This window comes from Anabas testudineus, chromosome 14, assembly GCF_900324465.2.
Source record: "Anabas testudineus chromosome 14, fAnaTes1.2, whole genome shotgun sequence".
Taxonomy (NCBI): domain Eukaryota; kingdom Metazoa; phylum Chordata; class Actinopteri; order Anabantiformes; family Anabantidae; genus Anabas; species Anabas testudineus.
In genome coordinates, this window is record NC_046623.1 from 118,188 (window position 1) to 173,191 (window position 55,004).

Below are 55,004 nucleotides of genomic sequence, written 5' to 3' on the forward strand. Positions count from 1 at the left end.
CACCACCATAAAACCACTCATATATGTTATTCACAACACATTGCATTAAACTATATAGTACACTCAATTTATATGCTAATATAATTATTGCTATAATGAAAAAATGATCACTTATTCCAATAGCCTCACCTCGCTTGAAGATTATTGCAAAAGACTAGAAGTTTTGTGAATTTTGACGACAAAACATAATACAGTCCTTTCCCTTACCTTTGGTCAAAATCAATAGATAATGAGTTGGCAATCACAGTCAATACCCCACACTTAACTATGCATAGTGTAAAATTACTGCAGCCTTACCAAAAGTCTGATGAAAGAACAGACTTATCCTCTCCATCTTGCTCTCTCTGTCACTGACATTATTATTATTATGTTATGGACATGGTCAAGTGTTTGGATGTACTCAAGCTGGGGTGTTTCATAAATGACTTCAATGTTATGTGGAACATTAATGGGATTTTGGTTGTATTTGTTCAATTGTTTCTTTTTTTGTTTTGTTTTTTGTTGTTGTTTTGTAAATTCCATCTCATTATTATTGTCAACTTTACAAGAAGTTATCAAGCTTCTTAACATCCATTTAAACTCAAACACAAGTTGCCAAAGTTAAATCCATCACCATCACAGTGAGAGAGAAAGTGCCAAAGGCATCTTACAAGGTTGCATCAGAAAAATAAATATAAGGCTCTGAATGTGTATATAAGTTCCAGTCACCACTAGTTATTAACATACATTTAGAACTGCAAAAATGGAGATAATGTTTGCTTTTTGTTTCTTAAGTTTTCCTGAAACAATGATAAATAGTGAATCAATGAGAAAAATTAGGAAATGTGTGAAAACTCCAGTTTGTTTTGTTTCATTTGTTTGAATGAATGTACATGTAAACATAAAAATGTAAAAGGTCTCTTGTGTCTGTCAACACAAACAGTCGTTCTGACGGAGCTGTCAATCTTGTTCGGATAATTTTTTTTTTTCCTCAAAGGTCACTGGATCAGATGAGGATCTCCACCATGTCATTGTCCACTTCCTGTTGTGTGGACTGGGCTGGAGCAAGGGCCTGTTGCTGTGTGTGCAATTGGACCGGGTGCCTCCGTTCCAGGGTGCTGCTGTGAAATACTGCCACATCTACACAGAGATGACAAAGAAAGTTAAAAATTGCAATGCTCCACTTGATAAATTAATTGCATTTAATTCTATGTCTGCTATTTTCTGATTAAACGCCTGTAGATTCATCACACAACAGCAGAAATAAGAGTATATCATCTATATTCCCTGATCAGCTGCAACTTCATTAATTATTTATTTATTATTTCAACATGATTAATCAGGATCTAACAGCAAATACTCGTCTATGTTGCTGTAAATATTACATTAGAAAGCTTTCACTTGCAGGGCTAACAGTAAAATCTTCCTGAAAAATGGCAACATAAAGCTTGGTTTGTACAGTTTAGCAATGTTTATAATGACAATGGCTGCAGAGAAAGCAAGAATCTCAGAGCTGTAAGAGCCACAGCCTAAGTGGCAGTGACAGATTTAAAAAAAATCCAAATTTAATTATAACTTTTTTTTTTATGAGTTACAATGATGCTTGTTCTTAGGTTTTGAGCAGCAAAATGTGAACAGCTGGAGACACATATACTGAACATTCATACATTTAAAGAGGCCTACTACTGGTGCAAAAATAATAAATTAAAAATAGTACATATCTACACACAGTAATAATCACAGTTGACAGCAGCTTGAAACCTTGTTTTGTTTCTCAACAGCCATGCATTGTGACATGGGCTACAACAGGGGTGCTTTGAGTGGAATCTATGTGCTACAGATATTATACTGTAACACATGGCGTGCTGTGGCACAATTGACGAGCAGATGCAGTGTAGGTGGCCTATTCACACATCAAACATTGCGGATTTTAGGCTTAATCTGTATATCCGAAGTGTGTTATACGTCACATTAAACCTCACACCGATTAATCAGAATCACTTGCTAAATCTGATTTAGATGTGGTCAAATAGTTGACTCTCAGAGAACAGTTGGTTATTTAACACCCCAATATACTGATTAAATTATTATACTAAATTATACGAATTTCCAGCTGGAGGCAAACTCTATAGCTGTTTTCACATTGCACTGAAGACTATATCTGGAGAATTAGATGTGGACATTGTGTGAAATTGTGTGAAAAACAGACATGGGGTGACATGTAACTCAATTAGTAGGGAAGTTGTCTATGGTCCTAGCTACATGTTGAGGTGTCCGTGGACAAAGCACCGACACCCCACAGTAGCATCATCTACTGCAGCTGTCCAACAATTTCCCTAAGGGGACCAATAAAGTGTGCCATTATTATTATTTAAAAAAAAAGCACACTGTGAAAATTATTTGTGTATGTTATGTGTATGACTGTTTGCTGTGAATACTCCAGACAATTACTTGCTAGCAACAGCCATGGATATTACATGGACTTTGTAGTAGGGGGCTTGCATGATCTCAGATCTCTCTATAACGTGGACATTTGCTCTCTTACATGCAGCCCATCAATTTAAAGTCTGGAGAAGTTCATGGCTCCAGTGTGTGTGTGTGAAAGCAGAACCACTGACTAATCTGAGCTCAGACATGTCTAACAGACAGTATGAGCTGACCTGCTATGCGGTCAGGGATGTAGATGGGGCTAGGACTGGAGAGGCGGGCAGGCAGTGTCATGCTTTGAAGTGCTGGAGTGCTGGGCTTGTTGGTGTCCTGACTCTGGCCCTTCTCAGTCTGTGTGCAGCTGTCCCTGCTGCCCGTCTTTGAATGGCCTGTGGTCATTGGGGTGGAAGGGAGGACTGGAGAGGGGGATGATGAAATTGACTCTGTCCTGAGAGATTCTGTACGGAATTCGGGACCGAGCAAAACCCCTAGAGAGAAAGAGAAAAATCACTACTCAAAAAGAGTGAAGGAGGCACAGCAGCTAAAAATGACTGTCTTCCCCAGTTTTCTGGTTCTTACCCAGGCTGCCCTTCCAACTGGTGTCCTTGCGTTCTTCAGCAATGGGCGAGCTACTGACTCCCAGGCTGTGAGACAGCAAACCTGAGCCAGTATTGGAGATGGACATCAGGGACTTGGAGGGCCTCATGGCAGATGGCAGGTCTGACTTGATGGGGTCCTTCCTAGAGCGCTGGTGGAGCACCTTGATCATAGCATCCTTCTCTATGATCTGGGCGTGAAGATTCTTTATCCTGGATTATGCAGACAAAAGGAGAAGACCAGAGAGGAGCTGCAATTACTGCAAAACAGTACCTTCTAGACACTGTACCTTGTATCCATCCATCATCCTAACCAATTTGACTGTTACAGGTATAGAAGTGCTGGAGCAAATCCCAGCTGTCATTGATAGTGAGGCGGGGAAATACTTTGGGACAGACAACCATTCACACTCAGACTTGCATCTATGGGTAATTAAGAGTCACCAGTTGACCTAAATGTGTGTCTCTGGACTGTGGGAGGACAGAATGGAAGCTGGCTGACCAGTGAATCTGAACCTAGGTACTTCTAGCTGTGAGGCAACAGTGCTAACTAATAAAAATTATTTTTTGAATTTTTAATTTAGAAATGCAAATCTAATATTATAAACACATATTATCTTCAGTTCACTTGTTAATCAATTAGTAATTGGTTATAATGGCATAATTTAGATTTTGATAATTAAATGCTGCAAGAATGCAGGGTATTGACAGGCATCTAAAATTCCCCAGGTCTTTAATGTGGCAAGCACGCAAACAGGGTCTCTGTCAAGTGAGGTACAAGGAATGCAAAAATATCTAAGCCAAGGAGAAAAACTGCTCTAACTGCTCTAGGAAGAACTGTTTCTATTTCATGAGCTGTAAGTGCAAAATTGTTTTTTTTATTTAAGTGCAGAGAAAGTTGCAAAATAGTTCTGTTTTCAGCAGATTTTTGAAAAATTGTAAGGAGTGAGGCTGCTGAGCATGCAGAGGCGGACAGATCAATCCACCATGGTGGAATCTTGATGAGGGAATTCAGGTAGGCAGGTACTGACCACTTTCTTTTAACCTGATGCCGGCAGCTACAGGAAGCCAGTGCTGAGATTTGAAGAGTGTAGTGACGTGTCTTCTTTGGCTGATCAAAAATGAGAAATTCTGCTGCATTTTGGATCATGGAGGGGTTTGATAGTGCATGCTGATAACCCCGTCAGTAAGACAATGCACAATGAGTTGTTTTGCATTGTCCAAATGGTTTCACCTTTCTGATTTTGAAAACTGATGCTGTCTTGTATTAAAGGTCTGGCTGAGAAGACGTGGACTTCTGTCTTGGAGAGGTTGAGTTGAAGATGCCTTTGTCTTTTCCAAGCAGGGATGTCAGAGAGACATTCAGTGATACATAATGAGATAGTGGAGTCTTCCAGTAAAAATGACAGGAAGAGTTCTAAGAAAATTCTTAGAATTATGACGTTTTCTAAGAATTTTCTCTTGAAGTTACGACTAAATCTTAGCAAAGATAAAAATAACACACAATGCATCTTACCCTTTAAAAAAGATTCTAAGGTAAAAAACTGTTAGGAGCAGAGAGAAGGACTTTGGTGGAAGGACCAAATGATCAAAGGACAGAAAGGAGAAAGGTAAAAGAAATATTCTACAAACACTGAGTGACAGTGACAGACGGGATAATGCTTGTGTTTGATCTTATTAGAAATGTGCTTATATCACCCACCAAACACAGTAACACTGTAAGACCAGAAACTAAAATATGATAGTGGCATGAAACAGTGCAGCAGTGATAACTTCTCTGTCTCAACTTTCCATCAGCAAAGAGTCAGACAAACTAACATAAAACTTCCATAGCTGTGTATAAGGATGTTCAGACCTTGCAAAGCAGACTTCCCCAGTGTGCTAAATATATTAAATGGGACACGCACCAGGTCATCGCAGCATCAGAGGTTATGATATTTTGGTCTAACATAACATCTTTAATTTGATTAGAATGACAGTTTTTTAGTGTGGACTACATGCTAATCAACTCTGCTGCCAAAATTGACCGCCCAGCAACCAGTATCAGCTTATAATATATTCTGTAAAGATAATTCTTTACATCAAACCATATTAACACAAGCTAATATATATATATAACTAATAAAATATATACACACACACGTGTATCACATGTGTGTGTGTGTATATATGTGTGTGTGTTTAGTGCCTTTGATTATGGCCATAACATTGTAGAAGATCTGGTTCCTTGTGTGGTCTGATGTGAACATATTGTCACTGTTAATAAATACACACACACACACACACACACACACACACACACATACAAACACACACACACATGCACACACACAAAAAGATAAGTGAGGTGTCCAGGCTCTTTGTGACCCTGTGTATATGTGCTCTGCCTGTCGGCCTGTCGGAGGTTAAGCGGCATTTCCCGGACGGAGGCAGCTGAACCACCACCACCTCGAACCAGAGGTCCAGTCGATTTAATTGTAATATCTTGTTGGAGTGCAAAGTACAACATTTACCTCAAGGAGAGGAAAGGTAGTCAGAACCGAGGGGATAGAACAACCAGAAGGCAAGATAGCAGATGTTGAGGATAGCTACAAATACCCCACAGGCAAATGGTAACCACGAAGAGGCTGCAAGGAAAACAGCAACCACTAAGTACCTCCAAAGGGTAAGGCAAGTCCTGACAAGTCAGCTGAATGGGAAGAACAAAGTCCTCAAAAGTCATCAGGTATCCCGCTGGCATAATAAGCTGACCAAAAGAGGAGATGGAAGCCACTGACATGAAGACAAGGAAGCTCCTTACAATGCGCAGAGGGTTTCACCCCCAAGCACCCTGAGACTGTATGCTAAGCATAAGGAAGGAGGCCGAGGATTAGTGAGCGTCAAAGCCACTATCCAGGATTAAACAACTAAGCCCTGATGATGTGCTTAGCGAATACCTCAGGCAGCAGGCTCCAGAGGAGCAAGGGAAGAAAGAGGAGGAACCCTCATGGAAGGACAAACCCCTGCACGGTATGTACCACCGGCAGATAGAAGAAGTGGCTGATGTCGACAAATCCTACCAGTGGCTGGACAAAGCTGGACTGAAAGACAGCACAGAGGCACTAATCCTAGCAGCTGAGTACAAGATCAATAGAGGCTGGGATCTACCATACCAGGCAGGACCCCAGGTGCAAGTTGTGCAAAGATGCCCCTGACACAATCCAGCACATAACGGGATGCAAGATGCTAGCAGGCAGGGCATACATGGAACGCCATAACCAAGTGGTAGTGGTAGTGTAGAAACAGAAACATCTGTGCCAAGTACAGGCTGGAAGCCCCAAAGTGGGACACACCTCCAAAGGTGCTTGAGAATGACCGAGCTAAGATCCTGTGGGACTTCCAGATACAGACTTACAAACTGGTAATAGCCATCTCTCTCTCTCTCTTTCTCTCTATCTATCTATCTTTGCCCTTTGCAAAGTTGGTTACACACTACTATGATGTCGGTCCTGGCCTCGGCAGACATCAGAAGCTGTTTCTCGGAGGTCTCGACTCAATGCTCGATAGTCCAGCACTGGAACAAGTCTGCCTGCAATAACTAACTGGACTCCACATTAACTTAAAAGACATTAACTGTTATACTAGACTGCCTGCTGCCTAACACAGCATATAATCACCCATATGAGGATGGGTTCCCTGTTGAGTCTGGTTTCTCTCAAGGTTTCTTTCTGTTGCCTTCTCAGGGAGTTTTTCCTTGCCACCGTCGCCCTCGGCTTGCTCATCAGGGACAATCAGATTATCATGATTCATACACATCCACTGTTCATGTACAGTTCTTTGGTTGTGTAAAGCTGCTTTGCGACAATGTCAATTGTAAAAAAGCGCTATATGAATAAAATTTAATTGAATTGAATCTATCTATCTATCCACCCATCCATTCATCTATGGGGACAACCAGACCTCCTTGTTGAGATAAAGGTTTTTGTCCTTTTCTAGCTCAGAGTTGCTCTGAGAAGTTTCCCAAATCACTCTTAAGCTAGGACCACTAGCTAGAACTTTTTAGGCTAATTTAGGAGCTCTCTGAGAATATTCTAAGAATGTCTATTAATATGGCCCCTTCACGACAATCAGTCCGGTCAAGCAAACGCACTCTGTTTCTAAAAAGCCATTCTGCTCATTGTTCAATGCACACTATGGCACATTTTAGAGCTGAATGCAAGGCCTCATTCTGCATATGCTACATACCATGTGCATGTAGATAAAGAGTGTGTGTGCTTGGCTGGACTGGCTGTCGTGTCTTCTATGGAAAATGTATGCATTGTCTTCTATTGAAAATGCTTGCATTTTCAATAGAAGAACAAGAACGAAGAACAAAGACCAAAAATGATCCCATGATGGTGGAATGAGCTGCCAAACTCTGCACGCTCAGTGACCTAACTTTCAATATTTAAAAAACTGCTTAAACTGAACTCTTCCGCATCTTCCTCTGCTCTCTCTTGTACTTGCATCTCATGAAACAGAAAGACTTCTTTGATAGCACTTTGTTTGATGTTTTTCTCCTTGACTTAGATTTTTGCTTGCCTTGTTCCTCATCTGCCAAATCAGTAAATGTAGATGTAAATTAATGCTATTAAAAAACATTTAACAAAATGATGTAAAAAACAGGACATTGTTCATGAGACACACAGATGAACCAAAAACCTGAGAGCATAAAGCAAATCACTGGGAAATTTCATGACAATTTCATTATCTTTCTACAGTTAGGTTCCAGACGTCATAGTGACATGATTAAAACCAAGACCAGTAAAGGTGAAGTACTGTATATGGCAAGTGCTTAACCTGCTTTCCATGTCCAGACAGCGTCTATTGGCCATGAGAATCTCTTCTTCTTCCTTTTGGATTCGAGCTTCCACTGACGTGTCATAGCTGCTGCTGGGAGAGTGGCTTGTCACTGCTGCAGATGTATCCCTGCAAAACAGGATGGAGTCTCTATTAGATTGCAGTACCACAAAATGTACATACCCTTATCAGGACATTCAGTTACATAGATAACACCCCTGTCATGGCAGCACACAGTAATAACTTTATTACAACCTAATTCATATTATTCAGTGTCAGTAGAATGAAAACACTGTCATTCCCATTGTTAATGGAAATGACAGAAAGGAATTACTTGTGTATTTTAAAATTTTTGGCAAGGGAGGAACATTGAACTAGTCTACTGTATGATATGAAGCTGATTGTAATGGTGAGTTACAGTGCCTATTGTTATTTTTTATCATTTTATTGGCATTACGAATAAATCAGGGTCAATAAAAGTTGGCCACCTTGACAAACAAAATTAAATAAAAAATAAAAATATGTAAGGTGAAATCCGTGTTTACATTAATATTCACCCCCTTTAAAATGATTGATTAACAGAGGTCCAGATATTTGGTGCTAGTAGTCCGACAATTAGTGAAATGGGGATTACCATCTCCAGAATCCAGTTGACCTGCCCATTGTTCTTGCTGCTTGTTGTTGTTTTTATTGCCTGCTGTTCTTTTCTCTCTTCTTTCCGCCACCCACTATGATCCTGGTTCTGCTGGAGGTTTCTTCCTCTAAAGGGAGTTTTTCCTCTCCATTGTTGCTTAAAGCTTGCTCAAATGGAATTGTTGGGTCTTCTGTATAATTTTTTTCTAAGAATATTCTCTGTAAGGTCTTAAACCTTACACTGTAAAGTGCCTTGAGATAACTTCCGTTGTGAATTGGCGCTATACAAATAAAACTGAATTGAATTGAATTGAATGCGTCTCAAGTGATTGCAGTGTAAAGACACTTGTGTTTGGAAGGTCCAGTCACTGGTTAATCAGTATTCCTGGCTACCATTACACCATAAAGACAAAAAAACACTCCAAGTCACTTGCAGTTAACCCAGGGCAAGAACAGGTAATTGAAAAGCATAAGTCAGGGGATGGATATGAAAAAATTTCCAAGGCACTGAACATCGCCCAGAGTTCAATGAAATCAGTCATCAAGAAATGGAAGAAATATGGCACATGTCTAAATCTGCCTAGAATAGGTCGTCCACACAAACTGAGTGACTGTGCAAGTGAGAGAGGCTACTAACACACTGATGACAACTCTGAGGAAGTTACAAGGCTTGAGAGACCAAAATGGTGCTGTTTGGCCATCAGCAAGACGCTATGTTTGGTGCACACCAAACACTGCACATCACCACAAATACACCAGGATGTTGGCAGCATCATGCTGTGGGGATGATTTTCGGCAGTTTGCCCTGAAAGGCTTGTTAAGGTAGAGAGTAAGATGAATGCGGCAGGATAATCCTGGGAGGACAATCTTGTTCAGTTGGCAAGACAACTACGGCTTGGGAGAAGATTTGTTTTCTAGCAACGACTCATACCATACAGCGAAAGCCACAGAGACAACAAGGTGAATGTTCAGAAGTGGCTGAGTCAAAGCCTTGACCTTAGAATTAGAATTTGTGGCTGGACTTGAAAAGGGCTGTTCACACCTGATCCCAATGCAATCTGACAGAGCTCGGGCAGTTTTGCAAAGAAGAATGGCATAAAATTCCAGTGTCCATGTAATGTGCAAGCCTAATTGAGACCTATCCACACAGACTCCATGCTGTGATTGCCGCCAAAGGTGCATCTACTCAATATGGAGTCTTTCATAATATTACCGCAGACTTAAGCTTTAACAGGATGACTTTGACTAGTGCTGTTTTTATACCATGTTGTAAACCCTCACTGGAAGTCTTTATACAAGTAATTTCTTTTACAAGTCGCAACAACCGCTTTTTTGGGGATTTTAGATATAAGTGACAGATTGGACAAGTCTGTTTTGTTTAAAAGTAATTGATGTCATGTAGTAAACAGACTGTGCTTTAGTATCTGGGGGAATTGAGATGCTCCTGAATGGTTCCCACCCAGTTTTTACTAAACATTGTAATAGCATATTTGATAAAGTGGAGGTTTTCTCAACTTTCCCCTGCTGTGTCGTCTGGATCAAAATGCACACATACCTCTGAGTGGCAACAGAGGCAGCAGCATCCAGGGCAAACTGCCTCATTACGCTTTCCTCCAAATACTTCTGCTCCCACTTGGTCATGTCAGCCTCCAGAGCTAGGATTCGCTCTTCCTTCTCCCTTAGGTGCTCCATTAACGCTGTGGCATTAAACTCGGATGGGATTGCAGCACTGCTTTGGGAGCCTCCCTGACGCTGAAAGGAATAAACAGAAGGGACAGAAAATAAAATTAGAAAATAACACTTTCACAAATTTAATAAATAAAAATAAATTAAATCAAAAAGCAGGATTCAACTAAATAGTAAAGGTTTTCAGGAACTTTAAGCAAATCCAGTTGTCACAGAACCACCCCATAAGTAGGATGACTAAAAATATTCTTAGATCTTTGTCACTATTATTTTTTTAATTAAATATAAAGTTTAAATGATTTGCAAATTATTCCATGCTGGTATTGCATTTCTTGACTTGGTACAGTGTAACAACTTTAGTATACAGTATTGTCAATTATATTGAAATGGGTAGAGTCATCCCCACATGCTCCCAGTGTCTTTAATTTTAATCAATTTTATGGTTTGTTACCTGTTGCATGCAAAGTGCACATGCTCATAGTGTCTTTAATTTTAATACATTTTATGGTTTGTTACCTGCTGCATGCGAAGTGACTCCAGCTCTCTCTCTAATCTGGTACGCAGTCTATGCTCGAGTTGTTCTCTTTTCTCACAGGCTGCTTGTAACTGAGTCAGAGCTTGCTGCATCCTCTCCACCTTCTCCACATAAACCTGCTTCTTCTTCAGCTGTGCATGTGTACACACACACACACACACACACACACACACACACACACACACACACAAAAAAAAAAAAAAAAAAAAATCACATTTTCTGATTTAGTAGAAACCAGTCCTTGAATGGTCTATTCAAAGTTTGCGCTCAAATTGTATATTGTCAAGTCTCAAGGACCCAATCTCTGCTCAGGCTCAGTCCAAACACCGCCCATGACAGCTGGCAAACTAGCAGTCCGATATAGTTTTTCCTTGCTACAGCAGATTCACACTGCAAACAGCAAAACAGCAGCAGCAGCAAAGTGCAAAGCATGGACAGACCTCACTTTTTGAAGACGTAAGTGTTACCAGCACTGAGAGTTTTGTCTTGTTTGTTTCCTCGGTTAGCTTGTTGAATGTAGTATCTCTCTCTCTCCGTACATTTCTGCAGGTTTTCAATGTAGAGTTACTACCTCTTACAACTTGGCCAGTATTTTGTCTGTTGCTTTTTATGGCTAGAGTGTGCAAAACACAAGGTGAAAAAAATAACACTGCAGGTTTTAACATGTGCATTAATATAGAGCACAAACGTGACATTCATGAGCACAGAATATAGAATTCCATGTATGTTTATCATAATATTGGGCTCAAATTGTCTTTTTCTCTTCTCAGATGTCATTTTCCCTCACCCCTTGATAGTTTTTCTCCTGCACCAAGTGGATTACATTCAGCTGTTGTCTGTGCTTAACTGACAGTTGAGGTGTGTATAAGCTGATGGTTTTGTGTGCGCGTGTGTGTGTGCGCGCGTGTGTGTGAGTGAAACTATTGAATAGTCTGATCACAATCACTAAGCTAGTGGTGAAACATCACCTCAAAAAGGGCTTTTTTCTATTCCTTTCCATCCAGCAATGTTATAGATAAGCAGGATAAGCTCAGGAGCTTATATGGCTTTCTTGTGTACATACAAGACTTTAATCCACCAACCTTCCTCTGTCATCATTATTAGAGGTCAACTGACATGGCCAATGCTGATCTTTAGAGAGCATGACCACCACATTAGAAATAAGTAGGATTTTAAAATACATTTAAAATATTATTTGTAGACAATAAGGATATGAGCATGTTACGAACAGGGACTGACGGGACGAACGAGTAAGAACAAAAAAGATATATTTTTTAACAAAAAACGTCAGTGGACACAGGAAACTAACAAACATGAACAAAGTATCAAAAGAAAGAGACCCGAACACACGGTGCTACAAAGTACAAACAAAACCTTGACAAACCTACAAAAGAACCAACTAATAATTCACTAGACAAAATTACCAACGACAACTCACTAATAGAAATACAAAGTAACAAACGAAAATCACTGCTCGTGGCAGGAAAACAAGAACAAAACAGACAAAGCTAACAGGACAAAGTACCAACTAAAAAACTTTGCTTAAACGCAGACCAAACATTTCAAACATGCTAACAGAAACAGACTGGTGCCTCACGGACAAACAAACAAACAAACACTTCCAACTAACAAACAAAACAGAGGTTCCGGACACACAAACGAACACACGAACTGAGCAGAGTGGAGGATGATATGGAGCGAGCAAAGAAACAAAACGAACTAACCAGAGAACTGCGATGAACAGCATGAATAATGTCAACAAACCAGCAATGAACTGAGGACTGAGGTGTGCTTATAAAGCAGAGGGAGTGCACAGGTGAACTGAGCCTAGTCCGGGGAGTTCAGTGGAAAGTGGAGGAAGTTCATATATGGGTGTGTGGCAGGAGGGTGAGACACAGAACAAAAACAAAACAGAACAACCCGACAGGGGCAGAAGGGGGAATTGTAACATGAGCATGTCTAATAAAACTACTGTACTATATTTTTAGGTACACTCTGTTGACAATGTATTAGAATAAAGTTAAATAATTACTTGATGTATACTACTATATACATCAAAATATATAATAGTCCTGACATTAAGAATTGGGTGAAGTCAATGGAAATCAGTTATTATTGTTCATTAATGTTCCTCTCCACTGCCGATGCGATTCACTGCTGAGCAGAAAGCCTGCATCTGGCAAAGGGAGGAGCTGATTGGAGTTTAAACAAGCTTCTGTCACACACAGTCACCAGAACTTGCTCAATTTTTTAACATTTAGCAAATGAGACTATTATGACTACTACTACTAATATGACTATGAGATTAAAGTCTATTTTTGCATTGAGTGAGTTTTATCTTTAGTTTGTTTATAGCATTTAGCAATTAGTTAACACATACTGCTCTTTTAAAATGCACTAATAATTATATGATAATGTTAAATGTTAAATGATACAGTACGTTCCACCAAGGGTAATTACTGTCACCATCAGCACCCATTCGTGTGACTGCACAACTACATCTTTTTAATCATTTTACTGCAGCTCAGTATAGATAGATAGATCATTACCTATTCATTTACTATTTGTGAAGCAACAGTGGCACTAAAAGTATATGTCACATTACTGTGGCTAAACTCAGCAACTACTCTGTGTTTCATGTGTGCCAAACCATGGAGGTTGATCTGAGATGACCACGGCTGTCAGGTAAATCACTAACACCAACTAATTGAATTATCGTTGTTTATATAACACTAGTTCATCAACATTACAGCAAGTTGTTTAGTGGGAGATACTGTACAGTTTACTCAAACATGTGGCAAGAGGGTTGTGATACAGAAAATTGTGTGTGGTTCCAAACTCAAAATATGTTTCCGCATCTGAATCTACCCGACCAGCTGTGTCACAGTCCACAATATGGTCACATCATCAGAATGTCAATGTTAATAAAGTAATATGTAAGCAATTAAACATTTGGCAAACATTTTGGTGTATTATATTCATAAGATCAAACATGTCGCCAACTCCTAATCTCCTCCGCTTGTAGGGGAAACAAACAAACAAAAAGTTTGGATTTTGTTACTATGTACAGATTCATAGTCACATTTATATTTAACATTATTAACAACTGATCTATCCAGAGATAAGCAGCAAACGTAATGCTTGGCATAATTTAACATTAAAATGGAAGTCTTGGCTGGTTTAGCAGCACAACTATTAAGGAGCATCTGTTTTGTGTCATGCAAATTGAACACTTACCATTATTAGGCCAGTAAACATGTAATTTTCCATAGTCTTCATGTAGCAGAGTGCAGTGTTATTTCTTATCGTCACACAGGTGGTGTTGGTCCTCAGAGAGAAGCTTTCGGTGTCCAGGCAGACCCCACAACAAAACCTTCAGCCAATAAAATTGGCTGCGGCCAGCCCCCACCCCCCTGCAATACACACCTCTCTGTTAAACCACAAGCCCAAAACTGTCAGTCAAGCACAGAGAACAGCTGAGCGTAAGCCACTTGGTGCGCAAGAAAAAACATCTAATTGAGATGGAAAAGGAAATTTGAGAGGGGCGAAAAACAATTTGAGTACAATATTATAATAAACAAGCAACTCTATATTCTGTGCTCACGAGTGTCACATCTTTGCTCTTGAGTGGGATATTTATGCGTGCAACATGTAAAACCTGCAGTGTTCATTTTTTTCACTTTGTGCTTTTGCATGCACTAGTGCAATGATCTAACGCCATAAATTGCAACAGACAAAACACTGGCAAAGTTGTTAGGGGCAGTTACTCCACAGTGGAAACCTGCAGAAATGTACAGAGAGGGAGACATAAAGAAGCACAACTACAGGGCTAATCTCACAACCCAAAGTGTGTGCCGATTACAAAAGGAGCTTGATAGCTAAAGGCCCTGCCTCCCATTCTACTGTTGGAAACTGGAAACCACATGTAGACTTGCAGTATGACAGCCAAATGTTATAATTGGACAATATGGCACTGTTAAGATAAAGGTTTTAGAAGTCATAGTGGTTCCCAATAAACCACTGTTACACAACTTTTGATGACCAAAAGCCCTTACATTAAACACTTCAGCAAACACCGGACAGACTGTCAAAGGATATTTACACAAGTCGCCATTTTCAAACTTTTTGTATTGTTGTGTTAATGTTTTATTTACTCTATTATGTAAGAGTCAAATATGATCTGGTTATATATGCAAACATTAGGCTATAATATGGACCAAATCCATAGAAATAACTGGTATATGTTCTGAATCTGAGTCCTATAGTCAGTGAATAAGCAGTTTAAAACAAACTAGAATTAACAAAGAAGATATCATGAAGATGTCATGAGGTGGCAAATAATAGCATTCTGATACAGGTGGTAGTGATATTATAAACATTAATGAATGCATATGAAATTACAGCTCTCAAAATCAGCCCAATGTCCATGAAGAAAACAGCTTTTAGTTTCAGTTCTATAACAGCTGCAGGTGAACATACCTTTGCTGTGCTGACAGTACTGCTGTTAATCAGGCAGTTTGTTCATTCTGAGGTTAATTGGTATCTGTCTAAATCCTATCCAGACCTTCCTGCTACTAATGTTTAAGTGATGATACGATAGCCTGCTAATGATAAAATTATACAGATTTATGAACAATTAGGTTATGTTTTATACAAACTTCTGAATATGTTCAGTTGTATTATGTGGTTATATTAAAATATAATCATATATGCATGGTATTTACAGTATAACAGGGGCATGTACAATTACAAATTAATGATGCTGATGGCGTGACAGAACAGAAGCTGAAGAAATTTTGACTTTGATGAATGTAAATGTACTTTATTGTATTGTCATCTGTTTCTCTTCCATCTTTAGACAGTTTGGTGTAGGACAAATGCATCAGCACAAGCTGGAAAAGGCAGAAGTGATGTTAACCACTTTACAGTGCATCTAGAAAGTATTCACACTTATTCACAAGACTTTTTCCAAACTTTGTTATGGTGCAGTCTTATTTCAAAACACAAAAATAACTGACTTTGTGTTTATCATCTGTCTGCATATCCAACTGCTGTCAGCCCGGCTACAGAGTGGCACGATAAAATTGTGCTAGTAAAGATAAAAAATGGTTCTGTTATTTTTATTTTTCATTCTCAATAATATTTAATAAGAATGTCTTTACCTGCTACAAATTACGAAAGGTAACCTATGACTAAAACAAAAACTAACTTTCACTGACTAAATTTTGACTAAAACTAAGAGAAAATAAATTACTGAAATATGACAGAAATACATTTTAAATTTCGATCAAAATTAACACTGCCAGGTTGCATCCCACACTGTTCGGGAGCTAAGTGATGCCCTGGGTCTAGATCTGGGAGGAGATATCTCAGGACACCATCCATATGTCATTTTCTGTAATGCTATACGTCAGAAATGCCTGGAAGAAATTTCTCTGTAAAGGTCTGGCACAAACATCTGCTTGGACTTAATAGAATACAAGTCTGCACAGTTTATACACCATAAACTAAAAACTCACTGGGTAGCGGAGGCATACAAACACAATGCACAAATTCAAATTAATTACAGCAATGAGGGGAAGTTGTTGTGATCATTCTTAAACTTTAGGTAGTATCTAAGTACGCCTTACCCGAGATGAAGCTTTTATCTGTTTCTCACTTTGCATCTCAGAATGTCTGCACCTAATGGCACTCTTGTTTAATTAAGACACCACTGTGATTTTGGAGTACTGTATGCATTCTGTTAATCAAATTCAGTAAGGGTTGGCGCTTGGTTGTCACACCTCTGAATCCAAATTTGTTTTACCTATGATAGACTGAGGTCTACTGATGTGTGCAGACCGCTGCGAAGGACAGCTGCTAAGGATGTTTTATGACACTGTGATGGCCTCAGGCCACAGTGCAAAAAGGAGTGCTACCGCAGGTCATTCCACCCGACAGCCATCAGACTATACAACACAGTACTACAGTGACAAATTATGTACCTACACAGTGTATTTCATTCGTTGTTGCTGTTGCTGTTGTTGTTTCTGTCATTTGTTTTTATACTGGTGTTAACTGGTTATATTATCGTTGTTCGGTGTGTAATTTAATTTAATTGTCTTGCAATTTAAGTGGGCAATGACAGGGAAATCCCCCTGTCGTCCTACTGGGGGATTTCAACGCTCACGTGGGCAATGACAGTGATACCTGGAGGGGCGTGATTGGGAGGAACGGCCTCCCGGATCTGAACCCGTTATTGTTATTGGACTTCTGTGCGAGTCACAGTTTGTCCATAACGAACATCATGTTCAAGCATAAGGTTGTCCATCAGTGCACGTGGCACCAGGACACCCTAGGTTGGAGGTCTATGATCGACTTTGTGGTTGTGTCATCTGACCTCCGACCATATGTCTTGAACACTTGGGTGAAGAGAGGGGCTGAGCTGTCAACTGATCACCACCTGGTGTTGAGTTGGATCCGGTGGCGGAGGAGGAAGCTGGATAGACTTGGCAGACCCAAACGTATTGTGAGGGTCTGTTGGGAACGTCTGGTGGAACCCTCTGTCAGAGAGGTCTTCAACTCCCACCTCAGGGAGAGCTACAACCAGGTCCCGAGGGAGCCTGGAGACATTGAGTCCGAGTGGACCATGTTTTCCACCTCCATTGTCAATGAGGCTGTTCCGAGCTGTGGCCGTAGGGTCTCTGGTGCCTGTCGCGGCGGCAACCCCCGAACTTGGTGGTGGACACCGGAAGTAAGGGAAGCCGTCAAGCTGAAGAAGGAGTCTTATCAGGCTTGGTTGGCCAGTGGGACTCCTGACGCAGCTGATGGGTATTGGCAGGGCAAACGTGCCGTAGCCCGCGTGGTCACGGAGGCAAAATCTCAGACCTGGGAGAAGTTCGGCGAGGCCATGGAGGAGGACTATCGCCTGCCCCAAGGAATTCTGGCAAACCGTCCGGCGCCTCAGAAGAGGAAAGCAGTTTCCTGCCAACACTGTTTACATTGGAGGTGGGGAGCTGCTGACCTCGACTGGGGACATTGCAGGACGGTGGAAGGAATTCTTTGAGGATCTCCTCAACCCCGTCGACACGCCTTCTGTTGAGGAATCAGAGGCTGGGAACTCAGAGGCTGACTCGTCCATTTCCCTGGTCGAAGTCACTGAGGTAGTCAGTAAGCTCCTCAGTGGCAAGGCACCAGGGGTGGATGAAGTTCGCCCTGAGTACCTTAAGTCTCTGGATGTTTTAGGGCTGTCTTGGTTGAAACGCCTTTGCAGCATCGCGTGGAGATCAGTACCTCTGGACTGGCAGACCAGGGTAGTGGTTCCTCTTTTTAAAAAGGGTGACCGGAGTGTGTGTTCCAACTATAGGGGGAAAACACTCCTCAGCCTCCCTCGGAAAGTCTATGCCAGAGTGCTGGAGAGGAGAATTAGGCCGCTAGTTGAACCTCGGCTCCAGGAGGAACAATGCGGTTTTCGTCCTGGCCGTGGAACACTGGACCAGCTCCATACTCTTGCCAGGGTGCTTGAGGGTTCATGGGAGTTCGCCTATCCAGTCTACATGTGTTTTTGTGGACTTGGAGAAGGCGTTTGACCGTGTCCCTGGTGGCATCCTGTTGGAGGTACTCTGGGAATACGGGATTCGGGAGCCTTTGCTAAGGGCCGTTTGGTCCTTGTATGACCGGAGTAGGAGCTTGGTTCGCATTGCCGGCAGTAAGTCAGACTTGTTCCCGGTGCTCGTTGGACTGCGACAGGGCTGCCCTTTGTCACCGATCCTGTTCATTACTTTTATGGACAGGATTTCTTTGGGGACCACAGGATCTCATCTCTGCTTTTTGCAGATGACGTTGTCCTGTTGAGTGAGGGAAAAAGGGAGCGTCAGATTGACAGACGGATTGGTGCATCAGCAGCAGTAATGCGGTCAGTGTACCGGTCCATGGTGGTAAAAAAGGAGCTGAGCCGAAAGGCAAAGCTCTCGATTTACCAGTCAGTCTACGTTCCTACCCTCACCTATGGCCATGAGTTTTGGGTCATGACCGAAAGGACAAGATCGCGGATACAAGCGGCCGAAATGAGTTTCCTCCGTAGAGTGGCTGGGCGCACCTTTAGTGATAGCGTGAGGAGCTTAGTCACCCGGGAGGAGCTCGGAGTAGAGGCGCTGCTCCTCTGCATCGAGAGGGGCCAGTTGAGGTGGCTTGGGCATCTGTTTCGGATGCCTCCGGGACGCCTGGTAGGGGAGGTTTTTCGGAAGAGCTGGAGGAGGTGTCTAGGGAGAGGGAACTCTGGGCATCTCTGCTTAAGCTGCTCCCCCCGCGACCTGGCCCCGGATAAGCGGTAGAAAATGGATGGATGGATGGATGGATGTCTTGCAATTTATTTAATTTTTTCTTGTATAGCTAATATTGATGCTGTCCACTCAATACTGCTTTTCTATACTGTTGTCCTATTTAATGTCACCTTGCTGCTGTAGACTTTACAGAAGAATTTCCCCATTGTGGGATAAACTAAAGTCTATCATATCATATCTTATCTTATCTTATAAGTAACAGACTGTGATGGCATATAGCAAGCAAGATACCCAAATCAAAAAAAACAAAATTACAGTAGGAGTCACAGGTGAAGGTCATACCTCTTCCTCCAGTTTGACCACTTTAGCCTGGGCATTGTTGAGTGCTTGGTCTCTGATCTCAATGTGTCTCCTCTGGTCTTCAGTGGTGGAGCGCAGGGCATTTAACTCGATCTCCAGCTTCTCCTTTCACGCAGTGTCTCTTTGTCTGAACACACAAAAGCACAATAATCCATGCATAGAAATAATGCTTTTGCTCTTGTTTTTATGTTTACGTCAGCCACTCTAAGCAAAATGGTCTTGTTTATTAGATGACCTTCCTCTTCTATGCTGTGGCTGTCTTTTGTTTTTTTGTACCTGAAAAATTCCCATACATGTGTACATAGATTTTGTGTACTTGGACAGGGAAAAGTGCAGCACTTCTTCCTTCGCCTCTCACCAAATGGATAGACAGGGGCCATGTTACACTGTACACTGCACACAACCTGAGAGAGACAGTACTTTGCCTTTGACAAATCTTATAAAAAAGCTGGTACAACAGAAATGGTTTGCGGTTGTGAAACCGTGGCTTTTCAAAACCTTGGCATACCTTGAAATTGAAAACCAGCCCATGCCTATTTGTATGGGGTACTCACTTTGTACAAGAAGCTGGGAGATGGTTTTGCGGTTGTCCTCTGAGCCATCGCACTCTTTAGCCGCGAGTTGCTTATTTGCTGTTTCCATGCGCTCTTTAAAACACAGACAAAATTAAGTGGTGTTTATATGTATTTTGCTGTGATTAACAGACATTACGGGAGAAATAAAGTTCAGACACCTCACTGAGCTTGCTGTAGTGTAACAAGTAACAACTAGTTGCAAGCTCAGTATAAGTGTTAAAGAGAGTAGTAGTTTTTTTTTTCATTCCGGTAGACTTCTCCTGGAAAACAGATTTCCTTGGGCATGTAGACAGTACACATTAACAGCTTTTAACAATGAAAGGAAATCAGTGGAGTGACTGGATGAAATAAGAAATCCTTATTTTGTTTATCATGGAGGAATGCCTCCTTGTTTTTAAAAGTCAGAATAAGGCTAGGGATATATGTGCTGGGAGCACCACTTGAGTTACATACTTTCTTTCTTTCTTTCTGTATGTGTCTGGAGGACATTTTGCCACAAGAGACTAACCTGAGTCTGATCATCACTGACTATTGGAATTTCTTTGTCAACTTTTGAATGTTTGGATAACTACTGATAAAACGGCAGCAAACATTATGGCATATATGTTGATACAGCTAGTCATTTGAAAACTTGACTAGCTAAGTATGCTTTTTTTCAACAGGTACCAATATTCTTGTGGTGATTTAAAGCTGTTTCAGAGTTTGTTCCATACACTAAAATACTGGTTACATATAGGAACAATGTTACATATCCGATTGTGTAGTACAAAAGTGAAAACTAACAAAACGACCTGCTTAGAAAGTGGAACATATCTGTGTTTCTCTCAATATGTTGTCTGTCTGCTCAATAACTGTAAAATTCTGTGAGCCAGTATAGTTTCCTTACAGCCATAAAGGTAGTAAAATAGGTAGAAAATGTCTGTACTCCGGAGCTCTTCATGGAGCAATCCATGGTACAATTCACAAATCCATAGCTTTAAGCAGACATTGCAAAAGCTGGAAAGGAGAACTAGCCTGGAAAGCCAGTTTCATAACATTATAATCCTAAAACCACATATTTTCATAATTAAGAGGGAAATATGAATAACCCTAGGTTTCTTTTTAGCACTTTAGCCAGCCTAACAAAAAATCATACCTGATTCAGGTAATCAGCAGCGGGTAGGGCAGACATAGTAGGAAAACTAGCAGGACAGTGGCCCTCGAGGACCGGGATTAGACACACCTGATCTAAACCATGTCTCTTAGACCCCATCCCAACTAGACTGCTCAAAGATGTTGGGTTTTCTATATAATTTTGGATACAGTTATATTTTTTAAGGTCTTAAACCTTACACTGAAAAGTGTAATTCAGTGAAGTTCAGTGAAGTTTAGTTATAGTAAAAATACATTTGAACACATTTTTTTCTGTATTGATGTTATTGGTTATGTGTATTTATGTTGATGTTGGATCTTTCCTGGTTGTGGTTCCTTTTCTTTCTGTATGTGTTGAGAACAATTGTTATAAGGCAAAACAATTTCCCTCAGGGATTAATAAAGTTTTTTGAATCTTGAATCTTGAATGAACTTGTATGTGTGTGCCTTGGCAAGATTTCAGTTTTATTTTTATTGTCATTCAGACACAGAAAGGTGCACTTTATTCACATTTGCACAGTTGTTTTTAATAATGGTTCTACAATTCATTAATTTTGGCTCATAACCTGTGGGGGCAGCCCTTTAATTGTAATAGAACCTGCAACTAAGAAGAAGCTGCTTAACTAGCTACTTAAACACAAACATACAGGATGCCAAATGTTTTTTCAACATGCTTGCTCTCTCACCTCTTAGATCCCTGTTGAAGTCATGAAGCCGACGCACCTCCAGCTCTAGCTTGTTCCTCATGGTTTTCTCCAGGGCCTCCCTCTTGGAGGAGGACTTGGCAAGGTTTTCATAGGCCTCTGATACCAGCTGAATCTCTGTTTCCAACTGCTCACAAACACAGGATAATGAAACAGGGTGACAATGGTGAAGGTGAAGTATCAAACGTATTTAAATGCAAATGTCTGCAAATATTATCTGCTGTATTTCAATATTGAATACTACTGATATGTCAAAACAAGTCTTACAGAAAGGCATACAACAAACAACAATGTATTCTGACTTTCTTATTTCACCATCTGGTGTTAGCAGATTCTTCCAAAACAGAAAACCAGTGAGTCTCCAGATCCAGATGGTGTAAACCATCCTTACTCGAAGGAAGTCGCCCCAGTCTTCAACTTTTCAAATGATCTTTGGAACTGTGTGACAGGTTGTTAGGAAACACAGGGGGTTGTCTTATTTTGTAAAGTTACCACATTCCACATGTCCTCTTCTAAGATTCTGCTGCAATGGTAACATAGGGGGGTAGCTGTGGCTCAATAGGTAGAGCAGTTGACTGCCAATCACAGGATTGGTGGTTTGATTCCCGGGTGCCACGTCACATGCCAAAGTGTCCTTGGGCAAGATACTGAAGTCTCTAATACCTAGTTGCCCCCGGTGAGTCAGGTCAGCTGCATGGCAGCTCTGCCATCGGTGTGTGAATGTGAATGTGAATGTGAATGGGTGAAATGCGACGCAATGTAAAGCGCTTTGAGTACCAGCTAGGTAGAAAAGTGCTACATAAGTGCCGACCATTTACCATATGGATTGTCTTTTAACTGTTTCAAAGAAGTTAACATCATATATACAACAAATAGATCATAGAACCTTAACAGAGAAAGTCAATATATTGATAGTTACATGTTGAAGAGTGCAGTTTTAAATGTGTGTTAAACCTGTTAATTAGATGCAGAGTTTGCCCAAACTTGTTTGTAGCAGTGCTGTTATGCTGTGTGTAGCACTAGAGTGTACTATTAACTGCTAACTGCTAAAGTGAAGAGTGGTTTAAAATGGTAAATGGTGTGCACTTATATAGTGCTTTTTTACCTAACTGGTACTTAAAGCGCTTTACACTCTGTCTCATTCACCCATTCGCACACACCGATGGCAGAGCTGCTATGCAGCTGATCTGACTCACCAGGGGCAACTTGCTTCAGTATCTTGCCAAGGACACTTTGGAATGTGGCTCAATAGGTAGAGCAGTTGTCTGCCAATCACAGGAGTGGGGGTTAGATTCTCGGCTGCCATGTCACATGCCAAAGTGTCCTTGGGCAAGATACTGAACCCCTAGTTGCCCCTGGTGAGTCAGGTCAGCTGCATTGCAGCTCTGCCATCGGTGTGTGAGTGTGTGTGTGTGCTTGTGTGTGTGAATGGGTGAATGAGATGCAGTGTAAAATGCTTTGAGTACCAGCTAGGTAGAAAGAAGTAGAGATTTCTCTGTCCCAACAAAAAATGTTGGGACAGAGAAATCACTTTTACAAGGAACCTCTTTGTGGTTAATATGAAGAGAAGAAACTATTACAGTAATAAAAAGCAATGTACACATAAGCTTTTTGTTTAGTGATGAAAGTGAACATTTTAAATACTTTAAAGGGCTTCTGCAGAAGATATTACCTTGTGCAGCTTGGTGACTTTTTCTCGAAAGACCTCCATCTCCTGCCTCAGCATCTTGTTCTCTTCTGACAGCATGTCTACCATCTGGGGGGCGCGTGCCATCATAGCAAAGGGTTCTCCCTGCAGATGGGAATAGGAGTGTGGGAGGGGGAAATGTCCAACTTGGACTGGCACTTGGGGCTGAGAAAGTGGCGGTCCTTGTAACTGCTGTTGTGGCTGTTGTTGTTGTTGGTATTGATGCATTCTTGTGGTGGAGCCATATGGGTCATGAAGGAAACTATGACCTCTCTGTGGTGCTGATGAAATGGGCCCAGGGGAGATGGGCTCACCTGCATGGTGGGAGCCAAGACCCTGCGGACTGCGTGGACCCATGCTGGGGATGGATTCTCCCTGGCTATGGGATTTTGGTGAGGAAAGGAGGAATGGGAGGAGAGAGGCACTGAGCATATTGCTGAGTGTGGAGGACTGGGCACGAGACAAGGAGCCCACAGACGTGATGGAGGAGGTGGGACTGTGCTGATGTATGGGCCTCTGGTAGTGAACAGAACCCTCCTTACTGGACCTGAGGAAAGATCAATTGGTTACATGGTCCTCAACCCTGACTGCTTCTCATCAATTTCACTTAAATTCATGAATTGTTCTCATAGAGAGAAAAGCCTCATAATGATTCTACTCAAACCTCATGATACTGAGATTTTTTTTATGATCAATGTATATCTGTTCCTTAATGCATTGATTAATAAGCTTGTTATAAAATGCCCAAGGGTCTGCTGGGTAGAAGGGAGCACACAGAGAAAGCAAAAGACTCAATATGCTGATTAAGAGAGCTAGCTATTTCCTGGGCTATTGTTTATTTTTGTGTGTTTTTTATTGATTTACAATTCATTAAGCATATTTGAGCATAGAATACTAATAAAATCACATCTGCATGTTAAGCTTTACTTTCGTGACTTCATGGTAGTGTGCTTGATGCATGGTGCTCCAGAACACTTTTGTCCTGTTTTATTCAGGTGATGTGCACAGAAATTATGCATTATATTTTTGGGTTATTCATCTGTCCATTTAAACAGACACCAAATTTTTGTGAAGGCAATATCTAAGTAATGCATGTAATTTACCACAAGTAACGGTTTAGATTTGATGGCAAAAGGTCGCTGGCACCTCATGTTCATTCAGTTCTTGTTGTGAATGTAATGTCTCAGGAACAGCCAGAGGGAATTTCTACAAATTTAGCACAAATTGCCTTTTGGGGTCAAGGACAAACTGATTAGATCTTTGGTCAAAGGTCAAGTTTTCATCAATGCAACCTTTCAGAAACCCATGGAATGAATTTCTTTACATCCCGCACAAACATGCGCTCCTGCATAACACTATTAGAATATAGGTCTGGACATACATGTAAACTACACTAGTTACACTGGTTAGTATAGACATACAACCACAACGTGGTAATTCTAAGTTTGTTTAGACAACATTTCACAATTGCCTGCAGCCTTAAGTTTTGGGGCGGGACCACAATTTTGTACATGTTAGGGTGGGACTACACATGGAGTTCCACCTTCTGGTCAAGAAACGTGATTTTTTATAATATCTGCCTTTATTACAATATCACATGAAGTGGATAAGTGGTCATGCTAGATCAATATGTCTTAGTGTGATATTAGTCCTTCTTCCTTTTGACCACTGTTTACAAAGAATTTTTGTTGGTTTTGTTAGATCAGTTCAAACTAAAATTCACATCTCTGATTAGACAGATGAACCTTAGCACGTTTTAAGAAGCATGTTCTATAGTACCCCAGATAGTAACAAAGCTGAATAAAGATCAAAGAAGAAACAGGCCATAACCCTCTGTATGTGTCAGCTTGATCCCTTGAGTAATTTACCCAGAAAACAGAGATGCCAATATTAACTCCAAAAGCATTCATGCTTTTTTGAAACGCAGCCTTTGTAGCTCCAAGGCATACCAGAAGAATACCTTGAGAATACCCTGGTTGCATATATAGGTATCATAATGAGGTTTCCATGTCTCCCAAGAGACAACATCCGATAATTTTAATGTGATTAATGTGACAAATTGTTAAATAAACACATCCTAACCTAAAAACGCTATAGCAAAGTATGTTTCATCTGCTGTTTGTTTGACACATCTTTTTGAGTAAGCAGGAAAAACACCATCTATCAACTGGCTTTTTGCAGAGCAAACATCCTAGCCTAAAAAGCAGTATAATCAACACCAAGCAGATCATGTTCCAACTTGTCCCTTCTGATGAACAAAATTCTGCAGTAATCATGTCTGTTTGAATCTGATTTGCTCTGAGGTAAACAGTCTTGTGTGAAACAGGCCCAACAGGCTCTGTTCTCACCACCTGCTATTGGGAAACCATTAAATGCTCATACATAATACACTACCTGGCAAGAAAAAAAGTCACACAAATATTTCTTAAAGGGGGTTTTACCCTCCACTGTCACTAGCACAAGTGCTGGCTCAAGTTGGATTTTTGGTTTTCTATATAATTCTATATACAGTTATATTTGTAAGGTCTTAAACTTTACAATGTAAAGTGCCTTGAGATGGCTTTTGTTGTGATTTGGCGCTATATAAATTGAATGAACTGTGGTGGCCAGTCCATATGTGAAATTTATATCTTATGCTCGCTCACCACTCACAAACGGAATTACATTACATTTACATTTAGTCATTTGGCAGACACTTTTATCCAAAGCAACCTACAAGGGTAGGCAGTACCACATGGAAGGCAGTAATCTTACCACCACACTAACCAGTGATGGAAAAACCTGGTCATCCAATATATTCAGTTATTGACTTGACCTCATTGCATCGTCAGTTGAAATATATTAATCATTGCTGTGATTATCCAAAAGGCTTTTTTTGGCCAGGCAGTGTATCATTTTACAACTTTATTATTTTCAACTTGCTTATTGCAAAATAAATTCAGTTTTACTTAAGTAATTTAGTTCTTGTTGTTCTTGTTTAGTTCTACTTAGCAACTATGTATTTAAAGACTTAACATTTATGGTACTAAACACAACATTTAGGGTACTATACGTTTGTCATTTCTATACAACACTGTGCTGATTAGTAATAATCTCCATCAAGAAACTTCTATGTCTGAGGGTCTGAGATCAACTCCTCTCCCAGTTGGCATGGATTCAAGTATTACTGAAGAATGGTTCCTGCACTTTTGACTTGCCTATTTTTATCAAATAAAGGTACAAATTTTTCAGTCTTCTAGAAAACTATTCTGCTAAACTCCAAAATCGAATTACACCTCTTATACTGGAATACATATTCATAGAAAATGAGAATAATATACTGAACAAAAAGTAAAGTCAAAGTAAAACGTTATCCAAGGATTAAAGTACAGTTCAGCACAATCAAAAATCTCTTGCAGTCATCATTAAAGATTATCAACACATAGATATATAAAAATAGAAAACTAACAACTAACTTCTCCAATGGCCTGATTTACTAATGAGCCTATTCAGGCACATGTAAAATAAAACTAACCTGGAGGATAGATATGTCCTTTAACAAAATGTTTCAGATTGAAGAAGGGTCAATGTTTTAACCTAAAAAGAAGATAATCAAGTGTCCATGGCTCATCTTCCAGATAACCTTACATGGATGACAGAGAATCTTTATCGACATATTGCTACCAATTTTGAGGCAGAAACCCCAAAGCTGGTGCAGGAGTAATTAAGGACAACAAGAAAAGTGGCAGACTACAGGAACCACTTGCATTTTATTTTCAGATGTAGATAACAGAGCCTCTTCACCGTCATTGTATTTCACCTCACAAGGGGTTCTCAGAGGTGTGATATACATGTATGATGACATGACATGTGTTGTGTGCATGCATGCATTCTTACCTGAATGAGCCATATTCAGGTGGGGGCTGGTATCGAACATGAGGCACCTCCCTTGAGGGCTCCCTCCCTCTGTGTTCCTGGTATAAATGGCCCCCAGGTTCCTGTTGCTTAGTAGGTGAGCCCACACCTTTGAAAGGGTAGTCTGGGGGTGGGCCGCGATGGTGCGGCTTGTAGTAGTCACCTGGAGACCCTGTAGAGGGAAGCTGGGGGGAGAGTGGGGCACTGGTGACAGGAGCATGGGTCTTCACGCCACTGGTAGCCAAGGAGAGCTGCATAAGTCTTTCAGAAAGAGACCTAACATGTCCTTGCTTCAGATCTTTCAGCCCATCATCCTGGTGCACCTTGCCTGCGCCACTCACTCGCTGCACAGTGGGGCGACCTTCAGTACGTACCTTGGTGCTGGTTACCCCAGTGACATAGAATGTGGTACCCACTGAGGAAGGAAGAGGAGGCTGCTGGGGCTGGTTGCTCTGCTGCTGAGACTGAGGAGGAGGGCCATGGCCACGAAAGTATTGTGACTGCACTTTGGCTTCTTCATATGTAGGGAGGTCCTCAGGGTTTGGGCATTGCCCTTGGCCACCCCCACCGCCTCCGCTACTACCTACTCCTCCAGTCCCTAACCCCCCGCCTCCAACACTGCTTCCACCCCCTACTCTGGTGGAGCCCAGCTTCTCTAGGCCACTGTCCGCCTGCAGCTCCTGTCCTTGAGGCTCCTGTCGCGCAATGTGGGGCGTCATTGAGTGGTCATCAGAGGTGCCAACCTGTCCCTGTCCTGTGTAACCTCCTCCCCCTCCAGTTCCCCCTCCTTGTTGTTGTTGCTGTTGTTGCAGCACATAATTCCGATTCATCTGCTCCTGAAGGAGTCGCTGCAGGACAGTGCTGCCACCACCTCCCACACTGTTACTGTTGTTGGATGACTCCTCAGCTGCAGCCCTCATCTCTGTCTCACGTTGGCCACGCACCTCATGAAAGGACAAGCTTCGTCCACGGTCTACACTCCTCCGGAGAAGTAGGAGAAAGAGGGAGAGAAAGAAGATAGAAAAGCAGTATCAAAGAATGAGAACCTGTTTTATATGACTGAATGTGAAGGAGTGGCAGAGAAACAATCTAAGATACTGACAGAAACAGCAGGAAGAGTACTGTTATTGCAGAAAACAAGAGTGAAGAGGAAAGGGAAAGGTACAAAAATAAATAAGATCAGAGATTATACTGAACCATCCACCACCCCCAGACAAACAAAGCAATGGATGATCCAGTTATATTTGGTGGTACAAAAGAACAAGACTGGAAGAAGGACAATTTCTGAAAAAAACAGAGGAGCCAAACCACCAACCCTGAACCCTTGAAAACATTTTAAACTTGAATATTATTTACTTGAGCTTTGTGAAACTGAAAAGAAAAGGTCTCAGTGCAAATAATGCTGAACTGATTCTGTTTTGTATTTGGTTGCACTAAGACTTCTGTGGTTTGAAGACTAAACAACGGCTGCAGTGCCTGTGGAAAGAATAAATACAAGCCCCTTTTTAAAGTTAAACTAAAAGTAAGAAGTAAACCTAAATCTTTAATGTATCAATTTGCTCAAACCTTTATTTATATGTGAAAAGTACAAAGAAAAGACTGCCAGTGTTTTCACTGATGAACAATTATAGAGTTTGGGACAAATCATATTCATCCTGTCTGTACGTCTTTACACATATCCCTGATCTCTTGTTATATATTATATAAGTTATATGTTTTCATTGTGCAGTTACAGGCCCTACCAACCTGCCCAGAGTTTTTGCTGCTTGTTGTTGTTGTTTACATTTACATTTAGTCATTTAGCAGATGCTTTTATCCAAAGCGACTTACAAGTGAGGAACAAGGCAAGCAAACAAAATCTAAGTCATGTTGTTCTTGTGTCTCTCGTCTTTCTACTCACCCTATAACCGGTTGAGGCAGATGGCCACCTACCCCGAGACTGGTTCTCCTTGGAGTTTCTTCCGTTAAAGAAAGTTCTCCCTCTCCACTGTTGCCTAGTACTTGCTAAAGTGGGATTTTTTAGGTTTTCTACATAATTCTAAATACTGCTATTCTCTGTAAGATCTTAGACTTTCTAAATAAATAAACTGAATTGAAAGATAATAGAGCCTCACTAAAGATTGAGTCTTTGCAAACCAAGACAGGTCAGACTTTTTAATGAAAATTTTCAGTTAAAACCAAATTACTTTATGCCAAATTGAAAGGAATACCATCTACAGTACATAAAAGTTAAAAGATTAAGGGAAATCTTAGTAAGTAAAGACGAGAAACTTGTCAAGCTACCATGAGGAATATAGCCAGACAGGCTAAGTACTTAGCTAAAACTACTTAAAACACTACATCCATAAATGCAATCTTAAAACTATATTATGCAAGGAAGCTCTATTACATTAGTGAACAGTACAGCAAGACAATGCCAGTTTTCATATTACACTAACATCCTGGCTTTTCAAGCCATCCCATATTACACGTAGTGTCAAGAACGTATGACACATTTGTCAAAACACAAAGTCAAAGTCTTGTATCCAAGAATAGTATTTAACTTGCAAAACTACCACAATTAGCATCCTGACTTCCTAAAAAATCTAAAAATCTGCCTAAAAGGAAAATTAAAAGACACAGGTAAACATTCCTCTGTCCCAACTTTTTTAATGTGTTGCAGTGTCAAACTTAACCTGATCAAATGAAGCAGATTAATCAATTTTCAGTGAAAACACTAAACATCTTTTCTTTGAGCAGTGTTTTTAATATATGATGTCATTCTAATTTCTGCAAATCAGGTTTGTATAAACAGCTTACAGAAATTCTTCTGGCTATTTATTCAGGATATAATTGTGTCTGATAAATGGAAGAAGCTACAGAACAACACAAAATTCTTAATTTAGAAAAGATGCAAACAAAGAATCATTTGTAATTTTACTCAAAATAAATTTTGCAACGTCAGCCATGTTAAGTCAGTCCAAAAACAGGTTGGCGGGATGATACATTTTCTATTCTTGCATGTGAGTTTTTGCCAGCATAGATACTTCAGTGTCCTCTTAAATTCTGGATGTTGTTTAAACACAAAGGTGACATCAAATTAGTGACAAAGCATAGCTTTCTGTCAGGCTATATAGATGTATTGAACATGCAGATTACATGCTTTTTGAACCTTGGGATAAGTGCCAAAGAGACAAAGAGCAGAGAAATAATTTTTACTTTTAATCTGTTAGATGATAACCCATTAACTATGGCACAAAAGAGAGAATTACACAAACTGACAAGAAAATAAAACCAAGTGCTACTCATCTTCTAACAGCTCTAAGAAATTTGATTAGAAAGAAGAAAGGAGAATTTTTTAGTTACAGTACATTCAGCGCTGTCAAGTTGAAACCACTTGAGATGTATTTACTGCAAAGATACATTCCTAGTAAGTGAAATCTCTCTTCTATTAGATCCAATAAAACCCCAAAAGTAACTCAACTCAAGTAATTCAGCAAGAGCTGTAACATGATCTTCTTTCCAGTCTTGAGAAACAATTGACAAAAATAAATATTACTTGTTGTTTTACACTTGGGCTGTTTCCAGTTTGTTTGGGGAGAGCTGTGGTTTCATTTGACAGCACTGATTGTTAAAAGATAATTAATTTGTACTTTTTTTTATTACAGAGTAAGGAATTTGTTACATCTAGCACTTTCTGTTATTCTTCTCATTCTCAAGGAGGAAGACGCTTTTTTCCGTAACATCTGTAGGTAAATAAAATCATATGAGATAATCATCAGCTTTAGTTTGAGACAACAAATGATTAGATCTCTGCAAGCTGGAGAGACATATCTATCTATCTTCCCAAAATCTAATTTGAGCAATATATATAGTATATATAGTATATATACATAGAAATGTACTACTGCTCTGAAGTTTGGAGCAATTGCATATTTTTTTGCTTTCCAAAGAAAAACAATTTCACAAACAATTAAAATTAATCAGATGATTTTTAAAGAATGATCTACATTTTGCACAGAAGCCTATTATTAGCAATTGTCAGTTCTCTGCATTAATCTCCTGGTATGGCTGCTACTTCAAGTTAATCTTAAGGCTAACTGATTATGAGAAAACCCTTTCGCAATTGTGTTGCTCAGCTGAGAACAGTTTAAAATTAGAACAGACTAATTTTGTGTGTGTTTCCTTGGAAAACAATAACATTTCTAAGTGATCAAAAACTTTTGAGCAGTAGTGTAGATATAGAAAATATTTCATTCAGGTTATATTTGTCTAATACATTTTTTGATCATCTGAATCATTTAAGCAACTTGTACTGGCTATGGCCAATGTGGCTTTGTGCAATGCCTCATGCATTACGTGACTGATTTTAAATGCGGTCTGACCAGGCAAAGCCCAAATCTGAAACTGAGCGTAGACATTTATTGTTTTTTATTTGAGCAACAAATCACACCTGTCAGTCACATGTTCCATTACTTTTGCTAAAATGGGTGGGTTCTAAAAAAAGGTGCTATTATCTAAGTTGTGTATATATATATATATATGTGTGTGTGTGTGTGTGTGTGTGTGTGTGTGTGTGTGTGTATGTGTATATATATATATATATATATATATATATATATATATATATATATATATATATATATATATATATATATATATATGATAAAGGCTGTTTTCCCTCTTTCCTACTTGCTTCTGGGAAAGGCCGTCTCCTCCCTCTTTTCTATTTACCTAAATGCCTTTCCCAGATCTCAGAGGTCTTCCCTTATATACCTACCTGTATGACTGCTTTCACTGTGCTCCTCTAGGGGCATTAATGGCAGGAGATCCTCTGTACATGTTGAGATGCTGCAGCAGGTCTGACAAGAGAGAAGGCAGTGTTGATGATATTCTTGTAGCTGGAGGTTATCCAGTTCCAAGTTATGGTCTTTCTACCGTCTCTGTGGCCCTAAAGGTGCTGTAGATATGCACACACTGGTAAAGATTTCATAGACACAGACACCCTGCAGAAGATGTTTTCACTGCCCTGTTAATAAATGATTTGATAAGTGACCATCAAATACACTTGTTTTGGCTTACTGAAACCTTGGTACAGCAGAAGGAATAAGTCAGTCGGAATGAATCAACTTCCACAAGTCATATTAATTATAATGTTCCTAGAAGTACAGGTCTAGGTGGAGGAGTAGCTAGGAGTAACTAGACTTAGATCTAAACATAGTTTTAAATTCAATTGAGAGCCTCATTGTTGATCCAAACTGGAAAAGTCAAAAAACAGTTCTGTTTGTTCTTGTGTACTGTTCTCCTGTCCCTTACTCTGAGTTTTTAACTGAATTCTCAGACTTTCTATTTGATTTGCGGGGGGACCTCTGTCGTACACTGAGCTCCCTTTTGTAAGGTCAAAACATCGCTAAAAACATAACTTTATATTATAGTGCCTTGAGATGACTCTTGTTGTGATTTGGCGCTACATAAATAAAACTGAGTTGATGTGAATTCCTTCCTTTATACCCAGTCATGCACCTTCTCCCATGGTCAAGTGGTGTAATTATTTGTAATGATCAATCAATTTTTGTTTAGTAAAAACTTATTAGACTAGATGAATTTGTTCTGTAAATCCCCTAAAACATGGGACATGCTCTATTTACTACAGTCAACCCAACTCAAATGCAGAAGGCCGTCCACCCTAAGACTGACTCTGTGGGATCCTTTTACAGAGCTCTATATAGTTCTGTTTTCCATTTCCAAGCAAGACAATGTACAAACTAGTCACCTACACTGTGGAGCAAACACATGCATTTCGCATTAACGAGATATGGCATTCCTACCACCTCATCAGTTCCTAAAGGTGATGTAGATGTGTACAGACACTAGTCAACATTTTAGTTTAGGAATTGCTGGAGAAAATAATATTGGAATATGGAACTTTATTCTGCTCATTGTGTGAGACATTTGATTCATACCACATTTTAAGATTAGAAATGTGATATTATAAAGGATAAACAACCTAAACCTGTGGAAAATGTGATGGATAGAAGAGACATTTAAGGCAAGAGACAGCTAATTATGAATAGGATTTGGTTGTGACAACTGGTTGGACCATGAAAACATATAATGTTTGTGTACTATTATTTTCAGTAGACTGTGTTTTTGTATTGTTGTGAGTTAGATGAAGATCGGAGCACATTTTATGACCAATTTATGCAAAACTCCACCTAATCCCAAAGGGTTCACATACTTTTTCTTGCAACTGTAAATCCTAGTATTTTTACATTTACATTAAGTCAGTTGACTTTTATCCACAGCAACTTAAAAATGAGGTACAAGTCAAGCAAAATATCTAAGCCAAGGAGAAGAACTTTAAAGAGAAGTGCTCTATGAAGAACTGTTTCTGTTTCATAAAGCGTAAGTGCAAGATTCATTTAATTATTTGTTTTAAGATTTAAGTGCAGAGAAGGATGGGAAGAGATCTGTTTTCAGCAGGTTTTTTAAAATTAGGTCAGTCTACTGAGCAGGCAGAGGCGATTATAAATTGATAAACTGTCATATGATGGCGAGAAAGACATAGAAATATATAAAGTATAGAAAAAGTGGACAATACAGTGAATATACCAAAATCAAACAACATTGTAATCTTATTCAAAGACATACAATACTTAAGGCATAATTTCTTGGTATCTCTTTCTGTTGGAAGAGGACAATTATGCAGGCGACCATGAAAATACAACTTTTTCCCCATGAGCATTCTAAATACCTCTAATCACACATTCTACCATGTTTCTACAATTACTGTATAGAAGTGAATTATTGTGTTACTTTTTCAATTGCTCCTACCTCTGTAGTTTCTCGTTCGTTTTGAAATCCAGTTTTGAGAAACCAAGGAGGTAATCCAATGTTTGTCTTGATTCACTCAGTGTCTGTGTTAGAATAACATCTAACTGCTTTCTGTAGGTTAAAGGCAACTCACCCCCTCTTTCAATTTTCCACCCCATTTCCCCTTCTACTCCTCTTCCCTCACTCTGACAGGTGAGGCTGGGTGGAGACAAGTAGATCTAGAGACCATTCAATACTGAGCCACTCCTTCATACCTCTATGCTAGTGTAACTGCTTTACAACATTTACTCTGCCAACCGTCAATGGGATCCTAAAGACTGTAACTTCCCTACTCACTGCTTGTGACTTTAACAAGATGGTGGTGTCCTGTTGGGTAAATTTTAATCTTCTATTCTGTATTTGGATAAAAAATAAATTTGAGCTAAATATAAAGAAAATGCAGGTTAATGGCAAAACGTCTCATGCACACACACACACACACACACACACACACACACACACACACACTAGTGCAAACAGTAGTATAAGTTGTGTTGTTGAGAACATTACTCCTCAGGATCATCAAACTGGTAACTGCTAACATCACAAAAAAGATAAAGCAGTCAAAAGCAGGTTTCAGGCTAATCTGTACCACTCTATCAATAAAACTTAAATATCCAATCAAAACAATAGTGTTTATAATAATATATAATAACATTGAAGGAGAAAGAGACAAACACTATATAGTATATATAGCATATACTGTAATTCAAAGAATTTAATTAAGCGCTTTTAGTGCCAGTTAGGTACAAAAGCGCTATATAAGTGCAGACCATTTACCAATTAGAGGTAGGTAAAAATAAATAAGACCTGTAGTTAAGCTCACAAGCAGTATCCCCCCAAAATGTATAATCCCTCCTGTGTGATGCATTAAAGGGGGAATCCCAGTTTTCTTAATTGCCTCCATGTTTCCTTCACTTGCATCTTTTCCTTGCATCTTAGTCAATCCCACTAAAGATACATGGAGGGGTGGAAGGAAATAGTAAATCACAGATGTTTTATAATAGTAAATTACAGATGTTAATGAGAGATATTTTAGAGTCTAAAGAAAGTTGTTCACAGCTTTTTGTCACAGAGAACTAAATATCTACATCCAGATGAAATATCTAAAAAACAAAATTAGGAAAAAACATGTTTTTCTTATATTGGTTCTGTTCTAATGTTGTAACTGTATGTCAGTATAAAACTTTGCCTGTGTTGTGATGTGGTTTCAGATCTGTGTGATCAGCTGCAGCCAATCACCAACATGTGTCCAAAAATGTGCGTGACAGTCTGGTAAACAATTGCGAAGGATTGTTTTGTGTATCCTCACTTATCTCTCTTCAAACATCGCTTCTCCCTCCTCAGAATGAAATAAGAGGCTTTAGGATGTCCTTCAAGATGGAGGAGCTGAACAACTTCCGGGGCAAATGAGGAATTCATAAAACATCTGATATTTTGATATTATATTGCTCTTGAATTAGACCTACTTTATGTTGACATGTCCTGTGGTTTTATGAGGCTGAGCATGGGAACAGTACGCTCTGTTTTTGAAGAGAAACTTTACAAGTCAGATGCAAAATGTTTACTGCTATTAAGTACATAGTCAGGACAGCTAACCTTATAACTCACCTAAAGTATCAACATGGTATGACAATAGAGACATTGCATTTTTCTCAGTTCAGATATTTTGCATCTTTGTCACAAGTTTTATATAAGAAAATTGTTTTTTGATTTATGTCTTTTACATATATTCACACACACTTTTATTTCTTATACAGTATAGTAAAAAGTAAAATAGGTCACATAAATGAAAAGCACAAATTCTGACAAAATAAAATAATTTTACTTAGGCCAACTTTGCATGGCTCGTCAGCAACTTAGCTTGTGGTCTATAGTAAGTTTGTGATGAGATGGTTGATCACTCATCAGGTGCAGTTGTTTGACTTCAAATTGTTTTAGTTTTCCATTACATACATCACATCAAAATATTACCAGAATGCTACATAAATGACAATAAATTATAGTATATGTAAACACGTGTTGTATCAGGAGGGCTGGCTCTGTTCTGGGGGTGGAGCTGGTGCTGGACCCTCTACATGTCATAGCTGAGAGGAGGATGCTGTCCAAACTCCTCTCAATCCTGGACAATCCTTCCCACCCACTACACAGTGTGCTGGCTGGACAGAGGAGCATGTTTAGCCAGAGACTGATCAACATTAAGTGTCACAGAACTCCACCGGAGGTCCCTTCTACCTGTGACCATCAGTCTTTCCTCCTCCTTCTGTAAGGGGTGGGGGAACTGACAATTTCTTGACAACATGACAACTGCTGCCATTCCAACCTAGACTATAGTTCTTGACCTATTTTCATTCATTTAACATACTTTGTATTGATGTATTGTATGTACTCTGTATTGCTGTTATTGTATATACAGTATATTGAGTTTTCTGTATTGATGTTATTCTGTAGGGCAGCTGGGTGACACTCACCCAAGGTTCACATTTCCAACCACAGAGAAACCAACTCTTGTAATTGGCAGCTCTATAGTCAGAAACCTGAAGTTAGGGATTCCAGCGGCCATAGTCAAACGTATTCATGAAGTAAAGTTAATACTAAATCCTAGTAAAGATAAGCTACTTTACAAAGCTCATTTATTTTCCAAGGGTATTTAGTTCATTATAGTTGTCATATTTGTTTATTGTTACTAGTTTTACTTGCCTATATATTCCCCTCACCCCACCGGTCAAGGCAGATGACTGCCTAACTTGATCCTGGGTCAGCTGGAGGTTTCTTCCTAGGAGACCTAGGGAGTTTTTCAATTCCACCGTTGCCTAGTGCTTGCTTTATTGTTAACATTATTATTGTTATTATCATCACCCCAAGATCAGAAAATTAAGATATTTTAACATAACATCTTTCATTTGGGGAGAATTTGGGTGAGTTTTCACTGAGAACTACTAAAATAGACTGGTCAGTAATCAGCATATAATATATAGCAGACAACAAAAATGGCTTCATGTGGGTCTTGGAGATTGCCATAAAAAGGTGTTATGACAGCACATCTGTAATGAGATCAACCACACGCATTACCCCTTCGTGATCTACACTGTGCGTTATCGCCCATTCCGTCATTCAGTGTTTGGAGATTATTTCTTCTTCTTTTCTGTTCTTCCACTATTTTGTCCTCTGTGTAAGAAACTCTCAAGCTTCCTAAAAGTCCTCCTCCTTACGTAGGTTTTCACATTAGGAGTTCTTTTAAGGGGTTTGTAAACCATGTTTATCTTTGCTAAGAGTTAGTCTTAACTTTAAAGGGAAATGTAGTATTCCTAAGAAATTTATTATTTCTAAGAATTTGTTGAATTTCATCACTAAGAGCAACTTTTAGGCTTACACAGCTTTGTGAAGGCAGCACCAGGTTTTTATGGGATTGGGAAGTTTATATATATTTAAGTAGCCAGGTTACTGGAAATCCAAGTATGCATGCAACAGATGAATAATCTGATTTCTGCTCTACCTTTGATTGTTTTTGAAAGCCTGGTCCAGCTTTCTTTTTTTCTTTTCTTTTTTTTTTTTTTTTTTGTGACGTGTGCCGGGGGAAAGTGGAGAGAGACACAGATAGTCACACTGCTTCTTTTTACAGTGCAAACTGTCTGAATTAAATAAATACACTATGTTCTGTGCGTGACGCTGGGCCCTCTACATGTTGTAGCTCAGGGGAGGATGCTGTCCAAACTCTTCTTAATCCTGGACAATCCCTCCCACCTACTACACAGTGTGCTGGCTGGACAGAGAAACATGTTCAACCAGAGACCAATGTCAAGTTTAGATTCCCTTTGACCTTATTGATTTATTTTTTCTATTGGTGTTGGTTTGTATTTGTGTTTCAGGGGTTATTTTGGTATTTTCTGGTTGTGGTCTTTCCTTTCCTTTTTGACTGAGAGCAACTGTAACAGGAAAAAAAATCTCCCTTTGAAAAGTTTTTGAATCTTGAAGGTTGAAACATGAATTTTGAGTATATTGCCCACCCCCAATAAAAAACTTGAGGTGCTTTGATCTTGGTCTTTACAAACAGGCTATGCACCACAGGTTTGTAGCTGTAATCAAACCTCTACTGAAAAGGCCTAATCTTGACTAAGGTTTTGGCAAATTATAGACCAATATCTAATCTGGCTTTTATCTGTAAAGTCCTTAAAAAGGTCATTTCAAAGCACTTATGTGACTACCTGTGCAGGAATGACCTATACATCATAAAGTACATCATAGTACAGAAACAGCACTAACAGCAGTCACTACCAGTTTTCTTTAGCATCAGATATCTTTCTAGATATTTTGCTTGCCTTGTACCTCACTTGTAAATCCCTCTGGCTAAAAGTGTCTGCAAATGACACTTGATACAAATGACTAAATGTACATGTAATTCCATTTTTTTCATTTTAAATAAGAGTCTTCTATGCACACAAAGGTTATTTACAGAGTCCCACGGGGTTATGTGCTTGGACCAATTCTTTTAACTTTATATATAGTTCTCTTAGACAATATTATTAAGAAACACTATAAATTTCCATTGCTATGCAGATGACACCCAGCTATATTTATTAATTAAACCAAATAAAAAACAAATCAATTAGTCAAACTTCTAACAAGCTTAAAAGACATAAAAAACCTGGATGTCCTAATTTTCTACTCCTCAATTTTGACAAAACAGAGGATATTCCCTCAGAGACATGATGTCTAGATGACATAGCATTGGCCTCAGGTAATACTGTTAAGTTATCTTTGACAAGATACCATCTCCTTTTTACCTCATACATAAAAGAAATATCTAAAACTACTTTCTTTCACCTAAGGAATGTTGCTAAAATTAGGAGCATCCTGTGACATCCTCAAAATGAAGCTGAAAAACTTATCAGTGCATTTGTTACTTCTTGACTGGACTACTATAATTTACCAATAATAGGACTTTTCTAACATAGGCATCAAAATTAAGTTTAAGTTTCAAGGTGACACCCAGATATTTACTCATTTACTTCTTCAATTTCCTTTTGGTCAATACTCATTTTAAATCTATTTAATGTAGCTTAGCACTTCTGTGCCACTATTATGCCATTTTGGGGCTTAAAAGGTATGCACTGAAGTTCCTAAAATGTGCTCATACATTTTTATGCTGAAAACCATGTATATCACAGCAAGCAGCCATAATTAAAGTTCAGAAAAAAAACACTGAGTCACACAGACACAGCAACAGGATCACTGAGATTCTGGTGTAGCAGCAGAAAGAGCTGAGGTTATAGTTTTAAAAGTTTCACACAATGTCTCTAGGCGATCTTGACTGTGCCGCTCTGGACTTGTCATGCTCTGAAGTCTGAGAGAAGCTAACATTAGTCACATCAGCTTTGTAGTATTACTGTGCCGCTGATGTGGCTACATTTAACATGCTAACCCAAGCAGGATGGTTCTTCTTTAACCTTAAAACCAGTGTCCTTAAGTTTTATTTATTTATTTTTTTAAATCTAATTTTGACTTCTCAGAGTACAACAGTTTTCCTCTCTGCAAGAGGTGGACCTGTTTTATAAATTTCAAATATGTTTTTTTTTGTTTGTTTGTTTGTTTGGAAGATAGAACTTCCCAGTCTTCTGTTGACCTTGTCCATCATTTTCAAAATGACCATATATAAACAACGTACACATTTAGTATGTTATCATCCTACTATTTATAGAGAAAATGGGTTTCAAATTATTTGCAATTCACTGTGTTCTACTTTTATTTACATTTTATAGGGTCAAATTCTAAATTTTATCAAATTCTGGAAATCTGGAAATAGGGCTTTTAGAACCTGAATGCAGTCACAAACACAGCACATGTTGAACAGCTTACAGAATTTGTAAGAATAGTGAACAAAGTGATGATTTTACTGTCATCAAATGGCATATGAAACCAGTGTGATTGGCATGTGTATTAGATAAGATTATAAAGCACGATCTTGAATCTTAACATATCTAAAGGTTTTCATCTGGTTGACCTCAAGATACAAAAGAAAAAGATGAACAGCTATACTGGAACATACAACTGAGTTTTAATTGTGGCGGCCATTTTTCTTTAACTATATAATTATAGCAAAACAAGAAATTGAGGAAATCGGTGTTGTGTCGAGGTCCGTTATCCGCGACATTAAAAGGACCTGAAATGAACCTAACTTTTTGCGTCAACCAGTCCTCCTCGATTATGCTATACCTTGCCCCATCTCTTCCAGTACCCCAATCCTACAACTCTAACAGGAGAGAGAAAACAGTTCAACACTAGACCTAAACACTTGCATTAAAGTTTATAACTTCGTAACTACTCCTCAATAAATGCAGTATTACCTTTCAAGGGAGCTTCTTCCGTTTTCTCGACCATTAAGCTCGGTAAAACATCCTCTTCTGTTAATTTTCTCCTTTCCTGCGATACTAGAGCGAGTTTTTTTCGCCTTACAAAATCCCCATCTACAATGTCAGAACACGCGGTCGCCGGCTAATCATCGGTGTCGGCGTGTTGTAAGCCTTTCTCCGTGAAAAGAAGCTTGTTTGCGGCCACAAAGTTTTCGTACGTCCCTGCAAATTTCATGTTGAGCCGTGGAAAAGGGAAACGTTACAGGAGGAGTTGCAGGAAGCCCCCCCCCCTTCTCCGGGACTGCAGTATGAGAGGAATGTCTATACCCCCTCCCCCTCCACTTTCTTCTAGCCAATGGAAACTGGAGGAAAAAGTTTTTTGGAGCAGGGAAAATCCATGCACTGGGAAATTCCCCCTTCTCTTTCTTCTTCTTCTTTTTTTTTAAACGAATTATTACCAAACATATGCGCACCAGGCCATCCTAGCTAACCAATAGCCTACGACAACAAACTACGTATATAGGTTTGAACAATATACCACAGGGCAAATGGCTTGAATAGGACAAAGGTTGTCTTGTTTTTTGTCAAATGTGTCAGCGTTTTTTCAACAACAGGAAAATCTAAGATCATTTCCCTTTAAGAGTCAGGTTTTCAGATTCTAACGTATCTCTCTTCTGTTGTTTTTGAGTCACGAACTCAGGAAAAAACTCCTAAAAAATAAGGAGGCGGAAAAAAATGACAGACAGCTCTTGTACGGTTCCACTGTAATATCGAAACTGTTCGAAAAATAAATGCTGACAATGAGTTTATAAAACGGTTGCCTGACAGGAGAAAATCATGTCTCAAATTAAGATAGTGCTTGAAAAATAAGACCAGGTATCATATTTTAAAAAGATGTCTTGAAAAAAAGAAAACCATACCTGAAATAAAAAAACAAATAAACACGTTTTAAGAACACACAGCTGCTTTTTGTCTGAAAAAAGAAAAACATGCCTCAAAATAAAAATATGGTTAAAATTTATTTAGGTATCCATGCATCCAATTGACTTTGGATAAAAGCATATGCTAAATAATTAAAGTAAATGTAAATTTAGTGAGGACAAGCAGACATCTCCAAAGGAGGAATTATGTGTTAAAAGGGGCAAAACGTCATTTGCCATATTTACTCTTAGAATAGGCTTAATCCTGTGCTGTTTCTGTTAAAGTCAAAGTATAACTGAAATAATCTGAGATTGTCATGCCTTAAGAAAATGTGTTGTTAACCCCCCGCAAATTTTAATATCAATTTATCACCAGTATATAAAATTAGGTTTCAAAATAATTGAAACATTTGCAGTATTCTCTGTTCTGAAATAATGTGGGGGTGTCTGGGACCGAATCTGAGACCTTTCTGAAAATCTACAGCCTTGGTGAAATATAACTACAAATTCAGCAAAGTAGTTTAAAATTGAAGCATTTTGTCCACATTCATGAAACACATGAAAGCTCTTCTCTAAAGTTGTGATTTCTGCAATCTAAATACAAATATAGTTTTTAGTTGTCTCTGTCCTGCTGTTATTGCAACCATGTCTGAACTCATTGCAACCCATCATCTCGCTCACGATTCTGTTGAATTCTAAGGTTTAGTGCACAAATGCCTAGGGCCTATGAGAAAAAGTATTCTTTAAAGGCCACTACAAAACTAAATACTAGGATTTAAAAACATTTTGGTTAGCTGTGGTTATTGGTTAGAACTGTCAGGGGACAGTTCACAAGGACCCGGTTTTAAATTCACTAGTTAGCAGCGTGCCTTTCTGTGTGGAGTTTGCATGTTCTCTCTATGTCTGTGTGAGTTTTCTCCGGGTACTCCTCCCGGTGGGACAGGACCGGAAAACCTCCCCTACGAGCCCCTTCACACTCGGCTGCAAACCGCCCCAGTGCCTGCTGGAGGTCCCGGTCTGATGAGGCCAACAGGACAACATCATCTGCAAAAAGCAGAGATGAAATCCTGTGATTCCCAAACCGGATTCCCTCCGACCCCTGGCTGCGCCTAGAAATCCTGTCCATAAAGGTAATGAACAGGATCGGTGACAAAGGGCAGCCCTGTCAGAGTCCAACATGCACCGGGAACAAGTCTGACTTACTACCGGCAATGCGAACCAAGCTCCTACTCCGGTCATACAAGGACCGAATGGCCCTTAACAAAGGGTCCCGAATCCCGTATTCCCGGAGTACCCCCCACAGGATGCCACGAGGGACACGGTCAAACGCCTTCTCCAAGTCTACAAAACACATGTAGACTGGATGGGCGAACTCCCATGAACCCTCGAGCACCCTAGCAAGAGTATGGAGCTGGTCCAGTGTTCCACGGCCAGGACGAAAACCGCATTGTTCCTCCTGGATCCGAGGTTCGACTAGCGGCCTAACTCTCCTCTCCAGCACTCTGGAATAGACTTTCCCAGGGAGGCTGAGGAGTGTGATCCCCCTATAGTTGGAACACACCCTCCGGTCCCCCTTTTTAAAAAGAGGAACCACCACCCCGGTCTGCCAGTCCAGAGGTACTGTCCCCGATCTCCACGCGATGCTGCAAAGGCGTGTCAACCAAGACAGCCCTACAACATCCAGAGACTTAAGGTACTCGGGGCGAATTTCATCCACCCCTGGTGCCTTGTTCAGGCTCCTTTCCACCCAGTGAGGTGACATTCCATGTCCCAATTGCCAGATTCTTTGTCCAGGGATTGGGTTGTCGAGGCACCTCCACACGGCTGCCACCCAATCCACACTGCACCGACCCCTTATGCGCCTTCCTGCGGGTGGTGGGCCTACGGGAAGGCGGCCCCACGTCGCTCCTTCGGGCTGCGCCCGGCCGGGTCCCGTGGGAGAGATCCCAGCCACCAGGCGCTTGTCTACGTGCCCCAACCCCAGGCCTGGCTCCAGGGTGGGGCCCCGGTGACGCCAATCCGGGCGACGTATCCGACCTTGATTTTTCACTCGTCATAAGGGGTTTATGAACTGCTCTTAGTCTGGCCCGTCGCCTAGGACCTGTTTGCCTTGGGAGACCCTACCAGGGGCTTAAGCCCCCGGCAACATAGCTCCTAGGGTCATTCGGGCACGCAAACGCCTCCACCACAGTAAGGTGGCAGTTCAGGGAGGGGGAAAGAAGAGAGTGTAACTGTTAACTGTATATTGTTGCATATTTTAAAGAAGCAAAATGTCCTGTATTAGAGTAACATTTATGCAGAACAAGTTACAAAAGCACTCTGTCTCTAATTGCCATTCCATTACAGGTTATACCATAAATACACCACCTCCTGGGTAACATTTTAACAACAAACAGGATGTGAGTATTTGTAACTTTCAGCACAAATGGCATATTGAATGCGGCTAGAAAAGTTAAAAACTGTCCATTTTCATCTTGTCTCTGCCCCATGGCGCCACCACCTGCTCTCATCTGTTCTTCAGGTGAGCTGAAGTTAATCTGGAACAAACCTTTTTATTTCTGGTATGCACCCACCACAAAATTTATATCACCAATGCAATAGCTTGATGGAAGAGAGTTTTGTACCTTCAATATTATCTGCAAACTCTTTCCATATAGGGCTAGAACACTGACTTTACTTTGTTGCTGTAGGTCATCTCACTGATTAGCCTCTTCTATTTCCACATTTAAACGTATCATCAATTGGAGTGGTCTCTTTCATTGATGGGTTCACCACTAGTTCAACATGCTGAATCAATGGAAGTGCTTCAAATGGGGGGGGGGGTCCCACTTCTGCCAAGGGTGTGCACACCGCATGTACTAGCACCACATACACTCTCCACTGGCCTGATGGTGTGTCCTGGTCTCAAGTCTAAAATTCAGTACTACAGTATTATAGTTCACAGACATTTTACATTTTCAGCAATAATGTTCTCAAATGCTTAATGAAAAATTTAGTTGCAAATTGTTAAGAAATAATAAAACTTTAGAGTACCTTTTTTGTCTCTGGATTGACTCTTGAGTCAGCCCATCAGTGTTACGAACAGACTAATGGGACGCACGAGTAAGAACAAAAATATATATTTATTAACAAAAAGGAGAGGGGACACAGGGAACTAACAAATATTAACAAAGTATCAACCAAAAGGGACCCAAAAAACACAGTGGTAAGATACAAACAAAACCCTAGACCTGACATACAAAGTAACAACGAAAACTACACACTAATGTGGACCAAACTAACGAACAAAGCAGATGTACAAAGTAACAAACCAAAATCGCTGCAGTAGGCAGGATAGACGGAAACAAACATACAAAACTAACAGGACAAAGTAACAACAAAAAATACACTGCAAAAGGCAGGCCAAACAATTCAAACTAACAAACAAAACAGAGGTTCCTGATGGACTGATGGACGGACAAACGAACGAACAAACAAACTGACCAGAATTGTGGAGCATGAATGAAGCAGAAGTGAGTGATGTGTGAAAGTCAGGGTGACAAACCAGCAATGAGCAGAGGAATGAGGGGAGCTTATAAATTGGAGGGATGCACAGGTGACTGTGCATCCCTCTGAATGAGTCAATTAGTCCGGTGAGTGAGAGTGGAGAGCAGAGGAAGTCCATATATGGGCGTGTGGCAGGAGAGTGAGACAGAACAAAAACAAAACAAAACCCACAGACCAGGGCAGAGGGAGGAACTGTAACAATTTGTCTGCAGACTCATTTACCACCTTCGGTAAGTTGGCTACTTACACTTTGATATTTCAACCCAACCCACATTCTATACTAACCCTTTGTCTCCTGTCTAGGCCCAGTTACACCAAAACAACCTGCCACTTCAGACCTGAATCTCCCTCTTCCCTGAGTTTTTAAAATAAACTTTGTTTTAACCAGTTGTAGTCTTGTTGTACCCTTCTTTGAGCCTGGTTCAGGTAGAAACCTTAGAGGTCGCTCTCAGCTTATTCTCTGAGAGAAGCAGCGCCAAGACTGTGCCCATGGTGGGATGGGTCAGAAATTTTCTTGCTTGCATGACACTTGTGTTACAGTACAGAAATTGTTTTGCCTCATTACCATTGTTCTCAAAACAGACAGAAAGAAAAGGAACCACAACCATGAAAGATCCAACACCAACATAAATACACAATAACATCAATACCGAAAAACTCAATATATATACACAGAAAATGTAAAACAGATAAATGAAATTAGGTCAATATATTCACAGCAAGTATATGACAGTTTCACTTCCCCCACCCCTTACAGAGGGGGGAGGAATTGTACAGATTGATTGCCACAGGTAGAAAAGATCTCCTGTGGCAGTCTGTGGAGCATTTAATGTTAATAAATCTTTGACTGAATGTGCTCCTTTTTCCAGCCAACACATTGTGCAGTGGGTGGGAGAGATTGTCCAAGAGTGAGAGGAGTTTGGACAGCATCCTCCTCTCAGCCACAACATGTAGAGGGTCCAGCTCCACCCCCAGAACAGAGCCAGCCCTCCTAATCAGCTTGTTTAGTCTGTTAGTGTCTGCCACCTTCATGTTGCCGCCCCAGCAGACCACAGCGTAAAAGATGACACTGGCCACCACAGACTCATAAAACATCCGCAGCATGGTGCTGCAGACGTTGAAGGACCTGAGTCTCCTCAGAAAGTACATCCGGCTCTGAGCCTTTCTGTACAATGCTGATGAGTTTTTAGTCCAGTCCAGTTTGTTGTCCAAGTACACTCCCAGGTATTTGTACTCGGACACAACCTCCACCTCCTCCCCCTGTATAGAGAGAGGGATGACAGGACTCCCAGATTTCCTGAAGTCCATTACCAGCTCCTTTGTTTTGTTGATGTTAAGTTGCAGATGGTTGAGTCCACACCAGTCAACAAAACTGTCCACCACTCCACAGTACTCTGTGACATCACCACCCCTAATACATCCTACAACTGCAGAGTCATCAGAGAACTTCTGAAGATGACAGGACTCCGAGTTGTACCTGAAGTCTGAGGTGTACAGGGTAAAGAGGAGACAGAACTGTCCCCTGTGGAGCACCTGTGCTACTGACCACAGTGTCAGACACACAGACACACACACAGACACACAGTTCTGCAGGGTTAGCTAGTTAACCTCCCACAGATAATCAGCATTTACTTTCTTTGTTAGCATTTTCGCTGTGATTTTGTGTTTAATATATTTTGTAATAAAACATTCTTGCATTTACTCTATGTTTGTCTCCTTGTGCATCTACACCTGGGCTCCCCTTGTTTGCTAGTTTGCAACAGCTTGGCTTGGGAGCACAACAATTGATCAGTAGGGAGAAGTGTGCAGCTGAGGAGATGATGTGATGAGGCCTCGGAATGCCCCATTTGGTTGTTTGCAATATCAAGAAGTCAGTGCGAATCAATGCTGGATAGTAGGTCTTCCCACATTGACAAATGTGAGAACAGACACTGCCTCTGTCAGGTTTTGAGGTGGCACTTCTGCCACATGTAATGACTAAGGTGAACACAAAATGGCATACGGAGCAGGGAAACAAGATGCGGGCCTCCTGTGTCTCTGTCTGCTGCATGGTCTATGGAGTGGGAGAATGATAATAGAAGAAATACACACCAATCAGTAATACAAACACTCCCCTTGCACACTGGACAGAATGAGCTACATGAAAAACAAATTTCCACAAAAAAAATGTAAAGGAGTTATTCAAATCCAGCACCAATTTGGAAAAATGTAAAGTAGCAGGCAAAAACTCACAGTAGCTGAGTACGTTATCCGATGGCTGGTCATTGAGGGAGCAAACAGGGTTGGCAGAAGCTCTGCCCCTGGGTCAAGCTGTTCAACAAGCCCAGAGACTGAAAAAATCGCAGTGTGTGTGTGTATATATATATATATATATATATATATATATGTGTGTGTGTGTGTATATATATATATATATATATATATATATATATATATATATATATATATATATATATATATATATATATATATATATATATGTGTGTGTGTGTGTGTGTGTGTGTGTGTATATATATATATATATATATATATATATATATATATATATATGTGTGTGTGTGTGTGTGTGTGTGTGTGTATATATATATATATATATACACACACACACACACATATATATATATAGATATATATACATATATACACACACACACTGCGATTTTTTCAGTCTCTGTGCTTGTTGAACAGCTTGACCCAGGGGCAGAGCTTCTGCCTTCTCCAGTTCAGGTCTGCGGCATGAACAACCTACCTTTACCATTACCCAGGTTATTAAAAATGTTCATATTATCATGTTTGGCAATCACCATAAACAGATTACGTTTGATGTTACCAATAATCCTCACATTCCAGTTATTTTGGAATTCCCATTGCATTGCTGATTGGACCACCAGTGGAGGTCCTAATGCTCTGCTACCTGTGTTTAATCTGAACCTGTCTTTTGTCACCCTACTACTTAAGATAACAATCATCGGAACCTAGAAAATGTTCCCCCAAAATACCATGACCCATGGGAGGGTTTCAACAAGGCCAAAGGCACATCCCCTCATATGGCACATCACAGCCTGTACTCCTTGATAGCTCTAAAGATCTGGTTAGGAAGGGTTATTGGCATGTATCAAGCAAAGAAAACATCTAAGGAGATTGCTAAAACTACTAAAACTGGATTAAGAACTGGAAGAAGGTCATATGGTCTGATAAGTCCATATTTCCCCTGTTCCAGAGTGATGGGCACATCAGGGTAAGAAGAGAGGCACATGAAGTGATGCAGCTATCATGCCTAGAGCCGACTATACAAGCCTGTAGAGGCAGTGCTGTGATGTGGGGTAGCTGCAGTTAGTCAGGTCTAGGTTCAGCAATGTTATGTGCCCAAAAAATTAGGTCAGCTAGTTACGTGAATATACCGAATGACCAGATTATTCCATCAATAGATTTTTTTCTTATGTGATGGCACTGGTACATTCCAAAATGATAATGCCAGGATTCGTCAGGCTCAAGTTGTGAAAGAGTGGTTCAGGAAGCATGACACATCATTTTCAGACATGAATTGGCCACATGAATTGGCCACCACAGAGCTTCTCATGCTCCTTCCTCCTATTATGTCGGGTTGGTTGGCCATTACCAGTTTGTCAGTCTGGATCTGGAAGTCCCATTGGATCTTAGCTCATTCTCAATCACCTTTGGAGGTGTGTCCCATTTTGACTTTGGGACTTTCAGCCTGTACTGAACAGATGTTCCTGTACAATATGCCGGCCACTTGGTTATGGCGTTCCATGTATGCCCTGCCTGCTAGCATCTTGCATCCCGCTGTTATGCAAGGGAAGGAAGAGGAGGAACCTCTTCCTTCCCTTGCACCTCTGGAGCCTACTGCCTGAGGTATTCGCTAAGCACACCATAAGTTGGGGCCATCTTCCTGATGTATTCATTGAGCTTAGCTGTTTCATCCTGGATAGTGGCGTTGACGCTCACTAATCCTCGGCCTCCTTCCTTCTGCTTAGCATACAGTCTCAGGGTGCTGGATTTGGGGTGAAACCCTCCATGCTTCCTTATCTTGATTCCAGTGGCTTCCATCTCCTTCTTTGGCCAGCTTATTATGCCAGTGGGATACCTGATGACCGGCAGGGCGTAGGTGTTGATCGCCTGGACTTTATTCTTCCCATTCAGCTGACTTCTCAGGACTTGCTTTAACCTTTGGAGGTACTTAGTGGTTGCTTTTTTCCTTGCGGCCTCTTCGTGGTTACCATTTGACTGCGAGATTCCAAGGTATTTGGAGCTATCCTCAACATCTCCTATCTTCCCTTCTGGTAGTTCTATCCCCTCAGTTCTGACTACCTTTCCTCTCCTTGCTACCATCCGACCACACTTATCCAGTCCAAATGACATTCCAATGTCTTGACTGTATATCCTGGTGGTATGTATCAGCGAGTCGATGTCTCGTTCGCTCTTGGCATACAGCTTGATGTCATCCATGTATCCGTAGCCAGTCTTGGTGATTATCTGGCTGAGGGGGTTCAGGCCTATGCAGAACAGCAGTGGGGATAGAGCATCTCCTAGGTATATGCCGCACTTGATGTTGACTTGGGCAATCAGCTTGAAGTTGGCCTCTAGGGTTGTTTTCCACATTCCCATTGAGTTCTGGATGAAGGTTCTTATAGTCCTGTTGATCTTGTACAGTTCCAAGCATTCCATGATTCATGTGTGAGGCATTGAGGCTTTCTTGTAGTTAATCCAGGCAGTGCACAGGTTGGTATGTCTGGTCTTACACTCTCTGGTAACTGCTTTGTCTACCAGTAGCTGGTGCTTTGCTCCCCTGATGTTACTACCAATTCCTTTCTGTGCACTGCTAATGTTTTGATCCATGTGCCTGCTCATCTTGGCTGCTATGATGACAGTAGCTTCCATGTGTAGAGGCAGGTTATTGGGTGGTAGTGGATGGGACTGCTCCCTTCTGGGGGTCCTTCAGGATCAGGACTGTCCGGCCTTCCATTAGCCATTCAGGGTGGGTTCCATCCACTAGTAGATTGTTCATTTGCGCCGCCAGGGACTCATGGAGTGAGGTTAGTTTCTTTAGCCAATAGGCATGGATCATGTCAGGACCTGGTGCTGTCCAATTCTTCATACACAAGACCCTCCCTTGGATGTCTGCCATTGTGATAGTTACTGGATTTTGTCCAGCCTTGGTGGGTTTACTCTCATGTTATTACCCTGCCACTGTGAGTACACATTGGATGGCTTAGTGGAGAACATCCAGTTTATTCTCCTGGTCTCAACTTCTCTGGTTTATCTCTTTAGCTGGGTAGCCTGGTCTGTGAGCCTTTGCCCGTGCAACCGACACAATGCAAAGTAACAACAAAAAAGGCACTGCAGTAGCAGGCAAAAGACTAACTCACAAGCAGGGAAAATAGTCCAACAAATAAAAAAAGAGTCAGAGGGGATCCAGCAACAAACGTGAAGATACTTGATGGACGGACAGACAGACGAACAAACCAGAGTCATGAAGGGGAATAATGGGCATGTAGTGGACGACGAGCATGTGACTGAACTGAACAGAAGACTGAGGGGAGCTTATAAAACAAAAGAGACACACAGGTGAAATAAATTGTTTAATAAGGAGTCCGGTGAGTGGAGAGTGGAGGAAGGGAGACGAGGGAAACACCAGAGGGAGACAAAAAACCCCAACTAAATGGGGATTCAATTCAATTCAATTCGGTTTCATTTGTATAGCGCCAATTCACAACAGAAGTTATCTCAAGGCACTTAACAGTGCAAGGTTTAAGACCTTACAGAGAATATTTATACAAAAAATGATAAAGAAAATCCAACAATCCCATTTGAGCAAGCTTTAGGCTACAGTGGAGAGGAAAAACTCCCTTTAGAGGAAGAAACCTCCATCAGAACCAGGCTCATAGTGGGAGGCCATCTGCCAACAAGCAGCAAGAACATTAGGCAGGTCAACTGGATTCTGGAGATGTACAGTTCCAGGCCGAGGATACCTGCAGAAAAGTACAGAGAGAGAGGGGGAAGCACAACTACAGGAGAGAGAAGACACAAAGGTAATGATGTGCAATGGTAGACTTGCACTGATATAGGAGAAATGAGGCTGGAACCATGACAAAAGGATGTGATAAAGAACCACGATTCAATCATGATAAAAGACTCACCAGAATTATACTCAACACTTGTCAGCTGTGCCTTAGAGAGTGACTTCAGGAAAAAAAAAAGTAAATGGATCATAGTATATCTGACAGTTGCATTTCTCAGTGCAGTTATAACATTACAAGTAACTGAAATTAAATCATGCAGCAATGCAGTATTTACTTACCCAAGGTTTTTTTGGAAGTTTGGGCATTGATTGATGCGCACTGCCTGTACATTTGATTCACAAATGTTGTCTGGAATTCTTAATAAAAAAGTTTATTTTCAAGGCCCGGGCCTTGGACCCCGTGGTGCTGCAGGGGCAGTTAAATTTGTTGAATTGGTATCTTCTAAAAATTGTACAATACCAATTCACTTCTCATCTTAGATGATATCTTCCATCTTCACCCCATTTGTTGAACACACCAAATCCAAGTAATCAGTAGTGGGTAGGGCAGGGATCCCTGTTTTATACTATGCTACACTTGCTTGTGACATTGTGTTGTATATTCCCTGACAAATAATGTTTCACAATAGCGTCTTATAATGAAACCATTATCATCACCTCCAAAGATCTCCCCTATAATTCCTTGTGGTTTGTAAACCAAAGAGTAAACAGGTTAGATGTACGGCTTTGTAAAAAAAAAATTGGCATCCATGCCAGAAAGGTGGGGGTTTCAATGTGTCTTAATCCAGCTGTTGGTGCCATTCCAGGTATTCTAAGCAAAGGCACTGGCTCAGTTTGCTACAACATCTCAATACTCACCCTGAAATGACCTATACCTATCTCATTTGAGGTAGGGGACATTCCTCAACTGAGATGCATCTGTTTGAGGATTTCATGTTATCCAGTGAAAAAAGTATGCACATCTATAACAACCAACAGATGGAGTTTGATGACCGCATGTACATAGCTCCTATGGGGTTCCCTGGAGGTGTTCCTGGTCTATATAAGGCTCCAAATTGGTGCTGGATTTGAATAACTCCTTATATTGTGGCTTAAATGAATGCGAATGTAGACTAGATAAATTATTTAACTTTATACTTATACAATCAACAGTGATTCTTGAGTTTTACAAGTGATAGGTTCAAAGGAACAGCAAAGCAATTGGCTCCAACATCATTAATGTTGTGGCAAAACCAAAAGGTACTGGACATGTTGTTAACAGAAAATGGTGGTGTCCTTAAGTAGTTCATAATGTACATTTAAACCTCACAAAACAGCCCCAGACGGCAACATTACTCAAGCCTTAGAAGACCTGACTGCTGTCTAAAGAATAACCTAAAAATTCAGGGGTAGACAATCATTTCACCTCCTTGGTTGAGGAATTGTTTGGAAGATGGAGCGGTCTAATCTCTTCTCTTCTAGTCTCTACTGCAGCGATGGCAGTCCTGATGGTTGTATGTGGACTGTGTATGTGGATGCGTACCTCCAGGGACTAATGCAGAGGATGCTGCCTTAACTAAAATTATGTACCAACAGGTCGCTGACGAGGATGGAAACCTTGAAAATGACAACTATACAAAAACCTATATTGAATAGATTCTAAGACGGCTGGTTAGTATACTGGTAACATCACTGCTTTCCATGTGGGAGACTGGGGTTCAAAGCCCAGCTGTGGTCTACCTCCAGTAGGGGTCCTTAGGCAAGACCTCTTCACGCTGCTCTGCCTACCATTGTACCTTGTGATGACTTGTAAGTTGCTTTGGATAAAAGCGTCTGCTAAATGACTAAAATGTAAGTCTCCTGATACTGAAGTGAATACTTCATGTGTATTATGAAAACCTAACAGAATGTTATATGCTGGTAGCAATGAGAAAAGAAACAGTAAAGAACACAGTATCATGTAATGATGTTATTGTTGATTTTCTATTTCTTGTTTTATTGTCCATTAAGGGAAAAGGGATCATACACTTATTCAATGTTTGATATTTACCTTAAATAAAGTTATTTTTCATTGTTATGTTTTCCATTCTAAGCAAAAGTATAAAAAGGAGGGAAATGTTAGTTAACAATTTACACTTGATTTCCCTCATGAAACTGTATAACTTAAATTGATTCTTGTGAAACATGTCTTTGCCCTTGTGAGATGCACCAGACTTATCTTAGGGAGTCAGATAGGTCAAAAATTCATCTTGAGACAAGAATCAACTGCAATGTCACAACTGCCATTTGTTACGTATTTAGTTGCAAACAGAAAAACATATCCCTCCCATCTGAAATACATAAAAAGAACTGTATGTGCTAGATACTTTGAGCTTTGCCTCTTTCAGCTGATGTGGTGCATGTGCCCTTGCGCAAGAGAAAATAAACTACTGCCTTATTAAATCTCATCAGTGGTCCTCAGAAGTTTGTTCCAGAAAACAAGCAGACTTCCCTGAATACACACCCATGCAATACTCATAAACTTAGAAGTGCCATATGTACTTGCATTTTCTTCATTTCATTTTCTTTTGGCCAAGAAAAAGTCAAGATCTAGCCAAGGATAGCCAAGAATTTTGGAACAAAATGCTGATTTGTCAAGTTAATTTACATTTAGCAGACACTTTTATCCAAAGCAAATTACATATGTCAGTACATGGGTAGGCAGGGTGAGCATGAGGAAAGACCCCTACTGGAGGTAGGTCACAGCTGGGATTTGAACCCCAGTCTCCCACATGGGCTGCAGTAATGTTACCACTACACTAACCAGCCCATCCCAGGTTAATTAAAATACTATTCTTCTTGCGTATTTAAAAAAATAGCCATGGCAATACTTTCTGTGTCTTTAATACGCAGATATATTAGATAAGTTGTTTACTTTCACACCTTTATAAACTATAAGAATAATGATAGAGGTGGGTGTTGAATTCAGTCCCTATCCCAGTACACTTTAATTTTTAAAAGCACTTGTGCAGCTTAACGTGATTGTCATGTACTCATTTATACATTTTGGCTCAAGCAGAAGTCTGTATATTATGCAGTACCATGGTTGCTCTACTCAGTTTGAAAAGTTACTTCAAAGTAACTAAGAAAAAAACAATGTTGTGCAAGTTAACAAAACTGGAAGTATTTTAAATTTTAGACTGTCCAAATAAAATTTGATTTTTAAGACAGAACTACCCGACTTGTTCAATGAACTAATAAATCTAAATCAACCGAACTAAACACACAAGTTTTACACCGCATACAATACTTAGTCAATATAACTTTTGTCTTAAAAGAACCTACTGCATTTGTTGACTTTGAACTTGTTTCAACTTTGAAGTTGAAAAAATTGTATAGTGAGTAGACACGCACAAAAACAAATCCACTCCAGTGCCAGAGATACAGAGACAGGAATGAGTTTCAAATGTTTAAAGAAACACTGCAAGAAATGCAAGGAATAAAGACAATGAGTTCTGCAGGGCACCCGCCCAGAGGAGACAGGGTGAGTGGAGGTCTGGGTGTGAACCGGAAGTGGTTGCTGACAGGAAGAGGTGGTCTGACGTCACGGTTAAGATGGCCGACAAACAGAGGCAGGTGGAGACAGCGAGTACTGGGAATGGAGACTGGCAACAGCGGAAAGTAGACGAGAGTAAAGCAGTTTGCGGAAGCAGTTCAAACAATAAATCCAATACGCAAATATCCAAGGTCAGGGCCAACCCAGGCCATATACAGTGAAGACAGTTCCAAAGAGAAGTCCAGCAGGCAAAATCCACAACAGAAATGACAGTCCGGGTCAAACACTAGGAGGTCCACACAGAGTCCAAGCAGGGAAGGTAACAACGAGGGAGAGAACAGATCAGGGTAACACAGAAAAACACTCATGGTAGCTGAGGGGATAGGTCTAAGGCAGGCTTCAGGCAGATCCAGGCCAGGCAGGTCTGGTAAGGGGAATTGTGCAGGGACAGGGCAGAAGGAGTACAGGTCCAGGAAGGGGAATCAGGCAGAGACAG

The 55,004-nt window shown here is 40.3% G+C and overlaps 1 protein-coding gene across 1 annotated transcript; it reads right to left on the reverse strand.

Moving 5' to 3' along the window:
• Positions 1 to 985: 985 nt before the first annotated feature.
• On the reverse strand, positions 986 to 40,763 carry LOC113169574 (angiomotin-like). Its single transcript, XM_026371098.1, is given in 16 exon segments — positions 986 to 1,119; positions 2,640 to 2,894; positions 2,986 to 3,215; positions 7,821 to 7,949; positions 10,009 to 10,205; positions 10,656 to 10,805; positions 19,278 to 19,405; positions 19,408 to 19,422; positions 19,850 to 19,942; positions 21,688 to 21,832; positions 23,378 to 23,775; positions 23,778 to 23,809; positions 23,811 to 23,939; positions 27,269 to 28,259; positions 32,046 to 32,225; positions 40,483 to 40,763. Coding segments are annotated over 15 exon segments (3,063 nt in total). The 5' UTR covers positions 32,083 to 32,225; positions 40,483 to 40,763.
• Between the last annotated feature and the right edge of the window lie 14,241 nt (positions 40,764 to 55,004).